This window comes from Sylvia atricapilla, chromosome 3 (genome assembly GCF_009819655.1).
Source record: "Sylvia atricapilla isolate bSylAtr1 chromosome 3, bSylAtr1.pri, whole genome shotgun sequence".
Lineage (NCBI taxonomy): Eukaryota > Metazoa > Chordata > Aves > Passeriformes > Sylviidae > Sylvia > Sylvia atricapilla.
In genome coordinates, this window is record NC_089142.1 from 97,575,697 (window position 1) to 97,643,084 (window position 67,388).

The window sequence follows — 67,388 nt, forward strand, 5'->3', positions numbered from 1 at the left end:
CCACCACGAGTGGGGAAGCTGTGGTTCCTGAGGGTGTTGAGAGCAAACCCCCACCCAGCACTTGACCTGTGTGGGCAGAGCTCTCTGTGGTGCTGTCCTGCCAGCCCTTCTGGGTGACTCCTTAGGGAACATCCTGGAGAGGAGCACACTGTACGGAGCAGGCAGGAGCTGTGGAATGTGCTGGCAAACCCCAGCCATGGTGTAGGGGTAACTGCTGCTACCAGCAACACAGGAAATCTGTTTCCTGTGTAACAGTCAGCCCTTAAAGCTTTGAGATTAGCCTTCAGCACAACTGCAGTCAGGCACTGATAACTAACCTGCGACCCACAACAGGCCAGTGGTTTGGCTTGTGAACACGAATGCACAAACTACCAGGCACAAATGTGCCCTGAAAGCTCTTTGATTGCTGTTACAATGAATTTTTGCCTACCTGAACACCTTGCTGGAATATACATCGAAGACTACTAGACCTCCCCTTCTGCCATCCCCTTTTAGAGGACCAGTAACGTTCTGCTTTTTAAGGAGTTACGTTTTAGCAGGACATGACTGGCACAAGCCATGTGCTGTATGAGTGGCCATCAGACAGTTGTGCCCACACAGTGCCAGGGTTGATTCACGGGGCTCTGCCCAGCTGGATTCTGATGGATGCAAATTCCTCAGGAAGACCTGGATAGCCTTAGCAGATTGTACACTGTCATGACAGTTAAACTGGGGGTTACTGGGCAGCTGAACTGGAATGACACAGTTTGCTGCTAGCTTTTCCCTCAGTTTGCATTTATTGCTTTTGCTCTCCACCCTATGATTTCCTCTCACTCCTCTCTCATCTTGTACAGATGCTAAATGGAAACTCTGCCAACTACTACAGCTGACACCCTCTCTCCAAGTGCTTTCCCAGGACTATCCTAACTGCTCTCCCTTTCTTACTCCATGCCTCTCACTGTCCTACTCTGGGGATAACTATTCACTGTCAGGAACTTCTACAGAAAAGAAAGAATGAAGACAAAAGTAGCATTAGTCAGATTTAAGTAGAATTAGTAGGATTTAAGACTGAACTTTTTTGCAGCCTTTCCAGATCTTGATCAACTTGTAGCATTTGCATCTGTGACTGGCAGGAAGAAACTCCTTCAATATATTCTTTTTTTCTACTGAAATGTGGCTGTTACCTCTCCCCTGCACTGAACAAGGTGAATCATGGGTACAATTCCTCTTGCTTTGGCAAGTATGGACCTTGTGATTAGACTGCCAAGAAAGAAAGATGTTGCAGATGTCAGTTCAGCAGTGCACACCCGAGTCCAGCTGGGCTGATCTGTACATGCACATTTGGGAATGTGCATAAGGATAATCTCCTCTCTTTGTTGCACTTAGAAATAAGCTTTTTTTCTTTTCAGCTGCATTTCATTTTGCTATACAAAGAAGTAGACAGATCTGGCCTTTCTTTTTTAATAATGTCTTAGGACCAGGGTACAAAAAAGGTTAATGCATTAAATTTTAAGACAAGTGATAAATGTACTGCAATAAGCACATCCTACATACACAGAATATATTTCTCTATATAATATGAACACAAGAGATATAAAATAAGTTATACTTATCTTGGTTTTTCATCACAGTAGGAGCTCAGCTTATATAAAGTGACAACAGGATTGGAACAACACATTGCTCCAAAGCAACAACAAAAACCAGAAGAGTGTGCGTGCACGTCTGTGTTTAGGCAATGAAATAGGAAATTGAGGGATTTCTGCTAAAATTGGGTCTTGAAAACAAAAATCTCACAGAGCATGAAAGAAGTCGGGAAGGTGTCTTGGCTCAGGGTAGAAGTCCTGGAGGGGATCAAGTGTTACTGTGTGGTGAGGAGAGTGTGTGAAGGCTGACATCTTGGTTAGGTTTGTGGAGGCACAGAGCAGAGCAAGCTCTGCCCAGAGCCCCTCCGTGTTCTGCCCTTGGGATGGATCCACCTGACAGTGTGGGGTTTGTGTCTGTACAGTGAGAATGGGGCCTCGTGGCTTGCACTGTGCACGATGAGAGCAAACACGTCACTTCACAGGAATCACAGACACCACAACTGCTCAAGGAGCAAACACTACCCACTGGCTGTGCAATGCTGGGTGAGCCTGGAAGCGGTGCTCCTCCTTTCCAACCCACCTGATGTCCACCTCTAGGGCCCCCTCCCTCTGCTTCCCTTGGGGTGTGGTTCTCTTGGCCATGCCTGCAGAACAAATCTCCCCCCGGGACTGAATGGGAGGTAGCAGTGATTGGGAACTCTGAGGGCCTGTCCCACAGTGAACAATGAGGAACTCCAGCTGCCCAGTTCAGCGCTCTTTCAGATTTTATTGATGTATTTTTCTTTAAGGACAGGGGAATGTTCGTAAAATTTGCGTCTTAACGGTGAATCAAGGTTCCTAAAGTTCTTAACTCTGGGTTTAGTATCTAGTATTTTAGTGTGGGCTTATGTTAATTAAGAAATGCTCTTTATTTTGGCCAATAGCTTGAAGACCTTGTGGTTTCTCTTAAGTCTCCTGAATTTTGCAAGACCCATTAAAAGGCAGAAGGTGCAGCCAAAGCTCAGGAGTGATACTGGCAGTTAGCAGATTTCTATTAGTGCCTATTCCACTCTCCAAAAATGCAGCCCACTTCAGGTTTTCTTCTACTCTTGCTCAACAGAGTCTCCTAGTTCACAACATCCTTTCTTTACCTTCGTATTTACAGACTACACATTAGAAAGCAGGGACAGTACACTGAAAGAGTTAATTGCATATTACCATGAAGGATTGGACATTTTTGTTCTGCTTTAGATTTTGTTCTTCATACAGCAAAGTAGGTATAAATCCAAACGTGATCTCACATCTAAACATATAATTTAAGTAAACATGTTTTTCTAGATCTTTTATTTTCCCTGTCCCTTTCCCTCTCCCCTGTAACCTTCCTTTCACTCTGTTATTTTCCTTTTGGATGGAGGGAGGAGATGGGAAGGGAGCTCATTTGGCAGCTCATGACCCTCCAACTTGACTTTAATGAGATGATTCGCCAAGGCAAACTCCTCATCATCCAGCATGCCATCTTTGTCGATGTCAGCCAGTTTCCAGATCTTGCCCAGCACGGTGTTGGGCAGCTTAGACCTTACCATCTCCTTCTTGGCATTGGCACCAGTTATTTTACCATCGACAGGCGAGAGTGTGTAGAAGATCTCGTCGTACATGGGCTTGTCCCTGGCCACCACCCACTCGGCGTCATCGATCCCTTCTCCGGCGCCCTCTCCGTAGCCGTGGCCGAAGGGCCCGTGCAGGGTGCCCTCGAAGGCTCCTCCCTTCACCATCTGGGTTGGCCGCTGGGACTCTTCCTGGCGGACCAGCACCATGAGCTGGGCGATGTCGTTGGCCAGCATGTCTTCCACAGTCTCCAGCAGCTTGCTCTTCAGAGGCTGGAACTTGCTAAAATCCTGGGCTTGCAACTGATCCTTAAAATGGGATAACATAGCAAGAGGTGAGTGACAGGGCCGTGTATGGTGCAGTAATGGTGTACAGTGGGATGCTGCCTGCTGCTTGGCTCACAGAACCCTGCTACTGCAGAGGAGTGGGGAGCCTGGCATTCCTTCCTGACAGCCCTGCTTTCAGCACACGATGGCGTCTCCCTGGCCGACCTTGTTTAATCCCCTCTCAAGTCCTACAGAAAATGACCAAATAGTTCAAGGCAAACTGGTTGTGTGCTCTTGCTACATCCTCCACCCAGTGCCCTACATTCCCTCTCCCTTCTGCACTCTGGGAAGGAGATGCCACTTGGCAAAAGACCATTGTACTCATTACCATGCCGTGCATCTTTGACACGCCACCAAGACAGTAGCACATCTGTAGGAGGTGGTGAGCATGTCTTTACAGCATGCCTCAGATTCTGTAATTTCACAGCTAAGCAAAAGGACTTTCAGTAGGATCTGCAGGGAACTTTCTTCTAGCTGCAAAATGACCTACAGCTTTGTCTTTCACCTTCCACTCATTAACTCCACACTATTCACTCCTACTGTACTGATACAGTTTTTTCTAAACACACAATTTAACAAGCAGTGAGTGAGATCTCCTATTGGATACACCCCATAGATCTCATTCCAAAAATCTCAGGGTAAATATATTTTCAAAAAGAAAAAAAAAAATAGGCAAATGCTGTTTTTCATAGGTAACAGTAGCAACCCCAACAGCTACAACTCAGAACAGGTTTCTGCCTGGACTGAAACAGTGTCCAGCATTGCTTGAACGTACAATACAAGGCTCTGATCTAAGGTCCTTAGAAGTTTCTGACTTGCATGAACACTGGGCCAGGTCTCCAGTCTGCAGAACACAAAACGTGCTTCTCTGCTTAAAATAGAAAAGGGGCTTTAAGTTTTCACACCTTCCTTTCTCTCTTTCTAGAAACAAATTGTGACGTACAAGACAAATATAGCTCCTCAGCAATGTGGCATATGTAGCCTTTTCAGGACATTTATTATAAATTAATAGTATGCTTAGGCCTGAAAAAAATCTGCAAATGGAACCTGAAATTAAAAATAAAGAAACACAGAATAAATCATTTGATGTAAAGCGCTATTCAGGCAAAGATATGAGAAATAAATGTGAAGCTGTAATGCTTCACATGAGCTCTTGGTGTAATAAGTACTCATGCCCAAATATAGCCTGCACATATTTTAAGGCACATTTCATCATTACAGCAGGCTTTTCCCACAGGTGGCAACAATCAATGTCTGCATGACTGTTGTATTCCCTGCAGTTACTCTAATGCTGTTTCTTTGGATGCTTGCCAGGATGCCGCTGCTTACCTGCATCTTTCTCAGATTAGGGAAGTCTCCCGGAGAGATCTGATGCTCCCGTTCAATCCGGGCATAAATATCTCCCAAGTTGTTAACAAGCTCTTTCTTTTTATTGTCTTTCCCAAACATTGAGGGCATTTCCTTCTTTAGGGAACTGATGATGTAGGCATGGACCTGAAGGGAAATAATTTGGAATGGAGGCAAATGTTAAATAGCACATCAGAAATTTTTTCTCAGTGGAGCGTCTGTGCCTAGGACTGAAGTCCATCTTGCCCCACCCTGAAGAGCAAGCTCAGCTCCTCAGCTTGCCTGGACCTATGGATTTTTATTCCAGTGCTAAATGCTCAGCTGTGTGCTCTGGTTGGGCTGAGACAACGCAAAAACAAGGTGCAGTCCTGAGCATACAGACAGTGACATTCATGTGAACTTTCTGGAGGGAGTGTTTTTGGTTTTTTTTTTTCTTCCACTGGGCATGGCCTTCAAGGGAACAGTCCCTTTCCAGTCCAGCCATACAGGTTCAATGTTGTAGTATGAATACCAGTCCTTAACTTATGCAACATTCTGGCTTCTTTTTTTTTTAAATGGTGAATCAATCTTTCAGTACTGTTTTGAGGGATCTTTTCATCTCCTTTCTCAATTGATGTGGTGTTCTTTCCTGTATTTTTAGGGGCTTATTTAAGTTTATTTCAAATACTCAGGGATACTACAGGCTTATTAATAGTTTGTGTGTCTCCACCCCTCTGCATCCATCTATGCCTGGTATCTCTCTTGGCTGAGAAAGTTTAAAGCAAAAGACCTAGAGCTTATCAATTCCCTTGGTGTATGATTCTGATATACTGAATTGGTCCTAATTCTCAAGTTGCTACCACAGAGCAACTGCTTTCCAGATCCCTTCAAGTGCTACCTGCTTTGATCTGTAGTTATCTTCCTCATTCTGGCCTGCCATGACTGACACACCAAAGAAAGGAGTTGTTTTCATCCCATACTGGCATAGGGTTCATATGCTGGGCCTGAGTTAAATGGGATGGAAAAAGAGTAGGATCCACTAACTCTGCAAGCTGAACGGGCCAAAACCACTTCTCCATAGGCTGCACGCTGCAGACAGCCAAACCGAATGCTCGGGGCTTCTATGCCAACACCTACCTTGGCCAGCCGTGCTCGCTTGATGAGGTCGTTCAGCTTCCTCAGGGCTGCATTGCGGGGCAGGCTCTGGATATCCCTGAAGAGGTCCTGCTCCTCTGCCTCGAACAGCTTGCGGTTGTCGGGGATGAGCAAGGGATGGGACCAGAAGGAGCCGATGTAGACTCTGATGACCTCGGGAGTGTTGACGATCTTTCCCAGGGACCACATGAGGGCACCGTACACTCGCATCAGCTGCTGAGTCTCGATCTGGTCGGCCTTGTTGAGAACAACTCTCATCTTGTCCTCGTGGTTCTTCAGGGCCTTGATGACTTCAGAGAATTCATCAGAGATGTCCAGCTTGTGAGCATCAAAGAGGAGAATGATGCGGTCAACCCGCTCTGCGAACCACTCCAGTACAGCAGCGAAGTCATAACCTGCGAGGGGAGGAGAAAGAGCAGAGATGCAGCAAACATGGGAGTGGAGAGCCTACTTGCTGTACTCAAACTGTATCTGTACCTAACTGAGGGTAAGCTTGCAAGGAGTGGCTTTCCCAGTAGCGCAGGTAGCTTGGTAAGGAGATGAGGCACTGCCTTTCATGTGGAGATGTCACAGCACACAGTTAAGGACAACTCTTGTCTGGTCTCCACATTAAGAGATCACCCAAAGAAGTCCTGAACTTGTGCCCTAGGTCTTCATTCAAATGCACATCAAGGAGCAACTGCTGTATTCAAACACCTACTGCAGAAGTCTTGTATGTGGCAACAAGAGTGGTCTAGTTTGTGAAAGACTGGCCATCAGCATAGCCTACAAAGGCTGTAGAAAGCTGGGTAATGGCAATACTTGCATCCAGACTGGTTTGAGATGCGTATCTCCATGCTTAGCAAATCTCAGGTCTTGTCTAGTTGTGCAAGACTAACTTTGTCCCATCCAATTCAAAACCCAGCATTCAAATAACCTTCCTTACCAGAGTAATCATCCTGTCATACCTGCTGCATGTGCACAAAGCCAAACGATTTGTGTTCACTTAGCCAAGAGCCTGAGGCTTAGCAGACAGCATTGCTGTGAACACCAGAGGCAGACACAGCCAGGAACAGTGGGTTCAAATTTCATGTGCCTCGGGACTAAAGATAATGGATTCAGTGTCAGACTGGGTCCACCTCTAAACAGTACAGGGCATGATAAAGTGTGTGGAAAACTCCCTAAAACAATAGCATTCACAGCAACAAAATTACCTTTTTTCCTAGCTCTGTGGCCTTTTTTTATCCTTCTTTCAAGTCTTGGTGAGAGACTGGTTGGTTCTCTCCTCCTGCTCTGTCAGGCTCTCCTATGCTATCCAACATTTGGGGTTATCTGAGTCACCAGAGTGCTGCACTTTATTAAGGGAAATCAGGACAGAGCAAATGATATTTGCATTCAAATCCTTTAATATACTATTTCAGTCTTGGCTTTCATGAATAAATACATGATAATTAGTTCAGTGCTTTTTCCTCCTGCTCCCCTTTCTTTTTCTTCCTTTTTTTTCTTCTATCCCCTCAAAAACCTAGAGGGCAACAAGTGCATCCCAATCATTAGACTGGAACTACAGAAGGGAGGACAGCTCATCTCTGATCTTGCTTTTGCCTGCTGGCCTTTTCTTCCATGACTAAGCAAACTGGAGTGAAATTCTGGCTCTCATGTCAGGAGTAGAGCCTGTGTGAACTTTCTCTTCAGCTGGATAAATTGATATTAACTTTTTGCCACTGAGAACTTGTATACAACTTCAAAGTAGTATTACTGAGCTGTGGTCTGCTTTGGTCAATTACAGTTTGCTCCTTACAGGAAAAGGGGGTGGCAGAGTGTGGGCGTGGGAGGTGTGTGTTCTTGGATGTGGACACTTTACCCTGCTCTATCTATTCCATGGGATCTACAGAAATCTCAAATGAAAGATCGATGTTTGTCCCACCAGTGTCCTTCTGCTCACTATGGTTTCCATGGGTGTCTCCTCTAACAAGAGCAAGCAATGCTGGGCCCTGGCTCTTTGCTCAAAGCTATGTTTGATGCTGAGAACTTCAGAGAATTCACAATCAGTATTAGATTTGACAAAGACCACCAGAGCATTCAATGTATTACATTGATAGCTGCGTATCTTGCTCAGTCCGTGTGTCTGACCTCAAACAGTCACAAGTCCGTTTTTTAAAACTGAAATAAACTTGATCCTGCTCGCTTTCAGATATTAACAGCCTTTTTTAAGCTTAGGTGCTAACCTCAGCTTTTAACCTCAGGTGTTCTTGCTGCAAGGAGCTCTACTCCACTGCTCTAATTGCAAATCTGCTGCAAAGATCAGTGTGCTGACTCCTTCTGAACCTGTGCTGGGGGCAGTGGCAGCAGGACAAAGTCGATGCTGATACCTCACTTCACTTGGCCTGGGTTCAGGCTGTCAGCCGTCCCTCTGCAAGCAGACCAATGGATGTGCAAACAGGGACCTCACATGCCCCCTCAAACTTCGTTGAACAGTGGATACACAGACTTTATGTTCACTTCTGCCAGGCTGGGAGTCATCTGGCACGGCAGGACAGTTTACTCTTCATAGGCAGAGCTACACAGCTTGCTTTTTCATCATGGAAGTAGTGAGTCAGGGTGACTTTATTTGGACATGTTTGTGCATTTAACCTTGTCAAATCTTGTGGACTGGGATGTTTTCTTGTCAAGCTGGCACATGTTTGAATTGTACCACAGCTCCTTTGTCCAGTCTTTTTCTTGGGAGAATCAAGTGGAAAACAGTCATGCTCTTTTCTAGGCTACCCTCACAATGCTATAGTGATGCCACAGATCATGTGGATGGTTTCCCTCTGACAGCAGAGGAACAGTCACTGTTAGGCTCTCAGTTGTGTTAATAGGGGCTGGAATGAGTTGGGGAAGTGTCTGCACCCTGACACTCAATCCATATTGCAGGGATTTAGTGAAAGTGGGAAGTGATTACTTAAAAGAAGGGAGGTATAGAAAAAAAGTGTAATTGTAGTTTTGGTATTAACTGAGGACTTGGGAGACTGACCTTAGCCTGAGTCTCAAGGTGTGTCCAAAACTATCTTTAGGAGCTTAGCTCTCATGATTTTTATCCTGTATCAAGCCTGCATCCACTGCAGCACTTAGAAGGTATGTATTTCCTGAGCCTCTTCTCTTTCCTATTAACAAAAATAAATCTTGCTCTACCCAGCAAGAAAAGGAAATTAATATCTGCTCAGACCCTTTGTGTATTCCCAGCTGCTACAGTAACATACTGAGTCTTGAATGTCCCCGTGGACTTCATTAAATGTCTAGATTGATTAGCAGACTTCCTTTCCTGGCTTCTTTGCTTGTTCAGAGATATTCTCCTGACAGCTGTCCTGCACATCTCCATTAAAGAGAGAACAAAGCTCTGGAGAGTAACACTTGCTGTTGACTGCTCTGACACATCACCATGGACTCATTTACATCCCATCCTGGGACAAAAGCCCAACCCACACCCTGGCCTGGTATGTCCCACTTGCTCTGGGGAACCTCTCCTGTTGGTGCTCAGCTGAACAAAACCAAGTCTTGTGTGTGCAGTGCTACTGATTACAGCTGCATTCCTCTGTGTGGAGGTACTTGGCAGGAAAAACAAGGTGTAAGTGTATGTATTCTGTTCTTAAGTAATGGAACAGCATAGAAGGAAAAATTATCCCAGGTGCTGTAAAGTTCCTTAACACACAGCATGATGTGGGACAGAGCTCTGTTCACAACTGTCTGCTCAGAATCACTGACTGTGGTGGTGTTTTCACAGTGCCTAGAGAATAGCTACAGATGTAATTCATGGGGTTGACTTTTTAGCGTTGCTTTTAGTGTATAATAGAGTAGATTGTTACTGAAGCATTTGGATAGGATGACAGTGTAAATGGCTAAGGGCAAGCTATTAATAAAGGTGTTTAAAAATAAGGTCTTAGATTAATATTTTAATCTTTAGTTTGGAGCTTTCATTTTTGAAGGGCTCCTTAATGGCACAGAGAACTTGGGGCCAGAGCTGGAGGTGTTCAACATCTGAAAACATGAGGCTTCTTTTGTAACTAAATTTAAACATTACAGCCTTGCTTTGGTTTCTTCCCTCCTGGCCCATTATTTTTCACTTTAGAGATACACTGGGCGTGCCTCTTTCTTCTGGCCGTTTATTACTGTGAAGAATTGATCTTCAGCTGCAGTCAAATTAGGAGTTTTCCTGGTGTCCCTTGCTCATTCCACTGCAAATGCGTTATGTTTCCCTACGCCTCGCTGTGTTGTAGGGTGTTGCTAAGGCTCTCACAAAAGCAGGCAGTCACTATCTCTGCTTTGGCAGTGTTTCAGGGATGGGTGAAGCTGTCCATGGAACTCAGCACGGTTTTATTGTGAACTTACACGGTGGTAGGGAAGCCATCTGCTTGCCAAAGCTGCATTAATGCAAAACCATTATTACAGGGATGTTCAGACAGAACTGTAAAGGGAAGAATTTGCTGTTCAGTAATTCCTGTCTGTTGTACTTGCATCCCTGTTGAAAAATACGCTGCATATTTAAACATTCTCTAACATCACTGACGCAGTTTCTTTCACAACCTCCAGATAAGGTCAACGTGAAGAGAAAATGAATCCAAATCATACAGTACTAGGAGGACAAGATGAACACAGGAACAATTTACTCCATCAGATGTTTTTTTCCTGGGACAGGTTTCCTTCTGACAGCATTGAAAGGACTCAACACAAAGCTGACAAGTCAGCAAGACTGTCAGTGGGTTGAGCCTGCAGAGAAAATGATCTTGCAGACACCCTGCCATCTCAACCCCATAAAGCAGGCTGGCCTAGTAAATTCTTGTCTGTGTACCACTGGAATACCTGGCATCATGCATTTCACCAAGACCCAGCAGGATTATGCAATTACATTCTGCCAAGTCAGATCAGGCATGATACAGTCTTTATGCTGACTGTGGGAAGATGGATGATACCTGACCCAGCATAAAATCTGCCTGGCTGTAAGATTTTAAAGCCAATTTAAACCAGGAGGGAGTGGGCAAGGAGTTCAGCATTTTTCACCACGTTGTGACACTGGTTGTTGGTTTAGGTTTGTTTTGGTTGTTTGTGCTACTTTTTTTTGACTGGTAGCAAGCTAAATATTGATTTCTTGTCTTGTGGAACCATAGCCACAGGTCCTGTGGTAGTGGAGCTCAGGTGGGGTTGATTTGAAACAGTCCAGATCAAGAAGTGCTGAAGACCCCAAAGCTGCTGCTTTGCACCAGATAGCTCACAGCTTGCTGTTAATACTGCTGTAAATTGTGTTGCTGCTTTTAGCAATTCACCTCTTTCCTGCTGAGTTTTAGTCACTGGGAGCTTCCTTCTCATCTTTCTAAAGCTGGTGTTATCTAGAGATGAACAATTTACCAGACTGTGCCACTCCATAAGGCAGAGTTTCATGACAGTGTCTGTATTTGTCAAGTGGGAGACTGGCTCTGATTGTCTTAGGACAACATCCCAAGATGGGACAGCTGACACTCGGAGCACTGACTGCCTAGAGAGGGAACAGCTCTGGGGAGATGAAATGAAATTAATGCTGATTCCAGGGAGCTTATGACTTAAATTTATATAATTGAATAAGAGGGTTTTGTGGCTTAGTTTAACTGGTCACAGTGGTGTCTTGCCTGAAAGCCCTTCAGAGTCCAGGGAAGGAAACTTATGGTCATTGTAAAACAAGCAGGCAGCCCACACTGAAGGGGGCGAATGAGCCAGGAGGGGCAGGTGTCACCTAAATGTGACAGATGGCTGTGAGCAAAGGAGAAGGAAGGTCAGAAGAAGAAAATGAGGGGAGGGAGGGGGAAGTGACACATCCCTTTGAGGACACACAAAGTCAGTGGGAAGCTGGGTTGGGTGGCTGTTGTGAGACCCAGAGGGTAATGGTGTCCTACAGCGAAAGAGGGGAGCTGGGTAAGAGTATAAGAGTATTTTCCAGCTGGGACTGGCTGGAAAAACAGTGATTTGAGCAAGTTTCCCTCAAAGCGAGGAGCTGGTGGTGCCAGCAAGGAGGACAGAAGGGATGGTGAAAAGCAAGGGATGGGTACTGGATACACCTCACTGCAGCTCATCCTAAAACACCTTTGTAAAAAGCTGCCATACTCCTCTCTGGAAATGGCTGCCTTCCAAGGGAATATAAAGAGATTCCTGTAATGCATGTCTGTAGGTGTGTTAGGGAGTACACAGAAGGCCTTTGGGATGAAAAGATTTCTTTGAATGTCGCCCTAATTTCTAGATCAGGCCCAGGTTGCCAATCACTTCTGCCTGTGCCTATATGCAAAGAAATAATCTGTCCTGGAGCTGCTGATTCAGAGCACCAGGAGCTACATCCTCCTGCCAGCACTCCACATTTCCTCCTCCTCCGTACCAAGAACTAATGGAAACATTAAATACGTTTTGGAGGCTTTAAGGTTTCCAAAGCAAAGGCAAAAGGACGCAAAGCACAGCAGATCTCTGTTCTCAGCTAGCAACAATGCTAACATTTACATTAAGCAGTACCTGGAGTGCCAGACTGTGTGGCCTTTTGCTTTCATGTTGTTTACTGCAAGGGCCTCAGGGCAGGGAAGAGACTGGGAGCTCTTGCTTTGTCACTGGGAAGTGAACAAAACTTCACTGGGCACATTCAAATCAGATGGAGCAAAACTGGGGAGAGCAGTGTCCAGAGCAAAGTTTCCCTGTAATAGCCTGTTTAGCTCCTGTGTACACAGTCAGAACTTGTCCCATCTACAAGTTTTTATCTTTGCCACTTGTGACAGATGGGCCTGAGTGTTACCCAGTACTTGGGCCGATCCTGAAAACAGTTTCTAGCCAGATTTTTAGAGCTCAGAAGGCACCTGAATACAGGCCAAGTTTTCCAGAGAAGTCAGTGCATAGCAGTGTTGATGTGTAGCTGGGATTCCAAGGAAAATTTTTTACTATAGCATTCAAACAGAAACTGAATTCTCCTGTATTCAGACTTTAAATTTCAGCAGAAATCATGTTTGAAAAGCTGGCCTGAAATGGCCACCTGTAACTGATAGCTCCCAGTGACCAGGAAGCACATTCCTTCTCCATTGTTACTCAGGATGCTGAAAGAATGCATGATGGGCATAAATAATGCAAACTGATGAGATGCTGATGGCGTGACCATCTTCCCTCAATGCAATAGATACTCAGAATATTTCTGGAGTGCACAGTGCACAACAAATGGACAAGCTGCACAGCTGTTCTAGAAGTCAGACTTGTTTAGTAACATAAATTAAATGCTTGCTGTACGTTAATAGGAATAGAAAAAAGCACAGCCCTTTCTATCTGTGCAGCCATTTACTCTTGTTCTTTTGTGTTACTTTTTTTTTTGCTCTTCCAGTTCTGAAACTGCAAAATATATCAGTATTTCTAAACCTAATCATGAAGACAGTCCCTCTCTCCCTCAGTACCAAACAAAATAATGATTTGGCTTTCTTAAATCCCCAATATAATCTGAACCTTTTGTTTGCATGCTCCTTTCAGGTCAGAAGAAGTAGGCTCATGGGTTCACGTATATCTGGAAATAAAAATGAGAATTGTGCAGCTTTTCTGCTCATTTTTCTGCTGCTTTTAAGAGGAAGTGCAGAACAGTGTGCCTGTAAGAGAAGAGCATTTCAGTGGAACAGTATGTGTTTTGTGAGACTGTGATAAAATCAGGCAGGTTGGCAGGGCAGCTGTAATGGAGGTGAACTAGAAAGTCAAAACTAACCAGTGCACTTTCACCCTCCCAGGCAGAGTGAAATACAGAATATAAGCAAACATCCCCAGTGAGGAGTATTATAACAAATATTTGAAATGCCTCCCTTTTAGAGGCTTTCAGGGTGGATGCCTTTAGTTTGTATCACGCTGTTGCTAGCACACGTGACAAAGTTTCTCAGAAAAAATATTTTTGTTGCCACTGTACCCTAAACAGGGTTGCATGAAGTGGGAGAACATCAATTCCCTTGGTGTTTGCCTTTCCCTTCCAAGCACGGCTATTTGAGACACAGCCAGGCTGAGAGCTCTGCACTGCCCAAGACTGTTGCTATTAGCATTTTTCTTCTTGCTGTCAGACTGCTGAGTGACTAAGTGTCCCTGGTGCTGAACTGCTGGTCATTTGGGAATTCTGCTTTCCCAGGAGAAGGGCGAGGCTGGTGGGTAGAGTTTTTTCCCTTGGCTATGGGATGCTTAGGGTTGCACTGAAGCCAGCAGAATGACACTTGGTGGAAGGCTGGGAAAATGCTGGAATATACTGGAAAGAAAGTCAATGAGGAATGACACTGCCAATCCTTACCTCCTGGCTAGGACCTTGTGGCAACTGCTAACACAGGAAAGGGATAAGGCAGCATACAGAGAATGAATATGAAATAAGTGTTCAGGATATATCCAGGAAGTACTACCCCAAAAGAGGGATCAAATACAGCCTGGCCAAGGCATCACTGAACTCGGCAGACTTGGATCTGCTCTGCTCAGGGCAGATGTAGGTCGAGACAGATGGGCAGCAGAGTGTGCAAGGCTCAGCCCCCAGGGATGGCACAGCCACTGAAGTGTATGAGTTCCTGTTGCCAGGTGGCTCCATTAGCAGGGCAGACTGTACAAGGTGATGAACTGTGAGGAAGTCCTCACTCCTGTCCTGGCTCTGAATGACCTGATCTGTGGCCCTCCCCTCTGTCCTCATTTATTTCAGTACAGTCATCCCCTCCTCATTTTCCCTCCCAGCAGGCTGGCCTGAGCTCATTATGTGACACCAGGACAGTGCTTTGCAAGTGAGTGACATTTGTATCATTATCAAACTGTCAAAGCAGACAAGACTGTTCTCCTCTGGTATAAATACCTCCCCCCATGGGCATCTCTGCAGCCTCATGGTCCCCTAGAAACAATAAATAACAAAAAGGACACAGAGCAAGGGACAAGGCAACACAAATCATTAGTTCTTTAAATGTGAACATAGATTCATGCCCCGGTCTGTAAAAAAGATCAGAAGAGAAATGGCTGGCTTCCAGGCAAGGATAATACAGAAGCAGTGAAGGACAGGATGCTTTGGGCCAGGACATCCTGGAAACATTTCCCACCAAGCCTGTAAATGACACCTGTGTCTCCTAAGGAGTCTGGCTACCACACCTGTGACACCGTAGGTGCCCACCACAAAGTAGTGCATGAGTCAGGAGCTCAGTAGGTCAAATCAGGCAGCTCCTTGGCTACACTTATGAGAGCTTGAGAGCGGTAACAGCTGCTGTGTCAGTGCTGGTGATGTCACTGCATGTCAAAGGGATGTGCACTTCAGCTATGACAGACTGCATCATCCTCAATTACTTGATAGGCCTAAACCTGCAGCTCTGCTACTGGGAAACTTCATGGGCTGCTCTGTGGGGGAAGGGGGCTCTTTATGGTCATGCAGCCCTGGAACAGAGCCAGCGCAGAGCTTTGTTTCCTGGGATTATACAGCATTCCTTGGAGCAAAGCTTGGTAGCCATTTGCAAAGCCCTGCTGCTGGCACTAACACCAGCACCCTGTGCTTGTGCACACACTGGCTGTGAAGGGGCTGTCAGATCTGTCATCTTTAACAGCAGCAAGGCAGTGAATTTAATTCAGAGTTGAGTTCAGACAAGAAAAACTTCAGAACCTGGACTTGGCCCCTGAGTTAATCCTTTAAACCCTGTTCCCTTGCTCCTGCTCTTTGAAACATGGATGCAATAAAAGGAACAGCTACTGCTTTGAAATTCAGGGGTATAAGGTGGCTCTCATGGATTGCTAGGCTTTGACAGTGTGATATTCTGCTAAGCTGACACTGTATAGATTAACTAATATGCCTGATGTCCAATAGAGAAGGAGACGGACTTGTGATGTTCCCACTGAGAGGAATTTCCTATTTTTAGAAATGCTGCTGGTTCTCATGGGATGGGTAGGCTGGGAAAGCCTGCCACATCTTTTACATTTTTACTTTCCTCCTCCAATTTATGACAGAATGCTGCTTCACTATCTACTCTCTTCCCTGACATTGCATCCCCGGTACCCCAGTCTGATGGTCTTAGAACTGTACAACTAGCAATGGGGGTAAGAAAAGCTTTCCTGTTCCAAGCAGTTAAGAAACTTCAATGTCTCTTGGAAAACCTCTGTAAGATTCCCTCAGGTATTGCTTCATTCCCAAGTGAAATATGAGCAGGCTGAGAAGGTATAGAAGGAGCAGAAGAATTTTATTGTGGCAGCATTTTTAGCCCTGTCTTGTTTTCTGCCTAGACCATGTTACTGCTCTATCTGCCTCCAAAACCAACTTGCTAATGAGGTCAGCTGGCTTGTAAGCTTGGTGACAAAGGTCTCACCCCTTTTTCCTGTTCCTCTTCCATAGGAGCTGGAGGTGAATACTCCCTTTCAAACACCTCAAGATAAGCTCAAGCCAATTCCTGGAAGCAGCCCTTCCTAAACACAGGCCCCTCAGCTCTTTTCACTCCTCCTGCTCCCTGTAGACAGAAATCGCTGGAGTTGTCCTAGTCTCAATAAAGCCATAGACGTAAACCAGATGAACATCTTGTCCTATCTTGTATCTACTGCGAGGTCATCTGACCTGGCCTGCATGACCACTTTCAGTCTGTCCCAGCTGTAAATGGTGACAAAGAGAGATTCCCACCTACACTGTACTTTTAACTGCTGTGACTAGATCAGTTGACAGGTTGTGACAGCCCCCTTGTCTGGCTGGAGATACAGTAGAGCAGATTCCTGGGATGGCAGGATGATCAGGAGATGGCTGTACACCATCTAAGAGTTGCCTGCTGGCAAAAGGGTCGAATATGTCATGGCACTGTAGTCACAGGGCCAATGTGCCAATTTCCTGCCCTAAGTGGACTGAATTGCACTGAGGGCAGAGAACTTGTCCAGGAAGAACCTCTTCCACATGCTGAGACAGGCCTCCAGTTCTACAAATATGTGTAGCATGCAAAAATGTATAGAACTGGGACTCCCCTTTAGCCTCCTCAGCTGTTTCCAAATGTTTGCAGAGGCATTATTGGCTTGGGTTAAAGTACACCAGTGACCTTTGAAACAGTGCACAGCTGTGTTATAAGCATGTTCTGGCATTGCTGGTATTTATTAGAGTAGCTGCAGGAAGTATAAAATTGCTTAGGTTAGAAAAGATCTTTAAGATCATTGAATCCAACTGCAAATTCAGCACTGGCCTCAGCCCATTGATCTGTCCCATGCATTCAGTTCCCTCTGCAGAGCCTTCCTACCCTCCAGCACACCAACACTCCGGCCCAGAATGGTGTCACCTTCAGACTGGCTGAGGGTGCTCTCAATCCCCTTGTCCAGATCATTGATTAAGACATTAAACATGACTGGCTCCAGAGCTGAGCCCTGGGCATCACCACCTGTGACTGACTGGCTTCCAACTGGATTTAACTTCTCTGACCACCACTCTTAGCCTGGTCATCCAGCCAGTTTTTCACGTAGGGAAGGGTGTACCCATCCAAGCCATGAGCAGCCAGTTTCTCCAGGACATTGTGAGGGAAACAGGGTCACGAGGCATTACTAAAGTTTAGGCAGGCAATATCCTCAGCCTTCCCCCATCCAGGAAAGGGGTACATTGTCACAGCAGGAGATCAGGCTGCTCAAGCAGGACCTGCCTTTCCTAAGCCTCTGTTGCCAGGCCTGATCCATGATGACGATCAGTTCCATGACCTTTGCCATGGACCTTGGTTCCATGACCAAGATCAGACTGACAGGCTCTAGAATAGGGCACCAAGACCCACTGGAAAGCTGACAGAGAAATTTTTGCAGAAGGAGCAGCAAGAAGTGCCAGTGTATTTTGCAGGAGGGTATTTTTAGTTCTGTAAACAGCTGAAAAGTAGGAAAATCTTGCAATACATGTCAGCATTTGAATTAGTGAGGAGATTTGGAAAAGGGGCTTGAAACTGGTCCATTTTGACTCATCTACACCTTCTTTTTATTTATTTTTAATAACAAAAATACTTCCTCCTAAGCAAGTTTTCTTCACTGTGACAGTTCCACAGGAGAAGTGGTTGCTTTCAGTGGCAATTTGCAACTGGAAAATGTCTACATCACATAATACAAATATTTTATCCCCATAACACTTTCTGCTGAGGGGAGGAATGCTTGCACAGCATATTTTCCAACCTTGTCATGAAGGCTGGCATACCTTGGAACTTCTGATCCCCTAGCAGTGCAGAGGCCCACACTGAAAAAGGTTAATGTGAGGGTTTTTTTGTGAACTGTAGCTGTGCTTTATTGACACTTCTTTGCTAGCTAAGGTTCTTGTGGTGGAAAATCCCAGCAAAAAAAACAAGACCTGGCTCCAAGCAAGGTGGCTACTCAATTAAAAGAAAAAGGGAAGTTTCCAAGAATAATTTCAACACAAAAGTGTCACAGAACCTGGATAGTCAGTCATCTGAAATCTTATGGGGCTGAGCATGGAAATATGGGAAAGGCCTCAGCACTTTGGGGCAGAGCCTGTGCTGCTGAAACTCAACTGTGCACTGTTAATAGGCAGTGCATGAGAACTGATCCCAAACCTGAATGCTGAGATTACTGCTCTTGGCTTTCTTCCAATAAAATGGTGCATAGCTCCCAGCTTTATCTAAGGAACCTTCCAGAAATGCAAGCTATGCCACCTTACAGAGCAAGAAAGTGACCACAGAGGCTAGGTTTAAAGTATAAAGATGCTGCCCACTTCATATGGTGAGTCTGAGAGTGACCTCAGAAGTTCACTAGGAGACTGTGCTATTCCTCAGTTCCAGTTACAAGGATCTGTAGTGATAGGACAAGGAGAAATGGCTGTAAACTGAAAAAGGATAGGCTTATATTGGATATTGAGGAAAAATTCTTTACAGTGAGGGTGGTGAGGCACTGGCACAGGTTGCCCCGAAGTTGTGGATGCCCCAAGTGTTCAAGGCCAGGTTGGATGGGGCTCTGAGCAACCTGCTCTAGTGGTGGGTGCCCCTATCTATGGCAGGGGGTTGGAACTAGAGGATCTTTAATGTTCCTTCAAACCCAAACTACTCTAGGATTTTATGATTTAGTGTCCACAGGCTTTCCAGATTCCTCACTGCAATGAGGAATTTGAGTGACAATGGTTCTTAAACCAAATCCAGTCCTGCAATAGATTTAGGAAGCCTGGCCAGTAAAAGAAACCAGGTTGATTACAGTGGGGCCTTGGCTATGGATCATCAGTAAGCCACTGAAAGCAATTGTTTCTGCAAAGCAGATAGGTATTACTTGACTCTGATAGAAATCTCTTCTGTGGGGAAATACTGGACTGTGACACAGGTACTACTGACCTTGTCAGCAGCCTTCCCTGAAAACATTTAAATTCTCTGCAGGAGATTAATCATGTCCCTTTGGTCTCCATCTGCAAAGTCATGCTGTAGCTCTGAGAGGCTCCTACCAGTGCTTTTATCCACAGCTTGTCCAGTTTGAGGTGAAAATCATATAGAGTTCCTTTGGTTTTCATTACTGTCATTTAGAAGAGAACTGAACTTGGGACTTACCTCTGCTAATTCTCTGCTTTTCTCCAGAAAGGATTCCTGGTGTATCAATGACACTGATGCTTTCTAATACGGGATTAGGTAGCTGGGCACAGACGAACCTGTGTGAAAAATAAATGTGTTAAAAAAGAAAAAAGCAAAACAGTCATGATGTGCTGCAGATCACAGGCAGCATGGGACATGTCAGACTCTGATCTCTCAGATCTTTGGCTGGAGCTTGGAGCTACTGTTACTTAAAGAAAGGAGAAAAAAACTAGAACTAAGCACTTATCTCTATTTTGCTGCCTCTGGAACACGGGTCACAGTCGTGATCTATGAAAGGTTTTTTTATATGGGCCCCCAAATTGTGAATTATGAAAACATTTAGGTTTTCATTTATGTGCTGTTTAGATTTTAACAAGAAGTGGTATTTGTTTTTCTCTGGTTAAGCATTCCCCTGTAGAGTCCTGAAGTGAACTAAAATAACTTGCTTTAAAAAAAATCAGCAATTCTATAGGACTTTTGTTCTCTTTCAAATCAGGTCTTAAACAGACAAAAAATGTGCTACTATTGCACCATGGAAGTAGTAAAGCATAGGCAGCATGAGGTCTGAAGAGGTTGCTTAGTCTATCCTCCTGCCTCAAGGCAGGATCAATCAGGTTATTTGTCTAAATGTTCTTCAAATCCATAACAATGCAGACTTACCAACATTTGCTGTGAGTCTACTCCATTACTTAATAACCTTTACAGTAAATCCTCTTTTTTAATGTCTAACCTGAATTTCATATGCTATAATGCCCCTCAACCATGAACACAGTAGATGTGGAAAATTATTTATTTTTCTCCTCTTGTCACAATGTACACTATTGTCATCCTGCTCCTCTCAGTCTTTCCTCTATAGGAAACAGTTCTGTGGTCGTTTTTGTCTTTTTCCTATCTCTTCCAATTCTCTCCAGCTGCCTTTCCAGCTCATTTCTAAATCCCTGAAGATCCTTGCAGTGTTCCTTTGGGTCCTCTCAAACTGCTCCACATATTTCTTCCGGCATGATGCCACAAGCTGAAGTACTCCAGCCACGGCCCTGCTAGTGGTGAGCAGAGTGGATGGATTGCCTCTTATCTCTTAGAGTTGACAGTCCTGTTTATACATCTCAGTGACATGTTTGCTTTTTTAACAGCAGTATGACACTGTTAACTCACATTCATTTTCTAGTTCACTGCTCCCCCCTCTGCAGCTCCATTTATGTATGGAGCATCCTGTATCTATGCAAATCACTGCCTGAGAAGAGTCACTCGTGCTTTGTGGGCTGCAGCTCATCTATTTCAGCTGCTAGTAACAGCAAAGGACAGTAAAAGCCTGTCTGCTTCCACAGCTCCTAGCATTCCATGGATAGCCTTTTTGGGATGGCATTCCACACAGCTCTAAGTGTGTGTGTGTGTGTGTACATATGCATATTAATAGGGTGGTGTGACATCCAGACACAAAAAACCTGTTCCTGTGGGAGGAGGCAGAGCCACAGAGGATGCGGGTTGGCACAAGGACCACTCAGTGCACTCAAGGCAGATGGGGCCCTGCAGTGCTCTGACGAGTGGCTGGTTCAGCAGAAGCCCCTGCACCTCTGAATTCCACAACCCAGTTGTTCTACTCCTGTATGTTCTACTCTGCTGTGAATCCAAGAAGATTCTGGTAAGAGTGAATCCTCATGGGTTAAAGAGTGTCTCCTCCCCTAAGCTGGCAGCTATTTCAGACCACATATTACAGCTTCCCACATCCCCAGCTTGGCAGGTGCCAACAGGGAGCATTTCTGCATGTGTAATACCTCATATCAAAGAGGGGGACTGGCTTGATTATCCTGTTGGAACGCCAGGCACAGCAGCAGAGAACAAAAGGCTCAGGAGGTCATGTTATTCCCTTGTCCTGCCAACCCAGGTTTGCTCTTCATTGTTACGGCCCTGAGTATTTCTTGTGCTGTAGTATTAAATGGGGCAGGGGGATTTTCCACCAGTTTCTCCAGGAAAAGTTCTCCACAGGAGATTTCAGATATAAGGTCAGAGGCCAGCATGAGTGAGTGCATTCTGGCTCTTTTGGCAAAGTAAGGCTGCTGCCCTCCTGTTGTCCCAGCAGAACTGCAGGACCTCAGGGAGCTCAACCTAATTTAGTCTGGGGCCATATGAAGGGAACAACGTGGTGCCAAACTAGAGTTTCACTGCCTCTGCAGGCAGAGTATGGGGCTGAAGGAGCAACACGTTATCTACCTTTCCTGCTGTTCACAACACAAAACCAGGATTGACTCCACCTCAGCTTCCCAAAAGAAGACTTTGGGAATGGGAGAATTCTTGCAACCTAGTCAATGTGATACAAAAGTAATGGGTGAGATTCCTGATTTTGGCCCTTGGTGCCAAACAAAGCTTCCTGACAACAAGGTGCAACTTCCCATCTCTGTGGAATCTTCCCAGAGGTGGAGATTGGCCAGCAGAGTTGGAGAAAGGAGAACAAACCCTTCTCTCAATGCCCAGGAACAACCTGGGGCAAGAAGAGCAGATAAGAGACAGGATTCTGCAGACCTGCTATCCTCATTTCAGCCTTGGGCAGCCCTATCTCCCAGGTAAGCACAGGTGCTCCATTTCCTGGGAATGAAGGGAGGGAAGATACAGGCTCTGAGCAGCACAATTTGCTTATCTCCCAGCCAATTCCTGACTGTACCAGTTTTCCCTTGCTTCCTGGAAAGCAGCAGATCCCAGTCTCTGCTGGGGAAGAAGTCCCAGCAAAGGGTGGATGCTCACTCCTGGAGCAGCAGGCTCTGCAGCCCATGGGACATGGCACTGTGGGCTGCCACCTCTCAGCCAAGACCAGCTTGGCCTGTGTGAGTGCTACTGCCTCATGCCGCTCTGCTTCTTTCCACTGATGCTCAGTCAAGTTTTTAACCATCCATGGGCAAAGCAGACTTCCTCATGGCTACTCTTATCTCAGCTTAGAGGTGTGGCCCCTGGAGATTAGCTCTCTTCTGCAAATTTCTTGCTCACAGCCTCCTAGCTGAGGTCAGGGCCTTGGCACATATATATAGCAGCAGCAAGGTATGTGCAAGGCAGAGACAGCTCTGCTTGTCCCTAGCCCAGAAGCCAAGCCCACTGGAGAAGTGTGGGCAGCTTGATCTGGTCCAGTGGGTGCATCAGGACTTATATCTGCTAAATTTCTGGCCCTCTGAGTCAACTCTTGCATGTGTTTAATTTCCTAATTAGCTGGGCACCAGCATCTGCATTTTCAGCATGTGATGCACACCCAGCTGAGCCAGTCCCCCTTAGCATGTCTCCTTTGTCAGTTTATAAATCAGTACCCCCCCTTTTTTCATGTCAGCAAGAGAAAGGTGTCATTAGCTGCTGTGGCTACTCCCTGCATTGCTAGAAGGACTGCACTTAGGCTGCTGCTGAATCACTGCTGTGTCCCTCTGCCCTGCTGTCTGCACAGGCACAGGCTTGACTCTTCCTTCAGGAGTAGGAAGAGTAGAAGAAGCATAACAAGAGCACAGCATGATACAGTGAACTGGGTTAATGCATGCAGAGATCCCTTGCTGTATCAGGAACAAATTGCATTCAAGACACATCCATCAGGCTAGTTCAGAAGTGTTTGCTTTTTTGCCCCCCATGCCTGGCCTAATGTTCCTTCTCTGCAGTGAACTGTCTGCCAGCTGTGGCTGTTCTTGGCTATCAGCTGAGCTGTTCTGAATTATGTCCTCTTCATCCATGATCTCTGCACTCCAGGCAAGAGGCCTGTTATTCTCTTAGGGCAAATAACTGTTCTGCCCTGGCGTAGGGAGTGGGCAGTCACCTGACCTAACCTGGTCAGGTGCAGATGCTCTATGAAGCAACAAAAACTTCTCCAAGTCTTTCTGGTGCAGGACTATGTTGATGTATTTGAATGATGCTCCTGTGCAGTGATCAGATACTGCTTCCTATCACCTTGAGGGACTGTGAGGCTCTCCACACAGCAATGACTCCAGCTAGGTCCCTCTCCTGCCAGCAAGATTCTCCCCATGCTTCTCTGCAGCCCCCTTCCCTGCCTCTAAAAGCCTACACCAGCACTCCAGTGGTCAGTGCTGGTAGGAGATGCTGCACTCTCTGGACAGTCACTCTCTAAGTGTGGAAGTTCAAACAGGAGCCAGAGGCCAGCCCAGCTTTCCTGGCTGTTTGGCTGAGCAGCTGCCATGTTTCCAGTGTCTCCCACACCATGTTAAGGATGATGGGTGTAGTCAGTTTGTTGCCTTCTGCAGCACAGTTTGTGCTCATCTAGGATATGGGTGTGTGCTCCTGGCTTCCTGCAAGGCCTAGATCCAAAACCTCCCTATGACTGGGCTGGGTCTAGGGGATGGAAAGGTTATATTCCTCATGTCAGAGCCACTGTCCAAACAACCCTGCTACTCTTTTTAACAGGAAACACATTAGAGTGGTCATCAATTTGCACCTGAGGTTGTATGTATAAGGCATGGGAATGGAGAGAGTCTGGTTTTGTTAGAAATGGAAGAAGCTAGAAATACTGAAGCAGGGGACAAGAAATGTAATGAGTATAATATCTACCTCTAGCCTCCTGTAGGATAAGCTTAGGCTGTGATGTCATTTTTGTTTTGTTTGATCAAGTAAAATGAAGGCTTGAATTTATCAGCCCTTCAGCAACTGACTTATGGTGCATCTGGTAGGACTGGACTGGCTTTGCATCAGCCATGTGGATGGGAGGAAAAGATGTGCCTTACTCCTTTACCTTTCTTGCTGTGTTGCTCATTAGAATCTAACTTTACTCCACAGAACGAGAGTTCTTGAGTACTGACCTGTTCAAAAAGGCATTGCCAAAGGCGTTGAGTTTCCTGAACGGTTTTTTGGGATCCACCACCAACGCGTTTCCAGGAACAATTCCTTCCACATCTCCTTGCATAACTGCTATAAAGGAGTCAGTTGTAGGCTCTGGTCCAATCCTCATCCCTGGGAAATCCTGCTCCAGCAGGTACCTGTAAGTGAAAGAACAGGGTGTGGGCATGAGACATGAGCAGCTCTGTCCTAAAGGAGTTGTACTGAAGATTGCAGTGCAATTATGAAGCTTAAGAGCATGCATCCTTCCGAGACTATTTTTAGCACTGTCACTGTATTGTTTGATAAATGCCTTGGTAGCTTTTCTACTTAGGATCTCAACATTGAAAGCTCATTTAAGGCGGATTAAGAAATTGAGATGATTATAGCTGCTAGGAAGAGATTCTCATCATGTTGCATCATTTCGTGTGCTGCAATCCTCAAGACATTTAGAGCAGACTTAGCACAGCAAAGTAAAAACAGCAGATCACTGCAATCACAGAGTTAATCCTGAAACCCGACTGGCTCTTGGTGCCAATATCAATTACTTCACTGCTGCTTGTTTCAGCAGACTCATCCAGCTAATGTGCTTAGCCCCCAGTCCAAATCAGTTGCTTAAATGCCAACCTCCCCTGCACTTGACTGAAGTCTCAGTCTCTATCCTTGTGTGCTTCTGAAATGCAGCCACAGGTCTGCACTACAAACTGCTCGAGCATACTGAGCACTATGCACATGGGAGGGGGAGTATATTCCAAGCTATATGTCAAGCGAGATAGCACAGTAAGTACAGCATCCTTTATTATTTCCTGAAGGTAGTTTGGCAAATTTTAGGGAAAGACAGGCACCCATGGGGTTGTAAGGCTTTGAATAGGATGCTGGCAGCATATCCTAACTGACCCTGCCAAATTCAGGGTGGGTCAATGGTGTGTGCAGGGGACAGTTCCCTTTGGCTCACGAAGGTGCCAAATGCCACCACTGAGGTCAGGCCTGTGTTTGTGTGTGTGGGTGTAGAAAACACCTGCTGGTGCTGTGCTGAAATCTAAGACCATTATGTTCATGTGGCTTGCAGAAGGTAGCTAGAACTGCTCTAGCCCTCAGTACGGGATGCTGTCAGAGGTGACAAGTGCTAAGCTCTGGCTAGTTACACGAAGAATAAAATGACTACCAGACTATGGAAGCTAGTATAACAATGTGTAACTTGTTGCCAGAGGTAGCTGGTACTTCCTCTTCCACTGTTTTGACCTAATCCTCAGTAGGTAGAAAGATTATTTCAGAATTGCTGGGATGTTAGAAGTAGATTATGGGGATGTGGAAAAAAAAACTAGGAGAAGAACTGGAGATTTTTTTTGTGATTGAGAGTGGTATGTCTAAGCACCAGAACTGGTTCACTCAGGTGAGTCTTAGCGAGGGAAGTCCCTGTGTGAGGGACTATAGCACTGTTGGCATCCAGGCTTGTATAACTTTTTAGGGGCTCCTGCTTTCACTGTCATTTTAACACAGGTAATCACTATCCAGTATTTAAGGAGCAACAAAAAAACCCTGTGCAGGCTATTTATTGATACCATGTCAGCAAATGTGTCTTCAGTTCCCAGAGACAAGGCCAAATCAGCTGGATCCAGAGGTAAAACAACCAGGACAAATCACTGATATTCTTATATGGCACGATACACACTCGCTGCAAGAATACCTCCACAAATGATATCCATAATTCCCTTGAGAGATGACCACACCTCTTTTACTGGTGTATTATCATGTATTTTCTTGCATCTTTTGTCCAACGTGATTTCCAAGTCCCATGCTCACCAGAAGGCCACCAGAAGTGACTCTTCCTTATTTCAAAACTCTGAGATGCAACAGCAGCTGTTGAGCAGCTCCTAAAAGACCTGAAACAATCCAGGAAGGGAGCAGCCCTCTGACCTCCTATACTAGGGTGGATATATCCTATTTATTTACCTAAACCTTAGATAGGGGTTTCTCAAACTTTCCTACAGAAGTGGGTCATTACTTAAGAAAAGCAGACTGCACCTAGTGCTGGTGTGTGCCACCTCTCTGGCAGGCACAGTAACTCCTCTCTAGTTTGAAGCACCTGAGAACAAGGAGGGGTTACTTCTCTCCCACCAAGGGCTCTGTAGACTATCATATGAATGTTCTTGGCTCAGTTCCCTGGGAAGCTCTTTACACTGCACAACTATTTGCTGGGCTAGAAGCCACTTGGTCAGACTGTGGAAACTAAGCTTGTACCTCCTAGATGGCAATTCACACACTAGCCCCTGACGGACACTGTGGTCGATGACACAGATGAGAATTCACTGAATCCATAGAAATAAATCTTTGCATTTTCCCCATGCAAATTCCAGGGAGAAAAGAAAAGGCAGTGTTACCAGCTGTCAAATACAACAAGTGAAGGGCTTTTTAGAAAGGCCCCTTACTCCCAATGTCAGGTTGCAGCCTTGCTGTAACAACAACCTTCTTTCTTTTTTAGAGGCTTGAAATGCACGTGTAATATGACAACTTTTGAGCAAAAGTAAAAAATAGTTGACGGGGGGGAGTTTTGTTATTTATAGACAAAGCTTCCCATAAAATCTAACCAAAAGTCCTACGTGTAATAGCAACACTCCTCCAGACAGCCTGCTTGAAAGAATTTTATCACAGCTCTACTCAGCTAACATTTCAATGCATTTCTGTGTTTATTTCTTGTGTACGACTTAAAAAAACCAGCCAAAAAAACCCCAACAAAAGCACTAAAGAAATAGCTACCCACCGATGTAACTGACTTATGTGCAACAAGTGGCACGAAACCAGAGAGATGAAGACTTGTACTGCCCACTATCACAGCATCTGTTTTAAGGGAGGCCTCTCTGGGAGATTTGGGTACATTGTGCAGCAGGGTGTCAGCTGCACAAGAATCTCATTGTGCAAAGGACAAATACAAGGGGTTGTATTGACACTGCCTGATGGGGGAAGGCACTGCTCAGCAGTGACACAGCCTGCCCTGGCTACCAGAGGCATGCTAGAGAATACATCCAGTTGTCACATTTGTCGGGATTTCTGGGAGAGAAGAGCAAACAATAGCTGTGGAAAACACCAACCACCAGCAAGCAATTTCCTCTGCCAGTGCTGCAAGCCTTAAGCAGAGCTGCTGAACACCTTCAAAGGCCTGGGGGAGTGACCTCCAGCCAGGTTAGGCAAGTCTGTGGAGTACCCCAGGCAGGAGGGGAATAGGTTTCTTATGACCAATCTGGTTTTTTTTTTCAGAGAAGTGTCTGGAGTCGGTATGTGGCTGGAAGCATCATCCTGTTTGCCTCTTTCAGGCCTGTTCTGGGAAGGGCCAGGGCAGGAAAGCTGTGTTAGTGCCTGGGGTGGCCTTTCCCAGGTGGATTTGTCGATGTGTACGGAGCTCCCCGGGCAGGAGAGCCGAAGGATGTGGGGGAAGGGGCTCCCTGCCCGCGATGAGTCATGCCGGAGCCCTGCAGGACGCCGCTGAGCGAGGCGGCAGAGGTGATGCCGAGCGGCAACGGGAAGAAGGGCAGAGCGGGAGGAAATGGTGACAACTGCCTCATGGGCACACATCAAAGGCTCAGGGCCGCACGGGGAGGTCACGCCAGAGCTCTGCGTGTAGCCTCTGACAGTGTGGAGAGGCCGGGACGTGTAAACGATTAGCTGCAGGAGGAAGGGGTGGCTGCACCAGAAAAGCAAGCAATGTTGACAGTTAGTAGGGCTCTGGCAGGCTTGTTTATTTTATTAGCAGGATGGCTGGACTTGAGCCAGGATTATTTTTAGAAATGACCAAGGAACCTAAGTTAATTAGGAGAGTAATGTTCTGTCCTGCACTCTCACCCTCTTACAGGAAACATAAAAAGCAATAACGTGGATGGTTTTCTGTTGGATAGACTGGTCTTATAAAGGTAGGCTCCAGTGAGATCCTGCAGTGGCTGTCAGATATTCCCAGGCAGAGGTGTTGCCTTGCCCTTATCAGCACTGACTTTCAGCCCCCAACCCTGTGCAAAAACGTCAGCCAAATGTATGCTGAGGAGAGAAATGGGAGTGAGCACAAAGAGATGATACAGCAGGAAGCAGGAATGGAAAAGCTGCATTAGCAATGCTACCTACACCCTTCACATAGCACAGAAAGGCTCAGTTGTGTGTCCCTGCAAGCAGAAGAGGGAACAGCCTGGGTCCTGTAAGTAAGCATGCTCTGGTCTCACTTCACTGGCTTTGACCCATACAGCTCACCTCCCTCCTCCCCGGCTCAGCCTCTAGGAATGTTTCTCACTGCTGACCTTGACTGTCTTTTTTTCTGCCATCAGCTCCTGAAAGAGAGCAGCCTCACTGCAAGATGCTGCAGCTTAGGTGCTTCAGAGCCTTACATTTCTTCCTTGTTTCACCTCAGATTCCCAAGGCAAGAGGTTTGGAAGACAGATATTCCTTAGGTAGGTGATTAAAGCTATTTTTTTTTTTTTGTAAGGTGTCATGGGATCCAGGTAAACTGGGACTGAGTTCATTCCACATGGTTATTTAGTGGCATGAAGTCATCTCCCTAAATTGCATGGCAGTACATGCAAACAGGATGCAATTTAAGAGTGGACTGATTTGGAAGGATAAACCTAATAATCCCCCTTCTGACAAGATTGTGGATGAGATATCCAGAGGCTGTTTCTTGCTCCACTCTACTGCTAATAAATAATGGTTGTCAACCCTCCCACTTCCTCCCCCCGCCCCCTTTAACTCCTCCCTGCTCCCAGCTTTAGCCCCTACTTGCCTTCCCACAATAACTCTGGATGCTAATCTGCTTATCCCAGCTCCTTAATGAGCAGTGCCTGCAAGCTCACGCTGGAAGCCTGTCACGAGCAACACGAGGTTTTCTGGCCTTTGACTAGGAACACACTGGAGTAACAGACTCTCACACTCCTCTTGCTGTTAGAGACCCCGGGGTTCCACCAAAGTTCTCAACTTTCTTAACTTCTTAAGACCCTATTTTAAACAGAAGACTCTGCCTTTCTGGAAGATCCATTTGGCACTCCTGTGAAGCAGAAGCTCCCAAAGCTCCTGGTCACTTCTGCTTGACCATCATCTCTGCATAGGCTCATCCCAGCCCTGTGCCCAGAGAAAACTGAGAGGATACAAGCACGAGTGAAAAGCAGATGTCAAAGAGGCTTAGATCCACTTGCTGTCAAGCAAGGATGTTGCTTCCATCCCACATGAGCAAAAACTCAATCTTCTTTTGCTTGGAACATGTTCTGGGCACCCAAACTTCCTGCAAGGGGAGCTGAGGCTTATAGAAGAAAGACTTCACTGAACAGAAAGGGGCAAAGCAGGAAGTCTCTGCTAACAGCATGCAGGTGAGACTGCAGGGAAACACTGATGCTGGCAATCCAGAGAAAAGAATTAGGAAGAGATGCTTTGGTTAGACAGCTTTATCAGTAATTCAGCAAATCCTCCTGTTCAGGCTCTGAGTGTCTGTAACCGAGAGGATAAAAAACGCTTTACAAACAGGTTTGATACCAAGTCACAGAGCAAAGATCTGGGGCGAGCCAGGCAGCTGTGCTAGCTACCCCCTCTATTTTTCAGAATTGTAACTCCCTTTACAAACGTGCAAAATGCTCCTTTGGGTCTTTTGCACCCTTTCACCATCCACCTGATCGGCTCATATGAGTAAATTTAACTCTTAAACTTTGTTTGCCAGGTACATCCCAAGGTAGCAGAAATGCATTCTGTCCTTGGCTCCTGACCAGGAAATGTAGCAGCAGGAATATTACAGCACATAAAAAAAAAGCCCCTGCATTTTTCAAGGTCATTCATTTCTTTAGAGGTAGAATCAATTTGATTCACCTTTCTCTACTCTCTGCAGTTCCCTCCTTGACCAAGAAATAATGGTAGAACAAAGGGCTGGCTGCCTGTGGCTCACGTCCAGATTTACACTGGGGCAATTCCACAGATTTCAACACAGCCACACCAGAAAAAGGCTGGAATTTAACGCTTAGCTTATGAATCACATAGGAAACATGGACAGCGCAGCTTCAGCTATGATCCCAAGGGAAAGGCTGCTGCAAGTTGAACTAGAAGCACGGCTGAACAGAAGAGATCCCTGCAACCAAGTCCGGCCGGAAAAGTTTAACCCTCTCTGCGACAGTTTCACATCATCGAAATGAAAGAGCTGCTTTGCAGTTGCTCTTTTTTTACAGTTCGAAAGGAACTCGCTGCTCCCAGTCCCTCGGCCGAGCAGGACAGAGTTAAAACAGGGCTTTACTTCTGGAGCCCTGAAGAGGGGCAGGTCTCTCTGTGCACAGGCACACATGCTTCTCTTAGCGGGTTCTGAGTATTGTCTCTGGGACAGTGCAGAAAAAGACATAAGCGTCTAACAGTGACTACTGCAAACCGAAGCACCCCCTTTAAAGCTGCCTCACCACCCAAAAGCCACAGCAAATTGAAAAGAATAGCTACTACAAGGGTCATCCTGGGCAGTGCAGGCACGGAATGCTCCGCGCGAGGTTTCCCAAAGCCTTTGCACTTTGAACGGCCAGAAGGGCCCCAGTGACTCACATCTCCACACTCCTGTCCTGCCTGCGCTCCTCAGCCCTGCCCTGGGCTACTTTTTGCCACGTCGGTGTTTCATGGTACATCTTACACCACCCTGAGCTTGCGAAGGAATGCTCCGCGTTTGAGTGGAGGTGACTTTTCAATGAAAAGCTGCTGAGGGGACGCGAAGGGGGTAACAGAAAGGGAATCAAGGCATAGCACAGGTAGCAGAGACACGTTCTGCCCCACCCAGGGCGTCGAGGGTGAAGGCAGCTGGATTTTACCTGATGAAGGTGGTCTTCCCAGTGGAGTACTGCCCCACGAGGAGCACCATGGGCTTGTTGTCGAAGTCGGCATCCTCCAGAGCGGGCGAGTGGAACTCGTGGAACTTGTAGTGTTCTTCCAGCGGCAGCAGCTTGGTCTTGTAAAGCTTCTTCAGGCCGTCGCTGACCGTCTGGAACACCTCCGGGTCCTTCCGCCGACGGTCGTCGGTGCCCAGCCAGCTGAACATCTTGTGGCCTCCCGACGCCAGCTCCGCGGCGACCACCGGGGCTGGGCTGGGCTGGCTGCGAGCGCGGGCTACCCGCGCATCCCCCTCAGGCCGGGCCGGCCTCAGTCCGCTCCAGCGCCCACCCGCGGGGACCGCCCGCCCTCACGCCACCTGCGCCGGCGATTTCAGCCAGAAAGCAGGCCCCGCGGGAGGCTGAAGGAGCGGCTCGTCAGCGCAGCCCCGGCCCAGCGGCACCGGCGGGCGCCGCCTCCCCTCACGCCGCCGGCTCCCGGCGTGGGCATGGCGCGGAGGCCCGGCCCTCCAGGAAAGGGGCGGGCGCCGGAAGCCGGCGGTTCCTGGCAGGCGCCGCCCGTTCTCCCCGGCGGGTGAAGCCGCGCCGGGCGCCGCCATGTTGGGCCGCGGGGAGGGGCCGGGTCCCGCCGCGCCCCCTGGGGACCGTTGGAGGGACTTTCAGCCCGGCCGCCATTTTATTTCTTTTCTCGCCTCGCTTCGGAATAGGTCTTAAAAAATCCACTGAAAAGAGCCGTGCGAGTGCAAATCTGAGAAGGAGCTGGCCGTTCCTCAGCACTGCCGGCCTCATCTGGGTCTCCAGCCTGTCACAGAATGGGTCAGGTTGGAAGAGACCGCAGTGGGTCATCTCGTCCAACCTCCTGCTCAAGCAGGGTCATCCCAGAGCACACACGGCACAGGATTGCGATAAGATGTTTGTGGAATACGCCAGTGAGGGACACTCCGCAGCCTTTATGAGCAGTATGTTCCATGTGTGGTCATCAGCGCAATAAAAAAGTTCTTTCTCATACTCAGGTAGAATTTCTAGTGCATCAGTTTATGCCCGTTGCTTCTTGTCTATTGTCTGGCACCCCTAAGAAGAGCCTGGCTTCACATCCCCATGACAGCTCCTCTTTAGATATTTCTATACATTGATGAGGTGTGCTCTCAGTTGTCTCTTGTCTCTCATTCTTTCCTCTGCTCAGTGATTTGGGCTGCTCTGCTGCCCCTCACTTCATCGGGCTCGCAGCTCTGGCTGTGCCTGGAGGAGTTCTCCATCTAATCAGGTAAGATGGAGAAATTATCTACTGTCCCAAAATCTTTACTGCTGCCAGCAATGAGGGATAACTGGACAGCTGTATAGTTGAGGATTGGCATGTCTTTGGGGCTGTCCATCAGCTCTGCTCTCCTCGTCTCAACTGCGCAGCTGGGATAAAGCAGATTTTTTTTTCCTTAAAATATCCCCTAAAAGCTTTTTCACTTTAGTCCATCCCACGGGTCCAAAAAATGTGGCAAGAAGCACTTTTGGAAGCAATCCGGCCGTGTGGCAGTTCCTGCCCTTTCCCAGCCATTTACAACCGGGAGGAGCCCAGACCTTGCATAAGCAGAGGCAGCTCTGCATTATAACTTTTTTGATTTTTTCCCCCCTCACAGGAAGGGTACATATGGAGACCGTGTGGCCCTGTGTGCCTGAACAATGATCCAGGCCCACTTCTGTGCCTGCTGCTGCAGGATGAGACACTTTCCTTGTTCCCATTGAGTGATCCCAGGCACTGGTTTGCCCTCTGGCATCGCCTGACCCAGGAGGTGCAAGCACTGACTCTGGGGACCAGTTTTCTTTTTCTGGAAGAACATAGCAGGCTGACTGTATTTTCTGAAGACCAGACTTCGCTGCTTTCCTGCCAATGCCTAGAGCTGAAAGTGGAACTGATGTTTTGAAGCCTCCTTAAGACCAATTTCCATCATTTATTTAGTTTTATAAATAGAGGCTTCGGCTTTAAGAATTTGATGACTCCTTTCCAGTGAAAACTCCTGAAAATGAAAGGACGCATAGAATTCAATGTGTTTTGGCAAGAATTACTCATTTGGTAGGAAACAACTTGGTTTCATCCTCTAGATAGTCCTGCCATTTAAGGGCTGTGCTGCTCTGATGGCACTCTGGCATTTCTACAGCTATATATGGAGTCTCTTTGGTGCTTGCTTGTGTTATCCTCAGAGCTGAGTAAAGGCCAGGAAGCCTTTGATTGTGAATCTCCTCAGACCACCTTGGTGCCCTTCCTGACTGCAGGGAATGGAGAGCAAAGCAAGGTTTCTGTTGTGCAGGCTGCGGGAGCTGACTGCCACAGGTATGGCAGAAGCAAAATTGTTCCCCATTTACAAGGTGAGGATATTAATCATTAAACTGCACAAATCATAAATATGCATACCCAATGGCTAAATGGCAAAAAAAAAAAAATTCTTTGCCTTGGCTGAAGAGAAAGGAAAAATCCAGCTTTCCTGTGAATTTGTTATGTCCAGGGCAGATCACAATGAAACTTGTCAGTCTTTATAGAATTTCTGTCTAGAGGTATCTCACAAACATTGCAGATTTTTATTTATTTTACAGTCTGTTTTCTTAGCCATTTGAGATTGACTTCCTCAACAACTATCTTTACCTTGAGATACAGTGCTTGCCAAAAACATAAGGAAGTAAAATTAGGAAAGGAAGTTTACAGTATAATTAGGTTTTTCTTTCTGTCCAAATCAAACTAAAAGTTTTCATCCATTTTTATTATTTATTCCTTTTCATTTCTTAATCAGAGGTGTTTTAATGGATGGTTTTCTGTTGGATAGATTGGTCTTATGGTACAATCTTTAGTAAGTTGGGTTTTTTTAGTAATTTATATTTTTAAAATGTAGAAGCTCTGCCTTGATTGCCCTGCACAGAAGCCACTCTACTGCAGTGCTTGGAACATACCTCTGTCTGATACTGGTGGGGATGTGCTACAGTCTCCTACTATAAATTTGTTTTATCTTTAAAGATATGATGGATATAACTTTTAGTTTTGTAGTTTCTCAGTCGTGTCCTTGCTGTTGGTAATAGGGCTGGCACTCACTTCTCTGGATACTTGCCTTGACCAGGAGAGAGGGGCTTGCTGGAAAACATTCACTTCTACTTTGCTGAATGTCAGTGAGGCTGAGCTAAGTCATGTAGTATTTGTACACAAAATGAAACCTGGGGTTTTGGGGGAAAAACATAATGTTGTATAACTGAAACTTGTGAAATCATGACAAATATGTTTGCTTATCTGCAGCCTTAGGTTTACTTCCTACAAAAGATCATCTGGGGATGGGGATATTGAAGTCAGAGAATCTGAAAAGATGTGGTGACTCAGACCATAACACATCTACAGTTTCAAGAAGCTTGTGGGAGCAGTGTAGTTCAGTAAACTCAACTTCCTGCCAGTGCAGTTACTGCCACTGTTTGTCCATTACCAAGTATGAAACCTGAGGAGGCAGTGTCAAAAGTTCAGGTGCTGATGGGTTAAACAGGGAATAACCAGGGTTGTGGGAAAGGAAAGAAGGGAGAGGAAGGCACAGCAGGCCCCCAGAATCAAACGAAATATACTAATTTGATAAGTAAGGGAGGGAGAGTTTCCTCTGGTTCAACTGGATCAAAATTCTCAACTGCCTGCTGGTGCCATATGGCCTATGTGGAGACGTAAAATTGTCTCCAGCATAGTCTATTCCTTTCCTCACTCATTGCTTTGCCTTTGCAACTCAGAAAGCTACTGCCTTCCTCTCCTGCCCCCACTGCTCCTTCATATTCCTCTGAAATACTTCCCATTGCCTTTCTCCACCGCTTTTCAGGTGTCTGGTGTACACATACACACAGTCCTTTTCCCTGCACTCCCTATACTGCTCTTAGCCCCTCATTCCTGAGGTGGAACGAGGTGCTGGTACTCTGAAGTGCCACCAAAAAGGGGGAATGTGGAGCTGGATAACGTACATCCAGTGAGCGGGAAGTATTCTTGCTTCCAAAGGGCTCCCTCCTTATATGTGTTCAGCAGAAAAAGCTGTTTGTATTGCACACAGGGGAGCTGACTGATGGGATCTCTGTAATAGTGCTGGAAAGAAAAATCCTCTGAGCCCTTCTCCATCCTTGCAGTGCAGAAGCTTGGTCTATAACTCTTGAATGATTTTGTCTTTCTCTGCCATAGGACATACACGTCTATCAAACTTACGTGAATGTTCTTTGTAGAAATGGATATGATTAACTGACTGACAAAGTGTCATGTCCCCATCTGTTCTAAGAAAATAATGGGGCGTTAGAGAGTATTTCCTCTCTGAATTTCTTGTTACCTGAAAGCAGAAATCCTGTTAAAATGTATTAAGACACAGTTGAACACATCTTCCTGTTCTACCTTGTCAGTGATTTACGGAGAGACGTGGAGTTTAGTGCTTTGAATAATTGAGTGACAAGCTAAACAAGGAAACTGAAGCAATGGGTGACTCAAGAGGTAGTCTGAATGATGGACTCACCTATTCTTTCATGTCTTCCGTGGAATATGTTGCATTGAGACCTCCTGAAGTTTTCTGTTATTACTCAATATGCTTTTTTTCCCCGCCTCCTGCTTCTACCACAGTGTTTGATAGGTTAGGACAGGCTCTTGGGGTTACGTATGCCAGGCATATATATACATGCACATAAATACACACATAGGGAGAGATAACAAACATACCATTTATGAGCAGCAGGCATCACTAGCTGTGAGAATACACCTGGAGAAGGTAGGACATCGAATTTCATCGAAGTGATATGTAAAGGGATTTGGTGCTGGCATTTAGCAGTTATCTTTGGCTAGCACAGAATTAGGGTTTTCCAGGGGTTTGAAGGGAGTGTAACTGTCACCATGTTAAGATGAAGCTGTCCTCTGGGATCAGATGGGGGTATTAGTTACATAATGCAGTAGCTGCGGCTGTGCTGTTCTCTGGAGGTGTGGAAGGGAAAGGGAAAAAGTTTGTATCAGCAAATGTGGGAAGGGTGGATGTGATGTAAAGTAGCTACGAGCCACATCAGCTGCCCTGCATGTCACAGCTCCAACACTTCTGCCTGCCAAGTGGTTGGCAACACAGGCTGGTGTTTTAGCTAACCCAGATTTTGTGCACCCTTGTTCTCTCACTTTTGCTGTTTAGAGTTGGTTTGGCTGCTTCTTGATCAGTAAGTATTCTGCAGAGATCAAAAATTTCCTCTGTCATTAGAGGGAGTTGCGTTTAGTCAGAATGTCTAATGATTGGGATGCTTATGAATAGGATGTTGTAACCTTAAGTGCTAAAGTACAGATCTTGAATAAATGGGATTTTCATATTTCTACTGACTTTGATGTAGCTTGGACAATTTCCACAGCAAAGGATATGTATTTTTAAATCTCAGCCGTTGTCTTTAAAAGTAAATCTTTGGTTAGAGAGGTATTGCTTAAAGTTCTGAAAGCCATCAAGACATTTTGGATACAGGCTTTTTGTTAAGATCAGTAGAAGTAGGTTCACTGCTTGACCTTGAAAATCTCAGCACCAGAAGGTGTTCATCAACCTTTGGGCCAATAATCTAAGTACAGGAAATGCAGGGAAAGGTCATCCACCTGTCTCTGTATTCATTCCTTTAGTGAGAAAACATAGTTCAGTGCTTCTTTTCAGGATATTTCTATTTGCTTTAAAAGCCCACAGGAAGACCTGGAGTCAGTGTTGAGGGTTTTTTTCCTGAAATACAGCACTCTGTTTAATCAAAGACTAGAGAGTGTACCTGCAAGTGATGTTTTTATGCTGTTTGTTTAGAGACTAATAAAGATTAACAAAGCCTAATACACTCACACGATCATTTTGACTAATGACTGCTAATTTGTGTTGCTAATGTTCTGCTGTATTACATGAATGGTTGTAAAAGATGGCCCTGTATCATTTGTTCTGCTCACTCTAAAATTTATTATTTTGCATGCAAACATTTACTACTCTGTTCCACACAATCAGGAGCAGCTCCTCAGCCCAGATTTGGATTGTCTTTGTTAAATCAGAAGCTGGGCTGAGCTCTGTCATCCCCACATTTAGGCCTCAAATTGCCCACTATGAGAGGTATATCCTCTCACAGAGTGAGGAAGAACCTCTCAGGGAATTAATTCATGGTCCAGTTACTTTTACAAAAAGTGAAGGGTTTTCCATGGATTCTTCAGCTTCTCATTTCAACGCTTAGGGATGAAGCATTTAAGGTCTTGAGAAAGCTCAGTGGAGATCATAGGATGTTATGATTTGCATCCTATGCAGTGGAAGGACTTAGATCAGGTGGTAAATATGCTAACAAGGGGAATGTGCAAAGAATAGAGAATCAAATCCATTTAACCTACTGGCTCATGGCTTCCCTCTAAAGCTTTTATCCTCTGTCTGCTACACCTGGCTGCTTTCCCTTAGAAATTTTAATTGCTGGAAGAGACATGCACACAGTCTGCTCCACCTGTGGAGGACTGATTCCATCTGGCTCAGTACCGTTGGTGAGTGGAGTACAGGAAGACCTTGGCTGGTCATATACGGCTGGATCTGGTGCCTGCTCATACACAGGGCTGTGGCTGGACAGCAGGCAGAAGGTTAAACACAAGGTGGATCATTTGCTGTCTGAGAAGTGACTGTTCCTGACACATAAAATGCTTCATTGCATCTTTTGTTCAAAGATTTCCAGGTAATTTGGAAAAGACTTTAAAACAATGCACAGTCAAGTTCAGCTGGGAAGTTTTCAAAGCACACAAAGTAGCATCATTGATTCAACACACACTGTTACAGTCAGGGGAGCTGGCCGAATTTCTTGAAGATAAGATTACATATTCATGTGTTTTAAACCTTTATTTTTGAAAGCATTGTTTTTTTTCATGCTATCTTTTGGTTTCCAGACATGTAATAAAATTCAGTTCTTTTTCAAACAAATGCCAGAGTGAAGTGAGAACTGGTGGAAAGTTAAAATAATTTTATCAGGCACTGTGAATATTCTGCACACCCAAAAACCAAATCTCAAATATTTGTTCTTCACTGTAGCTCAAAGTGTGCGAATTGCTCTCCACTTCTTTTCCTGGGGAGCAGCAGAATGAGAAATTCTTCTTCATATATGTTTGTCTGCCTATGTAAAGTGCAGCTGGTCTCCAGGCTGTTTTCTTCCTTTGTTTTTCTCTTAAATCTATCTCTGTCTATTGCTCATGTTGCAGCCATGAGGGCCATGGCTGTAAAAAGGGAAGGTTTAGAGGGGGGAACAGCATTTTTCATCTGCAGAAAAAGTAAGCAAGTTGTTAGGCACTTAAATTCTTTTTCAGCTCTGAAATGTCTTACTGTACAACAAATGAAAATTGGATTTTCATTTCCAGCTTTATCTTTTGAAGATTTTCTCTTGGTTGCCCTTGAGGGTCAAGCTTTGTGGATCGCTTGTAGAGTGGGTTTATAACAAATGAGGACTCTGTGTGGTTGAACAGTACAATCTGTGGTTGTTTGTTTTCTCACAGGGACTGCTGCTGACCTTCAGCTTGGATGGGAGTAACAATCAACTGGTGCCTTACTGAGACCCGTGTCCTCGGGTGCCTGGGGCAGGGATTTTGAGTCTCAAAGAGCCTCCTCGGTGGGAGACTCTTCCACATACTGTATCATTATGGCATGTGAACCATTTCTTAAACTTTGCATCCCAGTTAATTTTTTTTCAGTTCACACTGTACTAACTGATTGTGATCACCTTGTTAGCACTGATGGAAATGATTTGCCTGCTGAGATTTTAGTCATGATTTCTCCCAGCAAGGGGTGGTGCAAATGTTTAACATAGTTGCTGATATTAAAAAAAGGCCCAGGACATCACTCTTTGGTGTTTTTCGTGGGGGGATGAGAAACATCTGTCTTAAATGTTGTGAGGGAAAAAATACCTCAGGATGAATTTCATGTGTGAATCTGTGGTGTTCAGCAAGATGGAATGTGAACTCTTGGGGAAGATCATATCATTTTCTGAAATGAGGCAAAAAGGGGAATATAGTTATCATAGGAGTGTGAGTCGTGGCTTTCTAAAACCTAATACATTCCATTTTTCTGTTAGCCTTTAGTTTATCTTGCTGCCTTTTTTTTTTTTTTTTTTTTTTTTTTAAATTTGGGAGGGGAAATAACTTCATGCCACAATGTGATTGAATAAAGACTGTCATTCATGTTGCAACACGTTATGAAAATATCCTGGAGAGTCTAAAATAGTCCAGAGAGAGACATAGAATAGCCTTGTGTTTGGCTTCAAAGCTGTAGTAAAAGTCAGTGGGGTCACTAGTTATGATTTCACTCAGATTTACAGTAATATTAAAGCCTTGAAAATGTAGTGATAAATGCTCAGTTAGAATTGGGTGAGCCCCTGCTTCTCCTGGGAATGCCACTGTCCCTACCCACCCCCGCTGACTAAGAAGAAAATTTTAAAAGCCAGGATTAAATTTACTTTTTGTACTTATTTTCACTATCAGGAATTCTTCTGAAGAGACACGCCTCATCTGAGAAAACCAAGGGTTTCCAGCAGAACTGTGCAGTGTGACATCCCTCCAGAATCCTCAGTGGAAAAAAATTATCCTGGTGTCATTGGAGACATCAGCATGCCTTTTCTGCTGTGCTTGAAAAAAAAGAAGTCACCTGTGCCTTTAGGCAGGAGTATCTTTCAAAAACATACCCCTCCTATCCAGCAGAGCTACCAGGCTTTGCTGGAGTCGTGCTTGAAGAACAAATGCTTGTTCACAGATGACACCTTCCCTGCTCACATCAGCTCCATTGGAACAGGAGCGCTGCTAAAGAAACTGCCCCAAAATTTACAGTGGAAGAGGCCACACGTAAGTGACTTTCAGTCAGTTCTGTGTGTAAGAGGATGATTACAGATAATAGCCAGCAAATAGTTTTAGCATTGAACAGACTACTTTTAGACTTTAATTTAGGTGTACTTTAATGTCTCCAGGGATTACATTTATTGCATCAGGTGTCATTTTGGAAGCTGGGGTACATGGAGTCTCATAATTGCCTTTGAAGCATTTGTTGCCCAAAATCATAACCAGCCTTGTTCAGTTTATATCAAGTAACACTTGGAACAGGCAGGGAGAGGAGGTGAAGGGAGCAGGGAGAGTTGGTTTCCTTGGAGCTCACAGCTACAGTAATTGCACTGTGGTTCTGTGGTGACAGGTGAGATCCTTCTGCCCAGAGTTCAAGATCATGACCTTTTAGAAGATTTCTGATTTTATAGACAGTTCTTAGCCGTGACCCCTCTCTCCCATGGACCTCATGCTGTTATGATGCTGGAAGCTGCTACTTTCCCAGACAGGGCAAGTGCTTTATCCTCTTGCTGGGCTGTGAGTTTTTTTCTTATTTTCTTTATTTTCCCCCTGCTTAACTGTTTAGTCTATTGTTCTTGGAGTAATCTTTCCCCAGCTTTCAAGGCTAAGCTTCTATCATAACCAGTGACTGAGCATCAGCCTGTGAGTTGTTTTTAGTTTTAGGGCCTTTGTTTTCTACTTGTGCTCACATTTTCAAGGCCTTTGCTGGAATTCCAGGCTTAAACTGAACATCACAAGAAAAGACAGACACCCAGGTGCAAGGGCTGGTCACAGAGCATGTTCTCATAACAAAAGGGTAGATAACAAGTGTGGGAGGTCAGGACAGGGGCCTGGCACAGTTAGATAAGGCCTGTTACTAGTAATGCCAGTTCTGCTCTTAGTGAGCCACTGAGCAGAGACTATTGACAATCAAATCCTCCTGAAAGCAATGTACAGAATAATGTGAGAATTTCAGAATTACTTTGTCTGTAGGGAATTCAGCTAGGTAATACCAGATAGCTTCTCCCAGCTAAGTTATTTTCTATCTGTCATATTGTGAGATTGGGGCAATTTAACAAAATTGTCATATTTTATGAGATTTAAGCAACTTTCCAGAAGGATTGAATTTCTGCCAAAAAAAAAAAAAAAAAGATCAGCATGGGTTCTGGCCTCTACAAAGCCCTTGAAGTGTCCAATCCTCAGATACTGGAATGGACTTGAAACCTCCTCTGTCTCTCAGTCAGCTATTCTGTTGCTCTGCTATGATTGTTGAGGTGTCCTGTGTAGGTCCAGGAGCTGGACTTGATGATCCTGATGGGTCCCTTCCAACTCAGCACATTCTGTAATTCTATGGTTCTAAAACTGCCTTGTGAAGAAGGCAGCTGTTTGCTCTGGGTGCCAAACTTTCTGAGCAAAGACTATCTGAGGATGGATCCCTCTGCTGCAGAGGAGATGCTGAGATTCTGCCATTCAGGCTTGTAGCTTGCTGCATCTATGACTGATGGCCTGCAAACTGAACACCCAAACTCACCAAGGGCAGGGCTTGGGGTCTAATTACTGTGACTGCCTTCTGAGGGTTTGCTGTTTCTTTGCTACTGCACGCAGGGGAAGCCAACAGTGTGAAACCTAGCTTGAGCAATTTCTGGGTCATTTGAGTGAAATGTAATTTTGACACTTAGGTTATTAATCTAACACCAGAGGCACTTGTGAAGGGAAAAAAGCTGCCACATTACTTCTCTCTGTACAATTATTCACAAACCTATTCTTGTCACAGCAACAAGAATTCTGTAGCAGCCATCAGTCTATAGCTCAGTTGTCAGTCAAGCTGTGGAGATGTCAGCCAGGTTGGGTGAAAGTTTGAAGGGTTATGCTCTGCCCTCATAACCTCTTTTGGCTGGCACTTGTGTGGAGGAGCAGGACTGGCAGGTCTGAAGGGTTGTCTTCTCAGCATGGTGTCCATGGAAAGCCATGGTGATGCATCTGAGCACCAGTGACTTATGCTGGAGACCAAATTCAATGTAGACCAAGCACAAATGTGTGCCCAGGCTGGTGTCAGGTTAGCCAGAGCGTGTAACAATAGATTTATACCTGAGCCAGATCAATGTCTGCTGGGACAAAGGACTCTCAGTATTTTAAAAGCTTTAACTCTCAAGCTAAATCAGCTCATGTTACTGGCTTAACTCTCTCTCTCTATTTTTTTTTTCCCTTCATTTTGTGCTTCCCAGGCTTTGCACAAAAGTCCCGTATTTTATGCTGCAAACAGAAAGCAGCTTGATCTCTGCCAAGGACTGGTGGGTAAGGAAACTCCTTTGTATAAATATCTAAGTATTCTTACACAAGATAACATTTTGCATGGAAGTTTGAATGTATAAAACTTGGCATGGTAATAGAAGGTATCCATCTCCTCTCTCCACTTGGCATAGTGTGGATGAAGCAATCATTTACTGGCATAGGCTCAGTAAATAAGCTGGCAAGCTTAGAGGTGGGATTTGAGGCATGAGAGGTGTCTCCACAAGCTGAAGTCACCACTGTGTGTTATTTCTGCCCATACTAATAGGAAGTGATCTTAGCTCTTACTGGTCTGTGGTGTTGCTGCTTGACAGTTGAACAGAGACCACAGAAGGACTTCATATTTGTACCTAATGCTCAGTGTGTTTTCACATCTCAGCCTTACAGTTAAAAAAATAAACTCTTTGCCTGTGTTGCCTAAAATAAAAGACTATATTGCCATCTGAAGAACAGGTAGAGGTGGGACTAAATTAGTTTTTAAGTGCTTTATGTTCTTAAAACCAAAGTTTGCTAAGTATAGTTTGCATGTGAGATGTACTGGAAATTATTTTCTTTTCTGAAAAGCGAATGTTTTCAAAGAAAAACGGAATTTTTTTTAAATGGTGTGCCTTTATAGAGAACAGAAAAAACCCCACACAATGTCGGTAAAACACAGAATGTTTCCATTGACGGTTATTGCTTGCTATATTTCTTATTTAAACAAACAGTACCCAAATGAAAATATCATGAGAGAACAATTATAAACCAATCATGGTTAAGTAAAGAACATGTCTGGATCATCTAATTTTGTGTGTATGATTTGTTATAATTGTAAAGACATAAGCACAACAGCCTTTTTGCTGGGATCTTGGTGCTGTTGCTGAACTTGGCTGAGAGCTCTCACTTTTCAGCCAACTGCATGTGTCCGTTTGTTTTGGCACAGAGAACTGCTGGTTCCTGGCGGCCCTGGAAGCCCTGACGTTCCACCAGGACATCTTGGCTGCAGTTGTGCCACAAAACCAGAGCTTTGAGAGGAAATATGCGGGCATTTTCCACTTCCGGGTACAGCTGCTCCCCCAGATTGCAGGGGATCTCCGATATCCTCTGCTGTGTTTTGTGTCACACCCTTAGATAATTTGTACGTGGTTCCCTTTGGCCAGGGGCAAGTGGCCAGAGGGTATCCCAATCTGGAGAGGAGCCCATCACCCCTCCCACCAAATAGCTCAGGCAGTGAATCAACTACAAGCCACTGAGGAAACACCTCTGCTTGGCTGCTCTCTCCAGCTGTGTCCTACCCATATTTTAACACAGACAAAATGCCTTTTCAAGAGTGGCAAAGCCAGCAGGACCTGAGCACATCAGCTCCAATCTTCTACCCCTTTGCCCACCTCTTGGTACAACTCTGCAGTTAGGAATTCCCCAGAAATCTACCTGTGGCTAACTTCCCCACTTACTCCTTTTACACCTGATACATGCTTTGTTTTCTCCTCTGGCCGGGTGGGGCTGAGCAGCTGGCTCTGTGGGTGAGTCAGCAAATCCCACTGACCCACAGCAGCTTGTTCTGTGCCCACAGCTAGGCCATCTTGCCTTTCCTGTTTTTCCAAAAGGGAGGTCCCCTCCGAGGGAAACATCAGCTCATTCCTTTCCCCTGACAGTTCTGGCACTTCGGGGAATGGATTGACGTGGTGGTTGATGATCGCCTGCCGGTGAATGAGGCGGGGGAGCTGCTCTTTGTTTCCTCGGTGGATAAGAACGTGTTTTGGGGAGCCCTTCTGGAAAAGGCATATGCTAAGTAAGTGACTCATTTCAAGTTATGCAAATAGTCTCTCTGAAATATGTTGCTTGGTGCCTACACAGTTTGTTCTTGTTTATAAATGCATCTCCTAGGCCTTGCTACATTTGGAGTGTAGTAGATGGCTCTCATCCTTCTATTATTACACATAAAAGCTAGTATTGCAGTAGCTATTATCAAACCAGACCCTTGAGTTTAAATCCAGGAGTTTAGGTGTGAAAACAGCCCTATTGTAGAGGGTTGTCCTCTGAGTGTTATTATTGTTTGCAGTGTATTGGCTGAGGCTGATGCCTTCCTTGTAAATATCACAGAGGAGTGAAACACCACTGATAGATATTTTCAAATGTGAAATTTCCAAAGCCTCCTTTAATGTATTATCAGTGTGAGAAACCTCCAAAGATTTTGATTTTGGAGGTCTGCTGAAGCGCTGAGCTTTGTTTTGGTAGATGTTTTTGCTCTCAGGTCTGCAAAGCTGAGGCATGTGGCAAGTCGTATGGCAGGGTGAGAACCATGGCTTCTCTCCAGGGTGTTTTGTCTACAGTAGTAGTATCAGCACAAAGAAGAAAGCAGCAAGGCCTAACTGATGGAGTTTGTTAATATTTGGCTGAAATAATCTTTGCAAAGCAGGGAAAAATACTCTAGTTAACACTGAGAGAAAGATCACACAAAGGTGAGAAGGTTTGGTTATTTTCATTTGGTGTTAGTGTTGGAATGAAAACTGTGTTAGTGTTAGACTTGGCCAAGTTCCACTGGAGTGATAAAGAAAATCGGATTGGAGACTGAGCTCTCAAGACAGTGTTTCTCAAGGCACTATATCTTAGATACTGCACAGAGGCTGGTGATAAATTCGGGCAGCATTCTCTAAGGCAGAGTTATCAAAGAGTTGTGATGGGCATGTTCTCATTACAGTGCAGTCATGGATGACAAGCGAGCAAAGAGTCCTAGAGTCCCTTTCAGGCTATGGTCAGTCTTGGAGGCAATTTTGTAGATTCACCTCTTCCTAAATGCCAAAAATTCCCTTAAAATTAAAGGGAATTGCAGCCTTCCTTTTGCTTTTTGCACACTTTTTTAATGTTTTCATTGACAAGCTTTTCTCAATCTGTCATCTCTGACTATAACCCAGAGAATATGTTGATGTCTTTTTTTCTTAGGCTCTATGGCTCCTATGAAGATCTGCAGATTGGGCAAGTTTCAGAAGCCTTGGTGGATTTTACAGGGGGCGTCAATACAAGGATCAAGCTTGCAGAAGCTCCTCCTGATCTGTGGGATATCCTGACAAGAGCCACCTACAGCAGATCTCTCATGGGCTGTCAGACACACTTAGGGGTGAGGCTTGGAGTGACATCAACTGGCTTTACAGCTAAAAACCTTTCCAGACCCATTTCCTTCTGCTCACATGGTCGTTGTGACTCAAAATGTATCAAAGCTGCTACACCTGGCTTTCTGTAGAAGTCATGGATTGATGGATGGGTTGATCTGCTCATGGATTGATTCCCTGATTCTCTCAGCTCCCTATTGCTATGTAACGGAACTGGTTTATCTATCAAAAAAATTCTGTTAAATAGAGACCTACTGCATTCTCCCATTTTTACATTCTCCCATTCTTCCATTTTTACAGATGGTGCAGTGAGGTAGAGACACACATGGAATAAAGTTATAGCTAAGGTAGAGAGCTGGGTTGTTCAGAACATGAATTCAAGTCTTGCCTTCTAAGCTTTATGCTACCACCTCAGCTCTTGGGAAACTGCTTTTCTGAAAATCAAAACCTAACTTCCTGGACTTCCTTTACATGAGGTGGTCTCTAGCTGAAGATCCACAATTTAGGATGGCCATTAACAAGCAACCTTCCAATTCCAAACATACTGCAAAACCTGGCTCTTAAGAGCTTCATTTTATTTATTTATTTATTTCATTTTCTGTTCTCCATCTGCTTTGAAAGCCATTGCATATACGAGTACAGGTGTCTGGTATTGCTGTATGAGTAGGGATAGAATAAAAGATTTATTTTCCTTCTGTTTCTCTTTCTTGTATGCAGACAACAAAGGTCCTGAAGAATGGGCTTGTTGCTGGCCATGCCTACACAGTAACTGGTATTAGAAAGGTAAGACCAGCCCAAGTATCCTGGGTCCAGGTCTATTTAGATATTAGCAATTTTTATTGCATTCGTCGGTTCAACCATTGATCAGAGCAACCATAATATCCCCTCCCCAATACTCTTTTTGTAATCTAAGGATAAAATAGACTGTGGGCTTTGTTAAGATTCACGTTATAAGTGTGTCCATTTTAATTTTGAAGCCTTGATGTGAAGGACAATTGTTATGGATCAGTGTATCTCTAAGGGTGGGAATGATTCACAGGGCTCTGCTGAGACTATCACCTAGAAATGCATCTTAGCTGTTAAGAATGAAAGGACTGGCCTTTGGGGCTGCTGGGAGGATGTGCTGAAACTTGGGGATTGCTTTTTACTTGAGGTAAAAAGCCTTCCTCTGAAGCCAGTGGAGAGGCCATAGAGAAGTAAGGATGTAAAGGCCAAAATATGAAAAACTGCAGATAGAAATGTGAGTTGGGGTGGAGTAAGGGAACTGAATTGTGCTCCTGTGCAGACAGTGCAGGGGGGGGAGACCCCACTAATCTGCAGAACAACTGCTGGGAGTCCCCTTAGGATATTTGTCTAGTGGTAAAGGACTTGAAATAATACATCCCAAAGAGTGGGAGCTTTTTCCTTCTGAGTTTGTGGATGGCTATCTTGTCCAGCTTCAAGAGGAGGTTGACAAGGATAGCAAAGACTCTGTAGAGCTTTTGACATTTTGGTGAAAGTATGTTCATACCTATAGCAAGAGATACTAGGAAGGGCAGAAGAGATGAGCTGGATGAGGCACATCTGTGTCTCCCACAGGTGGAGCAGGAGTTTATGTGTGGAGTTTTTCAACAATATGTCTGTTGGTCTGGCTCCTCTGATGAGATGAAGAGCCAGGCAGTCCAAAGGGGCTGACCAAGCATGTGGAAACGGTGTGAAGTCAGCTGTTCTGCTGTGTGCTGTAACAAAGCCCCTGATTGGCCTGGCTCCCTCTCCTCCCACCATGGCATCCCAGTTCAGGAGGCATTTGTCTGTGTGGTCACCTGAGGGGGCTGCATTGTGCTGTGCCATTGCACTGGGGTAGGGCTTGGCTTTCACTCAAGTACAAAATGAGCAGATGTTGGAAAGGAAGAGGAATGTACAGTCAAACCTTTAGATTAGAAATCTGTCATGTCTCTGGTTTCAGTTTAGCATGTGAGATGAAGCACCTTAATCTCTTTGTTGCTGGCATTCAGAGTTGCATGTTCAAAGATTTTTATCATCATACTTGCTGTCATCTATGAGAACAAACAAAATTGTTGTTAATATCTGACACAGTACGATGATATAAACCAGATAAGAACTGCTGAGACCTTGGTAAGCACAATGTTAATATTTTCTGCAGGTGACCTGTCAATATGGACCAGAAAACCTAGTGAGACTGAGAAATCCATGGGGAAAAATTGAATGGAAAGGAGACTGGAGTGACAGGTGAGTTTGAAAGAGGAAAGGTGTGACAGAGTGGAGGAAAGATTTCTTGGAGGAAAGATGCTGCCATCTTCAGGCATGAATTAATGTTGAGGGCAGCAGTAAGGTAACAGTTGCTTGCACAGACCTTTGGTGTCAAAGCAATGACTCCACAGATTATGTGTCTCCAACAGACAGTGCTGCTGTAGCTGGCCTCACTTCACAAATGCAGCCTCAATCAGATCAGTTCTACTTTTTCTTTCACTAAATGCCAGAGGAAACATAGCATGAGCATGAGATGCTGATCACCTTGCTGTGATGTGGAGAGCATGCAAAGGGACAGATATCTGTGCCGGAGGCTCTAAAAAACCCCCAGTCATTTTTCAGGGGAGGGCTCAGGAAAAATCTTCCACAAGCTGCAAGGTGTTGGAATTGGGTAAGTAGAAATGAGTCCTTGGTCCTGGCTACTCAGAGAAATACAGCTCAGATCAGAGGAAGCAACTAGTGAGGTAAATGGGCTCTATATTTGCATCTACTTGATTTTTATTTTTTTTAATTAGGACCCATGAAAGACAGTTGTTTTCATTCTAGATCATGGGCAACTCTATACTTGTGTCCTGTTCCACTTCGAAGTGGAGCATGTTTCTTTCTTCCAAGCTTCCTTTCATTCCCTGCGCAGGCTGTTTGCTGGGGCTCGGGGCATAGAAAGGAGGGAAGAGTACAGAGGTCGTTGGGAATGTGAATGGCTTTCACCTTGTCTACAGAGCAGTAACTTCTCTGATGCGTGTCTGTCACATAATGACAACACACCAGCTGTTCTGTTGAAGAGCATAATGAGCAACATACTGCAGGCCTGCCTTTGAAACGACTCCCAGCTGCCTCTTGTGCTGTCCTAGTCATTCATTCATTATGCCAAACACTCTTCCTATTATGTCTCCTTTGACAGAAAATTAACCAACAAAGCAGGTCTAGATTTTTATGTTTTAAGTACTTGGAAGCTGAGTGTTCAAGTGAAGGGACTGGCTGGTGGAAATGCAACATTTCTGGCTTCTGCTGGAGAAAACTGGAGCCATATAGCTACATCTCATGTGGCCCAGGGTGGTCATGGAGAGTCTTGTGTGGCTGAAGGCATAGTGGGGGACAAGCATGGAGATATGTAGAAACAGGGATTTGGGCTCTTTTTGTAGGGGAAGGTTATATCTTCTGCCTTGAATCTGTGGTCACATTTGGTTAGTCACCTCACGCTTTTTCCCGTAGCTCTTGCAAGTGGGAGCTGCTGAGCCCGAAGGAGAAGATTTTGCTAAGGAAAAAGAAGGAGGATGGAGAATTCTGGTAATGGCACAGTCTTGCTTCTCCCCTCTCTGCCAGTAGCCCTGGGGCTACACTCGGAGCTGAAGCAGCACATTGCCACTTAGGCCAAGGCATAGGTGATGAGTTTTATAGGAGCCCGTGTTCCTCTTGGCTTGATGCTGTGAGAAGCAGTGGCTGTGCAGACATGGGATGCACTGTTCTTCAGTGCAGGAGTGAGGGAGAAGCAGGACATTGCTAGGTGTCCTGGGGCTGCTGGAGATAAAGGGCAGCCCCAGGAGCTTCTGTCCTACTTTTTTTTTTTTTTTTTTTTTTTTTTTTTTTTTTTTTTTAAGCTTCGGGAAGCTCTTGTATGCCTGTTTGTCTGCGGTTTCTCCACAGCTTTTGCCACGAGGTGGCAATGTTGCCGCCCTTGTCATTTCACTGCACTCCCTTTGCTGGCAAGATTAGTTTATTCTCGGTTCTGCTATCCTTTGCTGAAGTTTTAGTCGTGCATTAGCTACTCCTAGATGCTGCTGTGGAAGCAGACGCTTTCTTCTTTACTGCCTAATAAAATATGAGCATTGCCATATGTAACACAGAATGGTGTGGCTTCGAAGTTCCCTGCTCCCTTTTCTTTTCATTTTATGAGCCATATGGACTAAACTAAACTGCTGACAAGATGTCTCTTGGCACTCTTTTCCCAGGATGTCTCTGCGAGATTTTAAGATTCATTTTGTAGATCTGGTGATCTGTAAATTAACTCCAGACCTGATGAGCCAGGAAGATGGGAAAAAGTGGATGTACTCCTTGAAGAGTGGGAGATGGGTTAAAGGAAGTACAGCAGGAGGAAGTCTGGGATTCTGTAATGGTGAGGGGTGCTCTTTTGCATAACTCTGACTTTAGATGCTCTGCTGACTCAGTTAACAGCTCCTTATAACCTCTTAACATAAAATTGATAACAGAAACATGTGCTTCCTGTTTAAGCCTCCACACAAACATCAGAAATAAGCAGCTGAAGGACTTTGACTGGCTTCTGCTATCACAGAAGATGCACTGCTTGCAAACATAGTGCAGTGGGCTGATTATAGAATGAAATAAGCTTAAGGATCCCAGGATCAATTGCCAGCACTGATCTGCGCTAGGACATTAAACTTGTCTGTTAAAATTTGCATCCTCAGCACCTCCAGGGAATGTGTTTTAAGTAAAATGAATTAAACAGTCAGAGGCTCAGCTCTTCTGGAAGCGGAGCAGGTGGAGTCTAAAGCCCATACACCAAGGGTGAGAGAGGAATAGTGATACATTTATAAATAAATTGAGCTCTTAGTTGCATGTAAGCAGAGATATAGTTCCTAGTTCCTGGGTCTTTCTCCTGTCTTAGATAGTAGTGGCACTGCTAAACTTGTAAACTGCACCTTAAAAATTCTTACGGGGTCTGGAGATCCAGACAACCTGTGATCTATTCAGTCCAATGCCAGGCATCATGCGAGAAGCTGGCAATCACGTCTGTGATGGATAATGACATCAGAATGTTTTTCTTCTTTTACTTAGGCAACTTTTGGATGAACCCTCAGTACTGGCTGAATGTGTTGCCAGTTGAAGACAGTAGGAAAAGCCCAAGTACATGCAAAGTGGTTATATCCCTCATGCAGAAACACAGCACCAAACACCGGAACCGAGCCCCTCACCTTTTCATTGGATTTTTACTCTATAAGGTGAAGGTGCAAAGATTTGCTTTGATTTTCTGGCTCTCACCAAACAACAGAACGTCCAGCCCCTGGAGATTGTAGTGTTCAGCAGGCCAAGAGTTTTTGTTGTGTGCAGGGTGATTTCTGCTCTTTCCTCCTGCCTGTGCTCAGTCTCCTCACACATCAGGGCTAGGCTTCCTCAGGCTCTGTGCCCCCCTTGCTGCCTCTCTAGCATGCTGTGTGTCACCCTGCACAGGTGATTTATTTTGCTGCCTCTGAGGTTATGTGCAATAGCTGGAAGAGGGTGCCAGGAGTCCACTTTGGGGCAGGAAGAGCTCTGCCCTCAGGTTATTTCCAACCATGGTAGAATTGTGCCTAAAAAGTATTCTTAGTATAATGTGGCAGCTGCTTATGTGTGCATACTGCTAGCTCCCTGTGTATCCAGAGGTAAATGCATATCACTAGGAGTTTCCTACCTTCAGTTCTCTGCTTATCTGAGTACCTTGAGAGCCACTCTTCTCCAGAAAACAGAGCCACAGGTCTTGTTTCTCTGTGAGCTTGTAGAGTTATGGAGAGGTGACTGTGGGGAAGGGGTTTTGGGTGGAATGACTGCAGTTTCTGAAGGCAAAGACCCCATATGTATGTGTAGCTGCTCTGCTTCCCTGGAATTACTTGGCTGTGTTTTGTGAGACACAGAGATCCTGACTGACAGACACTCTGTTTCTTTTCTTCCTGCAGGTGGGCCTACAGGTGAGTCCCTTGTCACCACTGCTGGCTGTTGTCTGGGGGACCTGGGCTGGTGCTGCTGTTAAGACAATGCTGAATGTGGTGTGTTTGCCTTTGTTCCTTGGCTGACAGTGAATGACAGTATTCGAATTTCAGTGAGGCACCACAGCAAGGCACTACTAATGCAGAACCATCCTCTGAGTCCACTGAAAAGCAGCATATCCAGAGAGCTCATTGGCCTCGAGAGGGGCATTAGTTTTTCAGCTTCTGTCCTGGGTCTTCAAAGGTATTAGAAGTAGCATCAACCTTTACCTGATGGAGCACTTCATCCCTGCTGCAGTTGTGGAATGATGCTCCAATTCTTGGCTGTGTTGTGGGAGTCAGAGTTGCCTTTCTGCTGCCTTCCAGTCCTGGCATGAGGTGGGGAAAGAGCCTGTGCCCCTTGCGAGTCAAAGATCTCCTAGGGAGCTCAGGTTCCTGGCTGTCTGATGGTACAGTGTTTTCAGCTTCTTCAGGTCAGCTGTATTTCTAGCATTTTCTTTATCCAAGAGCCTTTGAGACTTAAGAAAGGGCCCTGGAAGTTAAATCCTTATGTAAGTCCCGATTTTGGCCCTGACCTCAGAGGGCTATTTAAAACAGGGAAATATTTAGCTCATTTTGTCTTTAAAGGGGATATCTTCCACTCTGTTACTACTGATATGAGAGTACACCTCTTAAATGAGAACTTGGACTGGCAAAGAACGTTTGGGTATATGGTTAGGGCAGCACATTTGTATTCCTACTTACTGTAGATCCAGCTGGTAACCATGAGGTAAGATGCCATTCCTTCCTGACTTAAATATCTTGGGCACTAGCAGGGTTACCTTCAAGGTAAACTTTCTGGCAGAGGGGGTCTGAGTGTGGCCCTTGCACACCTGGGAATGGTGGCAGCCAGGACTTCAATTTAACGTTTGTAGTGGTTGCCAAGATCAATATGGAGAGATGGCAAGCTGAGAGCATCTAAAGTATTGGAACTGCTGTCAACAGAGTATTGACTGGAATATAAAACTTTGAATTTAACATAAGGGGCATGAGGAGGAGTAACCCTGAACCCTTCATAAGAAAGATTGCTCTATTAGTAAGAAAAATACTGGCAAAGGAAGAGGAATAGCATCTTCCCATGAGGCTGCAGAGTAAAATGGCTAAATGTTTTGAGGAACAGCCAAGATCAGAAGGTGACAGTAGTTTTAGCTAGCAGGATTATTTATTGGGCTTGTGTACTGGGCACTCAGTGGCATTAAAATTTGTTCCATGTTGCCTGGATGAACATTTTATCCATCATCCTGTGGCAGAAAAGGGCCTGCAGAGCAGAGTCCCAGACAGATCAAGGACACTTGCATGAAGTTAGGAGAAGGGCTTGGGTTGCTCGTGCAGTATACTCAGATCACAAGTGTTCTGAAAAATCCTCTGCTACCAGATCCCTAGTGCAAAGGACAAGCTGGGGACAAAGTATGTGGTCCCTGTGGGAACAGAGGTGTTCTGGCTAGTGAAGGGCAGCCTCTAGAGCAGTTCCTGCCTGCAGTCAGTTTGGCCCATATGGCAAAGACTTCTGCAGAAGCCACATTGACAGGAACAGCTTCTCATCCCGAGTTCTTGCTGCTGTTCCTTACAAGTAGTGTAAGGTTTTTTTGTAAGTTGCAGGAAGCCCAGTCTTTTGTCATATTAGTATTGAGCAAGGGTGCTGCACAGTGAGAACTGCCATGAACTGGGAAGAGACTGAGTCCTGTGGGCTCTGTTACCTGCTGTAGAACAGGCTGAGATGTGAAGGCAGGCCAGCTGTGCCCCGCTTGTGAATCCTCCACGTGCCTTTTGTCCATGTGTTCAGCTGGGGCAGAACACCATTCTCTTACCTTCCTTCCCTGAACAGTACCAGGAGAGCAACAGAAAGCTGCCCCCAGGCTTCTTCAGCCGACATCAGCCCGTGAACAAGCACCAGGTTTTCCTTGATGAGCGGGAAGTGACCTACGACTTCCATCTGGAGCCTTGTGTCTACGTGATTGTCCCATGCACCCTGGAGCCTCAGCAAGAGTCCGAGTTCATCCTGCGCGTCTTTTCCAGGAAGCACATTCTTCGGTGAGATGGTGCTGCCTCTCTGCTGGTACCTAATGCCCTGGGAGAGTCTGTTTCTAGTCTAACAGGGGCAGCATAAAGACTTAATTCCGCAAAAAGTAGCACAATCTCTTTCAGAGAAGCTGGCTCTGGATTTCTCCTGCCATAGGATTTTCAGTGGCTGAAGCACTGAAAATTTTTTGCCTTATCATTTCAAAAAAGGTTGAGATATGCCCACACAATCCTTGCAGTGTGCTCATGCTTGAGACTGTGAGAAGGATAAGAGCTCTTTAGCTTTGTAGCTCCATTAGTTTGCCAGGAACTCCCTGCTGGCAATGCTGGGATGGTTGCTTATACAGAAATGGTGCTTTGGACACTTCAAATGCTAGCAGATTTTGGGGTCCTGTATGGATGAGGCCTTGCCTCGCAGCAGCTGTAACACCAGAGAATAAAACACGCAGCAGGAGCAGGTTGGGGCCCCCTCTGGGAAAGGAGAATGACCCCTGTGGTGAGACAAACACACAGAGATCTGTCCTTGATACATCTGCTTTTTCCCATCTCCAGGGAAATGGGCGGGAACACAAGCTTCACCCTCTCTAAGGTGAGTGGGTGTGAGGGGAGTGGGAGGTCTGTGGTTCAATCTACAGCCCTGAGTGTTGGGGTTTTACTGTTCCTCTGCCCTAGAGGAGAGGCTCAGTGAGAATGTCAGTGCTTGTGTTGCAGCACTTGAAAGCACAGATTTGGTTTATAGACAGAATCCTTTGAACCAAGGGGGCAGATGCAATCAAAAGTGGGGGACAGGCAAAACTTTAGGCAGTTTAGTTGCCCTTTTTGCAAACATATTTTAATGACACCATCTTACTTGCTCTGCAGTCTTTCCTGTCCATAGCTTTTTTGGATACTCGTGGTCCATTCTTGCACTTCTCCCTGTCCTTTTGCAAGCCTTGCACATTTTGGAGACATTATGGGACCTTAGCAGTACTATTCCCATGCAATGGCCTAAAGGTTGTTTCCAAAAGAACTAGTCTCAGTGGCAGTGCATGCACATCTGCAGCTTGTGCTAGGGAATTTATGCATAGTCTGTTCCCCTTCTTTCATCTCCTCTGTTGGGCTGTATAAAGAACAGTGAGCCTTCTCTCTTCTTAGCACTGAGTGAGCCCCATGCATTGCACAGCTTGGGGTGGGGTGAGGGGAATATTTCTCCCCACTAAATGTTATCTGAGTATTTCTCTCCAAGAAATAGAAGTTCTGTTGTGTAAGGAGGTGTCTTAACAGTGGGCTGTGTTAGTGATGTAACACCGATTGCAGTGGTGGGCAGAGGGTGGAAAGGGCAGGGAATGGAATGCCATTCTGGGAAAGCATCTTTAATAACTTGGTTGACAATATTTTTCTTCTGCAAGTTAATGACTTTTTTTTTGTACCTTCAAAGGAAATTGTTGATAGGTATGAAGGCAAGATTTGGGAGGATTTCTTCGCAAAGCATTTTGAACAGGTAATGGCTTGCATGAGTAAACTCTTCCAGAGCTGTTACGTAGCTCTGTGAAAGTAAAAGCATGTGGATGTTCAAGGAAGGTCTGTGGATGTGTGGGGAGCAGAGAGGGGCTTTGGAGAGGAGGTTGGACTCTGTGTACAGTGATGATCCACATAGCAGATTTGCCTGTGGAGCTTAGCAATGTGATAGCATTGAGACAGGCACACTCCTCTGCACAACAGGGTGTCAGGGCCTGGAACTTAATGTGAATGTGACAGCATCAAGAGGCTCAAGAGATATTAGCGAACTGATGGGCAGAAGGTCCAGAAACAAATGCTAAAGGACTGAGCAGGGCTGTACCCTCTATGATCACTTTTCCAACAGGGAAACAGCAGAACGGACTGCAGAAGCCAATCAGGCTCGTGCTCTCCCTAAACATTAATTCTTGCTGCCTGTATTGGGGACAAAGGGATGGGCTGTGTGGATCCATCCTACCCTTTGGGGCGTTCTTACATTCATTGGGGAAAGTTACCTATTAGAGAACACCCCTGAAATACTGAACCTTATCTCATGCATACTTCATCACAGTTGGATGGCAACTAACCTGCTTTGAGAGGTGAAATAGATATTGGGTATAGATATCATCTTTTCCCCCTAATTTTCCTAGTGAAATATGATCCTTCCTGTGGAAGATTATTTTTAGTGATTTCTCTGGCCTAATTTGGGATAGAGCTGACCATCAGGGATCCCACTGACTGTGGTGAAGGATGCAGGTGTTTCACCTTTCAGAAGAGGTCACTGCATTTATTTAGCATCATACCCTGTAATTGGCCAACACAATTTCACAAAAACAAATTTGCACTTTTAATAGGAATATTTTGAAGGAAGCTGTTACTAAAACTGAGGAATTATTTCACTTTTTACCCCTTGTTTAAGATTTTGGTTTTGAGGATGGCGTGGCTTTGATGTGCTAGAAATTGCCACATACTGTGAAGTGCTGGTCCTTTGCTGTCAGGATGTCCAAGTAGGCAGTTACTGCCATTTCAGAAGGCTTTACCCTGGCATGCCTCAATGATCTGAAAGCAGGTTTTTTATTTTTGAAGAGTGACATTTAAAAAAATCTTCCAAACAAAAAATTGTCACAGCTTCTAGAAAATCTGTAAACTTTAGTATGACAAGGGGGAGGGGGAGTCTCTGCTTTGAAAAGTTTGGGGGAGAAGTATTCCAAAGTTTCATTTTTGGTGTTGTTTGTAAATGATAAAAGGGGAATGTTTGAAGCAGGTCTCTTGATGGTGTGCTTGATGGGACAGATGCCGCCAGGGCTGAAAGTTTAACGGTCTGCATCCTCACTCAGTGGAAATTTGCACTACTGCATTGACCTGTGTGGAGCCCAGAGAGCTTAGCCCAGAGCACACTGCAGCTCTTGCAGGCTCAAAATCTTGTCATATTCAAAGGGAGTCTTTTCTATTGATTTCCACAGTGGCTGGAATGGGGCCAGAAAAGCAGAGAATGAAGATGGGACATGCTGGGAAAACAAAAGAGGGAGAAAAGTGATTTAATACTTAGGAAAAAAAAATTAAAATTCTCTTCTATATCACAGAATCCTGAAATAAATGCTGTTCAACTCCAGAGGATCTTGAATAATATATCTTGGAGAAGTAAGTGCTGAGAAATAATGTTTCTGTAAAATAAGCCCTCTCAGATAAAAGCCTCAGCTCCTGTATCTATGTCTTGAATTCTGGGAAGAGAAGCTGACTTCAGTCTGACTGAACTGACTCTTCTGATGCCATGTTAGATTTCCAGAGCAAAAGGATTTGCTGAGGTGTGAATCAACATGGCAGAAATGTTATAAGCAGAGCTAATCTAGTTTGAATTTCAACAACTGAATGAATGAGCGGGGAGAACAAGCATGGATGCAGATTCTTAACTTGGCCTCCAAACCCAGCTTGGCCTCAGCTTTGCTTCTGAAACTGTATCTCATCTCACCCTGTGCCACTGCAGTGTCAGCAGCACCAAACTAGAAGATATGGAAAGCCTGGTCTGTAGCAATTTGTGTGGTGGAGGATGGTCTTGTTTTCACTTGCATGTGCCTAGCCCATGCTGCTGTTTCTATTTACTCTTCCCTGCTGTGCATGCATAGATTTTCTCCTTGCTCTGTGTTTGGGGGACAGGATGAGGTGCAGGTGGCCTCTGTAACCCATGCTTGTGAGAGCCAGGTGAGCCCTTGAGCTTGTCTCTCTTATGTGTGACAGCCACTCTGTGAGGGCAGCCCAGAGCACTCCACAGGCTCGTAATTTGGTCTTTGGTAAGAAATAACACTACCTGGACAGCAGTGAGGCATTGCAGGGGCTGTTTTCTCTGAACCATGACAATGAAATTACAGATGTAATGATGAATCCAGATTTTCTTCCCAGTTTCTTCCCTGGAAACAATCAATATGCAACATAGAAAATACTCTGTTCAGCTATTACAGGCAGCAATGAAGATGATCAAAAGACTGATGTGATGCCTTTTCCACTTAAACTGAATTTGATATTACTCTCTTTTCTACAGAGGTGGACAGGGATAATTCTGTCTGTGGTAATTGTAAACTGACCCACCAGGCATTGTCTTATCTGTGAGAAAAGTATATACAACAGGGAGTCCTTACTTTTCATAAGTTATTGATTTTAAGACAACAAATTTAAAATCTTTACAGAACTTGATTCATATTTACTAAACAGGGAATTACAATATGAAACTTATTAAAGCATCTTAATTTCCTGCAGAGAAGGGATTGGTGAGTTATGATTCTGTCCCTTACTCTGTGGAAGGTACAGACCAGCTGTAATCATGATTTGCAGTGAGATTAGAGCCTGTTTCTGTTATTCTTCATGTAACTTATATATGAACCAGGAATGCTAAGCTTTGAGGCAGCATCATGTTTTCAGCAGTGCCTGTACTTTTAATTATATTAACAGAGCTGGCAGTGTGTCTGTGAAAGAGAGAGAGATGCTTAGTACAAGGGTTTCAATTAATCTGCAGTGCTGTTCCCCAAAGCTCTTCAGGTCAAGTGACTTTGCTCAAGGTCATGCAGTAAATTCTGTTTGGGATTAGAGCTTTGGATGTCCTTTTCCTTCCATTTTCTCTAATAGCTGGAGATAGTGTACCATATTTCATTCTATATTACATGCCTGCAGGGAGCTCATATTGGATTTTCTGAGACTAGTAGAATCCATCCTGTTGCCTCATATTTTTATCATCATAAATGATACATCTTCTCAAGTGGGTGTAAAGTTTCACAAAGGCTTTGGGGCCTGAACCCTCTCAAGTAAGGGGGAATTTTGTGAGAGGCCATTTTTCTGGGAGATGTCCGATGACTCCCCAAAACAATTCTTTTTTTTCTCTCCAGATTTCCAGAGTTTTCACCTGAATTTCAGTCTGGACTCCTGCCAGGGTATCTTGGCACTCCTGGATGTATCCTTGTCATGAATGATACTTCTGACTCATATAATACTTTACCAGAGCATTATTTCTTAGGCCAGAATAGGTGTTACTGTGATTTTTTTACCACCAGGACAAGGCCCTGCTTATTGAACTTCTCACCCTCCATAATAACAGTTCAGCTGTGACACAATGGAGCTGGTTTGAGAAAGAGTTGATTCCTGCTGCTTCTGAAATCAGCAGCCAGGTTTTCATTGACTTTAGTGGGAGGAGGATCAAGCCTATAAATAGGCACGTGGACTAAGAAATCACTATCCTCATATAATATATCCTATATAATTGCATGGATGTTAGAATGGCTGCAAGTTTTTGGGTTGCTTGGGTTTTTGGTGGTTTTTTTTTGTTTTGTTTTGTTTTTAATATATGTAATGGGTGATTTCTGATGTTTAATTGAGATGTTTTGACTTTAATTCTCCCACTAAGCTGAATGCCACTGGCACACTGAGTATCCAGGAATTCAGAGTCCTGTGGAAAAGGCTGCTTTTCTATTTGGTATGACAGTAATTTCTATGCCCCCTTTCAATATCTCCCTGCTCACAATGTCACCTGTTGGGTCTTGGGTGTTTTGGTTTGTTTAAAAGTACTCCCTCACCCCACAGGAAATTTTCCAGAAGAGAGACACCAAGAGATCAGGAAAGCTTGACCTTGTGGAACTGCATGCAGCTGTACAGGAGACAGGTGAGCCCACAGCATATTTTGGCAAGTCTCATCTTCTTGCTCATGAAATCTGAAAAAAATCACATGACTGGGAAACATCTTGAAAACCTTGTGTAAGGCCCAGGAGAAGTGGAAAACATTATAGTTCGCATGGCCTTGACTATCTTTTCTTCCTTCTTTAGCTGGGTAAACACATCTGAAAATTATTTTGCCATGGAATAGGCTGCCCACTCTTTTCTCAGTGTGGTCTCACACTGAGAGTTGTCTGAAACAAAGTGTCTGCCTATTTCAGACCGAATTTTTAAATCCCTTCCTGTGTGTTGCTAATTGAATTTTAAAAGATTTTGTGGGGTTGTGGGGATGCAGGAGGCCAGATCTAGCTCCTATTAAATTCCTGCCTCTGCTGAAAATGACAGCTCAGAAACCAAATCTGGAAGTGTGGGACTTGCATGGAGGCTGTATTGGTGCCAGACTTCACCAGTGCAGTGTCTGAGGCTTGATCTAGAAATGGAAGATGATACATATGGGTCCAAATACTGGACTGAGCTCTGTTGCTATTGCTGGGTGTTGTGTGGGAGCTGGAGCTCAGCCTTGTAGCTTCTTTTGCATGTTTACACCTTAAATATCATTCCTCTTTTTGGTGCATGTTCACTCAGTTCATCTGAGTCAGTGAAAACACAGTGTGAAACTCAGGCAGACCTCTGCTAAAGCAAACTAAAATCCCAGGCCATGAATAGAGAATGCTTTTGTTCCTTGAAAACGCTGCTGCTGCTTGACATTGGGACTGATGCTTTCTGTTTGAGCTTCCTCTGGATTTTCTTTTTCATCTCCTTTCCTACTCTCTTGGGAATATTGCTCTTAAACCCAGCTGCTGCTATTACTCTCATATCCCATGAGCAAAAGAGACCTATTTGTATTTTTTTTCCAACTCTGGAATGACTGGAAGTATAGGGGAGCAGACCTGAGCCCTTTTAAATTTGAAGAAGATATCTTCATGTAGAGATCTCATTTGGGCTGGCTAATATTTGATTACCTTAGGCCAGGCTTGAAAAACAAAGCTGCTGGTGGAGAAGGGATGAAGACCACTCAGTTGTGCCATCTCATTCTGTTTTCCTTTTTTTCTCCCCTATTTTATGTAGGCATTTCACTCAGCAATGAAGTCTGTAATTTGATGGCAATCAGATATGGTGACCCTGACTTACAGATCAGTTTTGAGAGCTTTGTTTGCTTCATGCTTCGAGTGGAGATCATGGGAGGTGAGGCTGGCGCTCTGAGTCTGGCCAGGCAGGCTGGGCTGAGACATGGCCCCTCTGATGTTCTTCCCACTAGCAGTGGTAAGGTCGAAACTGCAGGACTGGATTTCTGAATAAAGTAAGAGTAATCAGTTTAAAGCAAGGGAGAGAAACAGAGGAAGCCAGGCTCTCTCTTTGCCTCCCCACCAGTCCCTTCTTACAGACATCCAGGCTGTACGTATCACAGAGATTAAGCTCTCTGCATATTTGCACCTGTGTTTTGTAGGAAGAGGTAGGCTAATTGCAGATGGAAGCTAGTTGTTTCCATGAAAAAGACAGCCTAGAAATACACCATTTCCAGGAATAAGAAAGCTCTGAAATAGTCTTTGGTGGACTGCAGTTTGATGGTGAGACAGCTGATACTCAGATCATACTGTAGATACTTAGCACATGTCTCATACTTGTAGTGGTTAAGGTTGGGACCACCAGCATTTTGAGGTTTTACAGATGGATGGGCAGACAATAACATACCTGACTTTATTCAGCTGCTCCAAGTGTTCCAGCCTTCAGGGATCTCCCAGGGACAGAACAGAGAAGCTCACATGCACTTGAGAATGGCCTAAAAACTCTGTCTTTGAGGTTTTCCCCAGACAGTACTTTGGCTGTGGTGATCTCTTGGCTATCAAGTTAATGCTCCTCATTTACTTATTTTGCAGAGGCCTTTCGCAACTTAACACAAGATGGCAAAGGGATATATCTCCGGGAATCTGAGGTAAAGCCCATTCCCTGACTGTCAGATGCAGACCCCTTTGTTTCATGTGGCACTGCATGTTTTATTCTGTAGCCTTAGAAAAGGTGTCTTCAACTGACCACTTACAGGGCAGGTCACAAACAACAAGGAGGTTCAGCCTTCTAAGTCTTCTGCTTTATTATGGCTTCTGTTTCTTCTGGAGGCTGAATATCTGCAATGCCCCATAGTCCAGACCAGAGGAGCATGTGATGGAACTCTCACGGGGTGGATTATTTCAACTCCCTTTCCATATTTTTTTACAGTGGATGATGATGACACTTTATTCCTGAAGCAATGCTGTAGAGGAGGAGACAACCAGACCTGTACCAGGATAAGGAAGGCTACCTTGTTTTCAGCTTTTTACTTCATATGAAAAGTCTTTCCCTCAAGCAGACTTTAACTGATAACCACAGATTTGGTGAACTGAAGTTTTGCTAATTAATGTATTTATTTTGAGTCCTATTTCACTTCAGACAGCCCTACTGAGGAGAGACCATTGGATACCAACCACCACAAGTGCACTGTGTGACACCCCAGAGCATGGTGGCTGAATTGTTGGGGTCCCCTACGTTGTGCTGATGTGATGCTGGTGTTATAGGCACGCATCGTGGCAGTGCCCAGAGGCTGTGCTTGGTGTTGGGGCTCTTGAGTCTGGGAGGGAAATGGCCCCTGTCCTGAGTAGATTGTCACCTGATAGAGGGATCCCAGTTCTGTGGCTGCTAGCCCATGGTAGAGAACTGGAATCTGTGTGCTTCTGGGATAGAGGGGGTGGAGACTCACAGAATGTATGAACACTGTTCCCTAGCCCTGACTTGGAAAGGTGATTTGCAAGCATTCAAACCATCTCTTTTGCTTTTCTAAGTTAACATAACCCTGTTGAAGTGACCCTAATTTGATTTGTCCAAGTGATGAGCTGAGCCTCCAGCTGTTTGTTGTATGATGATTGTGTATTTATTTCAGAAAGGCAGTGGATTTTCTCTGCAGATTGAAAAGTACAGTACAGTGAAAAGTAAACTGATCCCATATTAAGTCACCAGAGACTGGCAGGGAATGAATGTTCTCAGTAGGGTGATACAGGAGCTGTCTCATAAAACATTTGGATATTTATTTAATATAGGGTGAGAGAGTGTGTGTGTACTTCTAAAGGATGCAGGTAAATGTAGGTTGTAGCTAATGAAATAGTGCAACCCGGGTGTGTAGCTGTGAACAGCGTTAGAGAACATGGTATGAGTGGGACTAGTCCTGTCAAAATCCATGAGAGAGTTACTTGATACATCTGTCTATAGGATACTTTTGCACCTTCTTACCATTCATTTATTTGGGCTGGAAATTCCTAATAGTGCTAAGTGCCTGTTACAGGTTGCTGCTTTGATTTTTTTTTTCCCTTTTGCATTCCTGCAGACAACTCAATTGAGGCTCTTTTACAGTGCACAGCCTAGTCTGAGTCTGAGTGCTAAATGAAACAGAGCTCCAATGGAAATGAACACATAATGAAAGCTCTTAATACCTTTGTAGGAAGGAGTTATATTAAGCTTGCATAGGCAGCCTTCCCTCTGGCTTTTGGTGACTTTTTAGGTGCTTAATCTCATAAATATTTTTTCAGAGTGCATGTGGGGTTCATGAATGAGGTGGACTGTGGATAAGAAAGTAAACATGGGCACGACTGAGCTCAGAGATGTGCTTACCACTGCACTGAGGCCTGAGCAATAGCATAAGCATATTTATAGAGGAACTCCTTTGCATATAAGTGTTCCCAGTCAGGAGGCATTAAACAGTAAAAACAACAGCATGCACTTTATTCCCCAGAACAATCTGTTTCTAAGCCATATCATTTTCATCCTGTTTTTATGAGAAAACTGTTAGAAGCAGATAAATAGATGGCTATGTTGGTACTTGTTTATTACAGATGATATATCTATCATCTATTGGGAGCGACCTAGTGTGGAGTCACAGGGTTCAGGTCTAAAGCAGAGCAGGATGGAGGGAGCAGGGACACCCAGGGCCCCTGGAGCAGCCAAGGGCTCCATGTCCTGCCGGGCTCCTGAGGAGGCTCCGTCAGCAGCTCCCCTCTCAATGCACGTCTCTGTTTCCTTTTGTGACTCGCAGCTGAACATGATGGTGCAAACTAAATTAGCCTGATTTAATTTGCACTCAACTCAGCAGGGGATGTTATAAACACTGATTTACTGTGTGCAGGAGCAGTGCTGGAAGAACCAAAAACGTTAGTTGAGGGAGCATAGGTCCCGCTTTTCTCAGCATGTTTTGGGAAGGATGGTCCCTGGCACCCATGGGAATGTCCAGGGGGATCTGTGTGGGGGCAGAGTGTTCACAGCAGGCTCTGGTGGACAAGATGGGAGGGAAATCTGTCAGTCCCAACTGGGTTCGTTGCAGATTTAAGGCTGGGAGTGTGCTGGACATAGCTCCACCACAGGCTGTGTGCAGAACTGGTGCAGGACACCCAGTTTCAAATTGCAGTTCATTTTAATGTTGTACACATTGGTTTTTTTTCTATCAGATTTTGTACTTTTTTACTTCACACCTCTTTAATGCAGAGCAATGTAATTGCAGGGAGATTATTTTGCTATTGATTACTTGATCCAGGAAAGAAACAGAATTCATCCATGCCATGAATCACTAAGCATTTGCAGCAATAAACTTTATTGAGCCATGTGACTTGCTGTTACAGAATTGTAAAGAATGCTTTACTGGAATGATTATACCAAACCATGTACAATTCAAACTGAATTATCTGGCTCACAATAAAATGTTTTTGGCAAGGTCACCTACTTGGACACTGTGAAGCTTTTATATTGCTAACAGAATAATGTTTTCTGGGCAATTCTGAAGATATATTACTCCTCATTTACAATGGGCATTGTGAAAAAATGGTCTGAAATGCTGCTGAAGGATGCATTCGTTTGTAACCACAGCATTTACAGGGATGCTGAGCTTTGCAGTGGGTGGTATTGCTCTAGCAGAAATGAAAGAAAAGTGGGACTGTGGCTTGAGACTAGTATTGCTAATAAAAGTCCTTTTTGAAAAAGGCAGGTGCGAGAATAGCAAATAATGTCTGGAGTGGGAAGAGGAGATGGATGGTGAGGTATACTGTAGCAATAAGGCTGAGATGAAATTGAAAGGAACTAATCAACTCTTTGCAAACAAAGTCTTCAGCTAGAGCTTATTGCTGCAAATACACACACACACAACTGGAAGTGTTTCATGTTTGCTGGATTTAGTTGGTGCACATGTTGAGGGTGCAGTTGGGGTGCAGCAGGTACTGGCCAGCCTCACTGCTCACATGCATTCTCCATGGTCAGGGCTTCTGTTTAGATGGCAACAGGACAGGCTTTACTCTCAAACCTAACAGGATTCCAAAACATCTCAGACTTACAGGAATGACAAGCACAGCTGGAGAGGTCGTGGCTACAGTGAAGAGCTGTGGCAGTTTCAGGCAAAAAGAGAAGAGCTGTCCTCTGGGGACAAGTAACCACAAGGTAAATCACCTCAAGATCATGGGGCTCTTGCCCTTAGGCAGCTAGGGATGACCACCTTAGAGATACCAAGCTGGCCCAGGTTTGAGATAGGCAGAAATACTCAATCTGTGTGTTTCTTTCTGGGTAATCAATTAAATGCTGTTGAGACACTGCAGTATAATTCTCTGTTTGAGAATCTTGCCCTTTACCAACCAGTTTTACAGTGGGGCCACCAGGACTTTTGTCTTACCTAAAAGCATATTGCAATCCTTTGCTGAGAGGTATTCTATTCATGCAAGTGGCTACTACACTATCATAGCTGTCCAAGCTGTGTCAGCAGACTTTGATCACACCACAAGATGCTCTCTGTGGAATGAATAATGTTGCTTTGGTTTTGATTATTAAACCGTACACATAATCCTAACTCCACGGCCCACCAATGGACCTCTAAAGGGCAAGTTGTCATTGGATTGGCATCATAAAAATGAGAACTTTTGAAGTTTTTGGAAGGAAAAGCCTGTTTCTAGGGGCAGGTAGCATCTGAACACTGTCCACTGAGCAGAGAGGGTGCAAAGTCTCCCACTAGTGCAGATCTTAGCACAGGGCAGTGAAGGGAGTGATGAGAAAACCTGGGGATGTGGAGTCAAAGCCACTGCTAAATCCAAGTGTCCACCAGTCCCCAGTCACCCCTCTCCAGTTCTAAAACTGCACCAGGAGACTCAATTCAGACAATGGAGTTTCACAATTTGCAAACTTAAAGTCTTACTTTATTTCCTCTGGGAGCTGCTCAGGTCAGTCTTTCATGAAGGGCTGTGGAGACTTTTCTCCTTAAGTTAGTTCTGCTGGACTCTGGTTCAATGAAAACCTGTGGTCCAGTGTGGAAGGGGGTGAAAAGCTGGAGTGTGATACAAAGGTATGATGTTTACATCCAGATTCAGAAAATTGAAAGGCAAAAATTCCCTTTGTTATTATTTACACTGCCACAGTGCTGAGGGGAGAAAGATCATGTCCCCAGGGTGATAGCTACTAGAGCCAGACAGAAGAGCAGAACTTGCTGCTTACTTAGAAAAGAAGTACTTCTGCAGTTCCCAGGGGAGTGATCTGTGTTCAGCCTGGGGCTCTGCTAAGAGATAAGATTTGACCTGACCTCAGCCTCCTGAGGTCCTCCTTCCCTTTGCATACCACAGCATTGCTGCTCTGTAATCCTCCTACTGCTGGGAACTGGATTTTTCCCACAAGCAACACTTCTTTCTTGTTGGCATCCAGGAGCTCAAGTTATGACCCCATCCCAAGGTTTGGGTCTTGGCAAGAAGCCATTGATCCCTGTGTAGTTCTTCTGCACCTCTCTCTCTGCAAATACACCCCCACATATTCCTGTGAACCTCATGTCACCTTCCTTAAAACTGTTGCAATGCTGTGCTGAAAAAGAAGGCAAAAAAAATTTTTTTTTTCCTCCCCTGCTCAGGGAGCAGCTCCTTGCAGAATGAAATGCTAACGAGTGCCTTTGCCTTTCCTTCCTGCTGTGTCTTACACTGAATTAGACCTGAAAAGCAGTATCACCAAGCTTGAAGTTCAATTTATCAGTGCAGTCAGGATTGATTTGTTACACTACCTATTCTGGGGAAATGAATGTCTCCATCGCGCTCCCTTCCAGTGCAGGCAGACCTTTGTTTTGCTCACATCAGCCATGTAATGTAGGAAGCTGACATTCCACAGATAAAGGAAAAAAACTACAAAATCCTGACTAATTCTACCCAGCCTGGCAGTGCCAGAGTGATGCCACTTGCAAAGGACACACGTGGCATTGTGGTGTCTGCAGATACCAGGCAGAAGTGCTCTCTACCTGGGCTTATCTGCTACATTTTTGTTATTGAATAAGTGTTTAATGCCATAAGTGTCCTAGAAAATTATTCTTGGGTGAATTACATGTCCCCATTATCACTGTTAATGTTATAGCTAAACCCTTGTGCTGATCCTTGGAACTCAAATTCACAGGAAGAGTCAGGTTGAAAACTAACTTGGTTTCTGTACAAATTTTCAACTGTTGTGTGAGACAAGAAAAATGGACTTTGCTACTGCTGTTGAGGAAGAAAATTTTCACTCATAATCTAGCACAGGGGATCTCCATTAACAGAGCAGCAATTATAAATCCAGTTTTGCAGCACATTTTGATGGAGTATTTGCAATGAACCACATACAAATATGGGAATTGCATTTTCAGACTCAAAAGCCCCAAAATGTGATAGCTCTTAAGTGTCACAATTTCAGAAGACCCTTTTTTTCCCCTCTAACTTGGAATGCATGCATCAAATGTAGAGGGAAGGGTTAAGAGCTAAGCACCCTGCAGAACCATGCAGAGCTCTTCATACTCCTGGAAATGTGGCTACAAGAAGGTTGTCTATAGGTGGTGCTCATTAAGTGAGGTGAAATGAAAGAGGTAGTTGCTCTAAAGTAGCTTTTTTTTCTTCGGGTAAAAGCAGGATTTCTTTCTCATAAATATGCTGCAGCTAGACATAAATGACTTATTGCTTGAAAGCAGCTCTGCACTGCTGAAGAGCTGGAGCATAAGAGTGAGAAATTTGGTCTTAAGCTACCCTGAGTGGGTGCTTTGAGCCTGGCTGCTGGCAGCTTTTTGTTGGGCTGAGGCTGCTGAGGGCTCCTGCCTCTGCAGCTAAATGCTGATCTTCCAGAGGATGCAGGAGTGGGATTTTGTCTGTGATTGTCCTGTTACCACAGCCTCTCCTTTTCCACAGCCCTCTTCAAAACCAAAGAGTTAGTTTGGAATACTGCTCCAGAAACTGGGGCCATGCTTGTCTTTGGGTACAGCCCCCTATTAATGGAGTCGGTGCTTTTTTGTGCTCCTTTGGAGTACCCACCCTTGTTGACCCTTCTCTACAACTTGGGTGTTTATTGTAATTTACTGTGTTTCCTTTTAAAAGGAACAAAGAAAACAATATCCACATCACCTACTCTTCCTAGCTGCTCCTTGATCTCATATCTCAGCAGATATGAGATATGACCCTAGTCTTAAAAAACGTCTCCTACTCTTAGGGCATAGGTATGC

At 44.9% G+C, this 67,388-nt stretch overlaps 2 protein-coding genes across 2 annotated transcripts; one reads left to right on the forward strand and one right to left on the reverse strand.

Moving 5' to 3' along the window:
• Window positions 1-1,426: 1,426 nt before the first annotated feature.
• Window positions 1,427-31,536, reverse strand: EHD3 (EH domain containing 3). The gene is made up of 6 exons (XM_066316314.1): window positions 31,029-31,536; window positions 24,213-24,389; window positions 19,420-19,517; window positions 5,936-6,348; window positions 4,802-4,966; window positions 1,427-3,454 (listed from the first exon to the last, which is right to left on the reverse strand). Exons 1-6 carry the CDS (start codon window positions 31,253-31,255, stop codon window positions 2,927-2,929), a joined length of 1,608 nt encoding a protein of 535 aa, XP_066172411.1. The 5' UTR covers window positions 31,256-31,536; the 3' UTR covers window positions 1,427-2,926.
• A 7,601-nt stretch (window positions 31,537-39,137) lies between these two features.
• CAPN14 (calpain 14) lies at window positions 39,138-60,379 on the forward strand. Its single transcript, XM_066314447.1, has 19 exons — window positions 39,138-39,873; window positions 42,072-42,141; window positions 43,058-43,176; window positions 43,770-43,906; window positions 45,058-45,232; window positions 45,942-46,007; window positions 47,368-47,453; window positions 48,687-48,761; window positions 49,424-49,587; window positions 50,268-50,449; window positions 53,043-53,242; window positions 53,783-53,819; window positions 54,648-54,710; window positions 56,290-56,347; window positions 58,081-58,145; window positions 58,596-58,664; window positions 58,772-58,850; window positions 59,969-60,085; window positions 60,348-60,379. Exons 1-19 carry the CDS (start codon window positions 39,643-39,645, stop codon window positions 60,377-60,379), a joined length of 2,025 nt encoding a protein of 674 aa, XP_066170544.1. The 5' UTR covers window positions 39,138-39,642.
• Window positions 60,380-67,388: the final 7,009 nt, after the last annotated feature.

Excerpts from the sequence above, each read along its gene's own strand:
- EHD3 (XM_066316314.1), bottom strand. The coding sequence starts at position 31,255 with ATGTTCAGCTGGCTGGGCACCGACGACCGTCGGCGGAAGGACCCGGAG. Across the intron at positions 24,390-31,028 it reads GGGAAGACCACCTTCATCAG|GTACCTGCTGGAGCAGGATT; the intron begins GTAAAATCCAGC and ends TTTCACTTACAG. Across the intron at positions 6,349-19,419 it reads AAAGCAGAGAATTAGCAGAG|GTTATGACTTCGCTGCTGTA; the intron begins GTAAGTCCCAAG and ends CTCCCCTCGCAG.
- CAPN14 (XM_066314447.1), top strand. The coding sequence starts at position 39,643 with ATGCCTTTTCTGCTGTGCTTGAAAAAAAAGAAGTCACCTGTGCCTTTA. Across the intron at positions 48,762-49,423 it reads AAGGAGGATGGAGAATTCTG|GATGTCTCTGCGAGATTTTA; the intron begins GTAATGGCACAG and ends CTCTTTTCCCAG. Across the intron at positions 56,348-58,080 it reads GAATAATATATCTTGGAGAA|ATTTCCAGAGTTTTCACCTG; the intron begins GTAAGTGCTGAG and ends TTTTCTCTCCAG.